The sequence below is a fragment of the Vombatus ursinus genome, unplaced genomic scaffold (genome assembly GCF_900497805.2).
Source record: "Vombatus ursinus unplaced genomic scaffold, bare-nosed wombat genome assembly UNPS02014847.1, whole genome shotgun sequence".
NCBI classification, from domain to species: Eukaryota; Metazoa; Chordata; class Mammalia; order Diprotodontia; family Vombatidae; genus Vombatus; species Vombatus ursinus.
The window spans coordinates 2,489,293-2,561,071 of record NW_020954625.1 but is presented as its reverse complement, the minus strand read 5'-3'; the positions used below and the strand labels follow the sequence as shown (position 1 = coordinate 2,561,071).

Genomic DNA, 71,779 nt, shown 5'->3' with positions numbered 1-71,779 from the left:
TAGCTCCCAGATCTTGGATGCCTCTTGCAGCTGTTGTGAATGGAATTTGTCTTTCCATCATCTCTTGTTGGATTTTTATTGGTACTCAAAACTCATCTACTTCTTTTGAAAGCCTTTGGTTCAAACTTGTCTAAGAGAAAAAAAGCAGACACTTAGCAGGAGAGCCTGGTAAGAGGCAGCTTGGTAGAAAGAGCACTGGGTTCAGATGTCACCTGCACTACTACATGTGTGACTTTGGGCAAGTCACCATCTCTGGACGTCAGTCTATAAAAAGATGGCCTTTGAGTTCCTTTTTAGCTCCAGATTCTGATTCTGTAATAACAAATCTCCTTCATTAAATATGGTCCACAGGGAAGGCTCTGTGTCTGGGATACAGAGATAAAAATGAAAGCATCCGTGCCCTTAGGGAGTTTACATTCTACTTTGGGTTTAAGGATAAGGAAGACATGTACACGTATGGTTCCCCAACCCCCTCACCAAAATAGCTTCCCAGTTTCAAGGAACTCTCCAAATTCACAGCCGTTCAAAAGCATAACTCATGAGGCCTCAGTGAGTTCAAATCCGGCCTCAGACACTTACCCTGTGTGACCCTGGGCAAGTCACTTAACCCTGTTTGTCTCAGTTTCCTCATCTATACAATGAGCTGGAGAAGGAAATGGCAAACCACTCCAGCATCTTTGCTGAGAAAACCCAGATGGTGTCATAAAGAGTCAAATATGACTGAAACGACGGAACAACAAATGATTCCCCAAACTACAAGTTCAGTTATGTTGCATGTCCCATCAGGAAAATCCATTTGTTGGAATCTTCTTCCAGAGCTCAGATTCCGCCTCCTCGAGGAAGCCTCCTGGGATGCCCTCACGTGAAAGTGACCTTTTTCTCCACAGACTTTTCCCAGTTCTTTGACTGGACTTCTTCCCTTGCTCTTGTTACCTCCTATTTTGGAGCCCGTGTGACGGTGTACATGTCACAGAACCTCAGGGTGGATGGGACCTCCGCACATTTAGTCTAATTTAACCCGCAACCCCCTGGAGAAGGGGTCATCCATCTCTACTTGAAGACTTCAGGAGACGGGAGCTCACTGACCTTGCCAAGAGGGCTGGTGCTATGAGGAAACAAATGCTGGATTTAATGGTGGGAACATCTTAATTCTAATTCCATCTTGGACCCACTTGGGTGAATCCCTTAGCCTTTTAGCCTCAGCTTTATCACCTGTAAAATGGGGATAGAAAACCTGGTAGTAACTACCTCACAGGATTGTTATGAGGAATGTGCTTTGTAACTCTAAAGCAGAGATTCTTAACCTTTTTTTTTTTAGTCAATTGGGGCAGCCTGGTGGTACAATGGACAGAGCACTGGTCCTGGAGTCAAGAAGCTCTTACTAGCTATGTGGCCCTGGGCAAGTCTTTTAACCTCAATTTCCTCATCTATAAAATAAGAACAATTACAGCACCTACCTCCCAGAGTTGTTGTGAGCATCAAATGAGATAATATTTGGGCATTTTTAAAGTACTTACTTGGCTTATAGGAAGTGCTATATAAATGTTAGCTATTATTATTTGTGTATGTGTACATGTGCATGTGTGTGCATGTGTGTGTGTGTGTGTGTGTGTGTGTGTGTGTGTGTGTGTTCTGGAACACTGTGGCAGTCTGGTGAAACACAAGAACTCCTTTTCAGAATAATTTTTTTAAATATATAAAATAAAATACAAAGGATTACAAAGGAAACCAATGATGTTAAAATACAGCTATCAAAATATTTTTAAAAACAAGCTCATGGCCCCCAGGCTAAAATCCCCTGCTTCAAAATGATATGGAAATATGACCTAACCTCCTGAGAGCAGCCCATTTCACTTTGCGATAGCTTCACCTGTTAGAAAGCTTTATATCAAGTTGAAATTTGTCTCCCTATGATGGCCCCTCCCCACACACCCAAGCGGTTCTGCTCTGGGTGGCCGACCAGAACAAGCTGCCTCCTTCCATTTGATGGCTGCTCAAATACTTAGAGAGGTCATGTCTCACCTTGAGCATGGCTTCTCCAAAGCTAATATCCCCAGTGGTTGAAGAAGCTAAGACCCAGGGGAGTGGTTATTGGTCATGCAATTCATCAAGTATATAGTATGTGCCTACTGTGTGCCAGGCACTGTTCTAGGCACAAAGACCAACATGAAACACTCCCTGCTTTCAAGAAGTTGCTATTTGTACAACTGACACATAGGAGGTCCACCATAAGAACTGGCTTTTGTTGGTGACTGTGGCAATGTCGCCCTGCCCACCTGGTTCACTCTCTGTTCTAAGGCAGGGCTCCCTCCACACTGCTTGGCATCTTCTTCCCATACGGCCGCCATCGTCCTCCTCTGCCAACATCAGCATCATGACATTATAATGAGCTTTCTAAAGGCATCTTAAGCCTGTGAGGAGGAGTTCATCCATTCTCCGTCTCTGCCTGTCCTTTTCCTCAGCCTCAGGGAGGCATCCGGTAACCTTATGCCTCTGTTCTCTGAGATGATTTGTTGCTCTAATCAGAAAGGCAGGGCTGCTGAGCTGCAGGGGTATGAAGACAGCAGAAGCTGCTGCTAATAGTCCTAACAAGTGCCCCAGCCTCTCTCTGTCTCTGTCTCCCTCTCCCCCCTTCCCCCCCCTCCTCCCCTTCCCAGCTGGAGTTTCTAGGCTGATATCCATTATACTATGACCACAGAGCTGAATGTTTGGGGATAGGGGAGAGCAAAGAATCTGGCTCTGAAGAATCTGGTGCTTTGGAGTGGCTTTCCCTGTCCGTGTTTGTGTTCCCTTTTGTCCTAAGAATGTCCACCTGAAGTCTTGACCACAGAGAACATTGAAGGTCTGGACAATGATGACCCTGGACACTTTCATTCATTCAATCTGTATCAATGAATGTATAAGCACTGACACTTTGGGCCAAGTACTGAGGGCACACATAGAAACCACCAGACGTTCCCTACTGTCTAGAAGCTCACACTCTAATTAGGGGAAACAGCGCACAGAAGAGTTTTGCTGTTGGGCAGAAGAAAAGGCTCCACATTTCCAAGGGTGCGGCAGTGGTCTGACTGGCAAGGCGCAGGGTCCTTAGGGTGCCTCCGCAGATCAGATGAGAGTCCCCAGAGTCAGTTCCAACAGTGGGTCCCAGAAGACTTTAGGATGCAATGGCAGGGAGGTCGGTAAGGTCTCATGGTCCTCCATATCACTGGAAGGCTAATAGTGACTCCCAGACTGTCCACGTGATAGGAACAGCCACATGTCTCTTTTCCTGTCCCCCCTAGCCCTGCCCTGGGGTCTGGGAAGAAAGAGGTCCATACGTGGAGGAGTGAAGGGAAAGCTGGGGGGATAGCACCCTTACTGTAGGTTCTTCCTGCCTGACCCCCACCCCCCAGCACTGTACTTCACACTAGAGGAGTTGCTGGTCCCCTTCTGAGTCCTTCCCTGATCTCTCCAATGCACCTGGGTCACAGGATCTGGAAGTCTTGGCAATTTTGAAACCCCCTCCTGAACAGCCTCAGTGTCATTCCCCACTCTAAGTGAGGACAGGATCTACTTGTGAATTCTTTGCTCCCAAAGGCCATCCCCCATACAAAAATGAGGCAGCACTGGCTGGCAGATGCAAACTGCCCTAAATAGGGCTTGGGAAATCATACTTTCCCACAGTGAAGAACAATTGGGCAGAAGTGGTGACCACCCTCCCTGCCAGTGTGACCAGGGCTGGCTCTGGGCTGGATGGTGAAGCTGGCAAGGCTTCATCTCTGGCATTCATCCCCTCCCCTTTCATTTGCCACCCTCCCTCATCCCTGGCATCTAGCCTGAGTCTGCCACATTCAGATAGGCTTTCACTCATAGTCAGAAAACTATTTCATAAATTTAGCCCCACCAAAGGTGGGGACTGATGATGGTTACGGGTACTGCCACTCCCAGAAGTATATCTCTCCTCTCAATTCCCTTCCTCACTCCCTTCTTCTATCCGTCCCTCCTTCCTTTCTTCACTTCTTTCATTCCTTCCCTTCTTCCTTCCTACTTTCCTTCTTTTCTTCCCTTCTTTCCTTCCTTCCCTTCCTCCCTCCTTCCTTCCTTCCTTCTTTCCTCCCTTCCTGCCTGCACCTCCTAACCTTCTTGGCCCCTGAAGCTTTTTTGGACTCCTGGACTTAGGGATTTGGCACACCCATTCCCACCGTCACTGTCCACTCAAGTCTGGAATCTGCTTCGTCTTCATCTTCCTCTTCCTCTTTTGAAAGAAAAGCTGGTGTGATGAGAAGAGTGCTGAACTTCAGGAAGGCCTGGTTTGAATCCAGCCTGACATTTATTAGCTGTGGTACCCTGGCTCACTACATCTCTCCAAGCCTAATTTCATCATCTGCAAAATAATAACACTTACTTCAAAGAGTTATCATGAGGATCGTATGAAAATATCTGTAAATGGGAGTGACTATTATCACTATTATTTCCATTCTATCCACTGTCTCTGTACTCTTTAGATTATAAGTAGATTTTTTTATGGTTTATTCATAAGACAAAAGACACTAAACAAATTCCAAAAGAGTAGGCAAGACAAAGCTTATTAGATGGCTTTAAAAAAAGACCTCATCCCAAATTGGATGATGCCTAAGTTTTCTATGTTAATCTTTTCTTAATTAAATTTTATTTTTTCTGTTATCAAGCATTTAATTTCTCCCTTCTCCTCATTCCCCCCCTTTGGGGGAAGAGGGGGAAATCTTGTAACAAATACCAGCAGTCAGGTAAGCAAAGCAAATTCCCATGTTGCCTATGTCCAAAAATGTGTGTCTCATTTTGCATATCAGTAAACCACCTCTCTGCCAGGTGGTAGCATTCTTCATCATGGTGCTTTGGCATCAGGGGTGATCATTGGATTGATCAGAGTTCTTAAGTCTTTCAAAGTTATTTCTTTCTACATTATTGTTGTTATTGTATACGTTATTCTCCTAGTTCTGCTCACTTCATTCTGTATCTGTTCATACAAGTCTTCCCAGGTTTCTCTGAAACCATCTTTTTCTTCATTTCTTACAGCATAATAGCATTCCATTCCATTCATAGACATTTGTTCAGCCATTTCCCATTGATGAAAATCCCCTTGTTTTCCAGTTCTTTGCCACCACAAAGAGAACTGTTCTAAATATTTTTGTGCATATTGAAACTTTTGCCTCTTTCTTTGATGTTTTTGGGGTTCTAATCTTAACCTTGAACTCCTCTTGCCCAGGACCAGATCAGCCTTCATGACCTTCATGTGTGCTGGAGGAAGGAAGGTGACCTTAGGACAGGAACTGAGAAGCACGTGTTACAGAAGAACCTGAGATATACCTCACCACGATATTTGCCCTGCAGTAAGTATCTGCTAAAGACCACAACCCCTGTGGGAAGCAGCATGAAAAATCACTGACTCTGGACCCAGATGTCCTGAGTTCAAATACTACCTATGACACTTGTTACTTATGTGACCTGGGGCAAATCATTTAACCTCCCTGGGCCTCAGTTTCCTCATTTATGAAATAGGTACAATAATCCCTTCACCATCTACTTTATAGGTCTGTAAGGATGGTAAGCTACAGTAATGGGTATGACTATTAGCCCCCTCCCTACTACAAGGCTGATTCTGGCTGTGAGCCCCATATGGAAAAAAAGAATATTTTGTATTGCTTCCCCAGCCTGGAAGATCCCCCTGCCTAGAAATACTACCGTCTGACTTTGACGCTTCTGAATCCTTGGAGTCCGTCCCCCCACCTCCCTGGCAGCTGAAGAAGATGAGGCTGCCCCTGTCAAGAATGTCATTTCCATTCCCTTCTCTCCAAGGCGCCTTAGAATAATAAACTCTCCACTTGGCTGTACTTTATTTTTTGCAAAGTCATTAAACTACTTTTGTGGAAACATTTTAATTGAATTAGATTGTTTTCTGATTGTAATAAATGTTAATTAATTGAGGGGGTTGGTGTGTCCTCGTATCCAGTTGGCTTCCTTCATTTTAATTAGAAGGTGAATGCAGAATTATTCCTTTTTTTTGCCACAAAACTGTAGCTTAAATTTATTTCTGGTGCTAATGAAGTGATCAAGCGAGTGTATGGGGCAGATTAGGCCTTATACATTCCATTTAATGGGCCACTCGGCAGAAAGTAATAAGCCTGCTGGCTGCCCAGCCCAGCATCCTATCGTCATGACCCAGTTCTGTTCTTTGCTTCCCTAATGAGATTTCCCGAGTCCTCTCAGAAAAAAAATGTTCAGTGTTTAGATGAAGACGGGCCTTTATGTCTGAAGCAAAGAGGTCAACTTTGGGAACAAAGCAGATTCCCCACTAACCAGGCCCACCAAGGCCACTCCCCCCTCTGCCTGGTCCCTACTGGGAAACAGCCCCAGCCTCTTTCTGGGGAAAGGTGAGCTTGAGCAGAAAGTCTATGGGTGACAGAAAGGGAGATATCTGTCCTTTTAGCAAGAGGGAGAGACTCAGAAGAAAAGCCTTCCCCAAGAAAGCAGCGGCTGAATGGGATCCATCTGTTCATCCATTCAGTCAGTCAACAAGCATTTATTAGGTGCTCACTATATGCCAGGGGTGACTGGGGGGGGGGGGCGGGCAGTGAATAGAGCCCTGAGCCTGGAGTCGTGAAGACTCATCTTCCTGAGTTCAAATCTGGCCTCAGACTCTTATCAGTTGTGTGACCCTGGGCAAGTCACTCAAACCTGTTTGTCTCAGTTTCCTCATCTGTTAAAAAAAAAATCTGTAAAATAAAAAAGGAGAAAGAAATGGCAAACCACTCCAATATCTTTGCCGAAATAGAAAAAAAAAAAGAAAACAACTATGGTCACAAAGAGTTGGACACAACTCAAAAGCAGACTGAACGATAACAATGTGCCAAGCCCTGTGCTGAATGCTAAGGGTACAAAGAAAGGCAAAAGTAATCCCTGCCCTCAAGGAGCTTACAACCTAATGAGGGAGACAACATAAAAACCGTTGTGGACATACGAGATCCAGACAGGGCAAATGGAAAGTCCTCTCATAGGGAAGGTTGGCTCTGCCAAAACTTGTAAAAAGCGAGATTTCAGCTGAATCTTGAAGGAGACCAGGAAAGCCTGGAGGTGGAGATCAGGAAAGAAAGTGTTCCAGGCTTGTGTTCAGCCAGTGAAAGGACACGGAGTCAAGAGGTGCGGTGAGAAGGCCCGTGTCACTGGTCTAGTGAGTTGAGGGGAGCCAAGTGTAGGAAAGGTAGGAGGACGTTAGGGTACGAAGAGCTATAAATGCCAACAGAGTGTTTTTCCTGGATTTTCTCCATTGATCCTGGAGGCAAAAGGAAGTTTATTGAGTGGGGGAATGACATGGTCAGACCTGAGGTTTAGGAAAATCCTGTTAGTGGCTGAGTGGGAGAGGAACTGGAGCAGAGGGAGAGCCACCAGCAGCTACTGCAGTCGTCCAGGTGTGAGGGGCTGAGGACCTGCGCCAGGCGGGGGGCAGCGTCAGAGGAGGGAAGAGGAGCAGACGCGAAGTGCTTGGCTGTGAGCAAGGTTCCCTCCACGTACTCTGCTCGGCCGGAATCTAGAGCACTGGGCGAGGCAGCGTGGGCTGAGGACGGACGACCAGACGAGAAGACCGGGTTGCCAACCTTGCTTAACTCTTTATTTTTCTTTTTAAAGGCTTATTGAAGCTCTTCATTTTTTTAACCTCATTGTTGTTCCTCAATGACTTCCCCCACCCACTGCCCCCGATGGGACCTTCCCTAGCAACAAATGAGTACAGTGAGCAAAGCACATGGACACGTTGGCCGTGTCTACAAGTGTATGCCTCATTCCACACCTGGAGGCCACCACCTCCCTGCAGAGAGGCCGGGGGCGGGCTTCACTGTTGCTTGACACACCAAGCTTGATGAAAAATGCTATCCGTGTCCGGAAGGAGAACTGATAAATTCCGAGCGAACACTGAGGCAGACTTTTTCTTCTCTATCTTCACAATGTGTCTAGCGTGGAAGTGTTTTGCATGACTTCGTATGGGTGGGGGAGAGGGGAAAGGGAAGGGAGAGAATGTGGAACTGAAAATAAAAAATCTTAAATTAAAAAGAGAAAACTTGCCTGACATTCACCACCTAGGCAACAGCATGAGGCAGCGGGTGTCACAGTGTGTGGAGGGTTGGACCTGGAATCAGGAAAACCTGAGTTCAAACCTGACTTCAGACACTTACTAGATGTGTGACCCTGGGCAAGTCACTTAACCTCAGTTTGCCTCAATTTCCTCAACTGTAAAATGAGGGTTATAATAGCACCCACCTCACAAGGTAGGTGCTTAAACAAGACAGTGTTTGGCAAACTTTAATGCGACGTAAAAATGTCCGTTAATAGTGTGTAGTCATGGATAGAGCACCAGCTTTGGAGTCAGAAAGTCTCCTCTGACACAGACCATGCACCTCTCTGTGCCTCAGTTTCCTCATTGGTAAAATGAAAGGGTTGGACTGGATGACCTCTCAGATCGAGTCCAGCCTAGATGTATGGTCCTAACTACCAGATTAATTATCAGATAATGATTTTTTTGTAGCCACAGAAACTAGTCTACCAAGGTGTAGAGAGGGTTGGAATCTGCCTCAGTGGCAGAAGTGTCTACAGTGGGGATCCTTGAAAGCCCTAGGAAGGCAAGCCTAGTTTTTGACAGGCGAGCAAAATAAGTTAAACTGCATTAACACAACTACTGTTTGGAAAGGGAGATAAGATGGTCCCACTGGTCAGAGCACATTTGGAGTATTCAGCTCAGTTCCGGGCACCATCTTTTAGAAGGGACATTGAGAAGCTGGAGCATGAGTAGAGAAGGGCAGCGGAGATGGAGAGGGGATCTAGAAACGATGCTGTATGAGTCCAGGTTGAAAGAATTGGGAACCTTTGGAAGAGAACTGGGGGTGGGGAGGAAATGAATGCCATCATTAAAAAAATGAAGGAAGACATCAGCTGGTACAGAGTGAAGGAAGCAAAGCTAAGAAAACAATGGACACAATTGCAAGGATGCAAATGGAAAAAAAAAAAAACCACCACAAAACAACTGGAAATGAATGCTGCAAAATTATAAAAAGCAAGCTTGGCCTTAAAGAAAAAGTATGAGAAGACAGTTCCCTGCCCCTCCCTCCTTTGACAAGACAGGCAGAGGTCCAGGGGTAGAATCTTGCATAGATTGTCAGCTTTTTTTCCAGTATATTGATTGGTTTTTGCCGTTGTTTTCTCCTCCTCTTAAAAAAAAAATTCTTTGTTGGTGGCACAGAGGATAGACTACCAGCCCAAGAACTCAGGATCTGAGTTCAAATCTGGCCTCAGACACTTATTAGCTGTTTGACCCTGGGCAAGTCACTTAAACCCAGCTGCCTTCCCTCACCAAAAAAAGATTCTTTGTTATAGGAGATCACTGTATAGAAGGGATAAGGAAAGTGATACAGGGGAAATTTTTAGCAGTTACAGGGAGGTGGATTTCAACTCGTTATGAAGAAAATTTAATAATTAGAGCTGTTTCAAAGCAGAATAGAGGACCTTGAAAGATAATGAATCCCCCATCACTGGAAGTATGCAAGAAGGCTGGATGGCTTCTTTGGGGGGCTGTTGTAGAGAGATTTCCTGCTCAGGGAGGGGTAGACTTAAATGACCTCTGGGATCCCTTGTAGCTCTGACATTCTGCACTTCTAGCTCTGACATCTGAGGGTCCATGGCCCCTTCTGTGATCTTTCCAAAGGAAGAAAAGAAGCCTGACTCTGGAAGGTACAGGCCTTCAACCAGGATTAGGGAGGCTCCTGTTCTGAAGACCAAGCGGTCAAGGCTCTGTCTCCCACTACATTGACTCTGGTCCTGGCAGACCGAGCTAGCTGTTCACACCAGATTAATTACCACAATTAAAGCCCAAATACCTTTGCTGGGGCCCGCCCTTCTCACACACCTATGCGCCCACCGGCTCAGAGCTCGGCCTGGGGTGAGGTGATCTGTCAGAAAGTCAGACAGGCCTCTTAGTGATGCTTGCTGTCAGGTGCTCAGAGCATGCATAAGCTTACTTCCTAATCCCTCCCCAAGCATCTGTCGCTCCCACTGTGTGGTTATGTCACTCCCCTAGAGGCACAAGGACCCTCCCCATGGTGAGCCAGAAGGGCAGCTTTCTCTGCATTTCCATTCACACTGCTCCACCAGCCCACCCGCTTCCCATAGACCCTTACCTCTAGCAGTAGGAGGGCTGGTATCAGAGAAAGAGTTCTAGGTCTGGGGATCCTGGGTTCAAATCCCAATCATTCTTTGGGCTAAGCTCAGTTCCTCATCTGTAAAATGAAGGGGCTAGAAAAGATGCCTCCTCAGTTTCCTTACAGCTATAAACAGATTATCCTGAGAACCTTGGCCTTAAAATCAGTAGATTTACACTAGAATCTTGGCTGCTACACTGCCCAGCTTAGTGACCTTGAGGAAGTGGCTTACCTGGCCTTATCCAAAAATTCTGCATCTGTGAAATAAGCACTATAGAGTGAATAGAAAAATAACAGGAAAAAACATGTAATCTAAAATAGGGGTGTGGTGGGGGGGGAATCTGTATGCCTCAGGACAATCCTGGAAGATTGGTTCTATTATCATCCCTATTTTACATTATCTTACAGTTAAGGAAACTGTAAAACAAAGGTTAAATGACTTTCCTAGGGTCACACAGCTGGTGTAATTCAGGATTTCCAGAATCCAGGCACAACAATTGTTCCCTTTGCACTAGCTATTTCACTGTACCCAACTGCTTAACTGCTCCTTAAAATAGCTATGCTCTTCATAATAAAATAATAATAATAGTATTCAATAGTCCATGGAATATTAAATATAAAGGAGCAAGAAGAAGATGACAACTTTTCCCAGGACCATTTCTAACTGAACTCCTGCCAGAAAGAATGAGATAGCAGTAATAATATTAGCAGAAAAAATAATAATAAATAATAGATAATACATCATTTTAGGAGGGTTGGGAGAGGTGTCTGAAGGTGAGCCCCACATATCTTTGTTGGCTTATTTTTTAGTTTTATTGATGCCTTTTTTTACATCAGTTATTTCCTGATATTCCCCTCCCCACCCCGCCCCATTCCCACTTTTCCGTTGATCCAATCTTCTGCCATTGATCTTTTCCTTATGTAAGTATGGGTGGGATTCCACTGATTATCCTACCCACTTAAAATAAACCTTTGTTAGGTAAAGACAATTTTTGGTTGAATCAAACAATCAGAACCCACTGTGAACAGGGCCTGTATACCACCCCTCAAATCAAAGTCATTTGAAGAGAGACTGGTTTATGCCCTAAGGAATTTATCTAAAAGGAAGAAACTATCTTAGATCCAGAGGGATAACGAGTGAAGGTCTGGATTTGAAAGGGTGAAGGAAGTATGGACGGTACTGTCCGCATACCTTTCAGGAGCAAAGGGAGAAATGAGCTGTGGCAAGGAAGGGACGTTCAGCAGTCATCCGTTCTCCCGGCACCTCAAAGCAGAAGACCCAGCCTAAGGGAAGCCCCTCCTCCAAAAGGTCACTTCTTTCCCCAACTTCCCCTCCCAATTCCCTTCTCTCCACAGACATCATAATGTCCTCTGCTCCCATATGTTTCTGGTAAACTGAGTATTGCCTCAACCACAAAGAAGCTAAGGGTTAACTAGTGATAAATATAAATATAAAGTCAGGCAGAAAACCCAGCTGCTGCTTAGATGTTAAGAATGTTCCTCACTGGGAGCTCAGAGCAATTGTGATTGAACTGAAAATTTTTGGTCTAAAATAAACTCCTTTTTAAAAAATTAAAATAAAATAAACTCCCTAAAGCTAAAGAGGGAACTGAGTGGACATTATAGACTATGATATTGCCCCTCAGGCTTACAATGAATTAATTAATGAAAGAGTAACATGGAAAACTAAAAACTAAAGCAACACCGGTGAGCTATGACCTCATCTGACAAGCATGCAGCCTTTCCCACCCAAACTCTACCACCTCTCCAACAAAAGGAGAGAGGTTTACAAAGTGCTTAATGTACATCATGTTATTTGAGACTCACAATACCTAAGGAAGGAAGGAAGGAAGGAAGGAAAGAAGAAAGAATGGAAGGAAGGAAAGAAGAAAGAATGGAAGGAAGGAAAGAAGAAAGAATGGAAGGAAGGAGGGAGAGAGGGAGCATTTATTAAGCACCTACTATGTGCCAGGCACTGTGCATTTCATTTGATCCTCACAACAACCCTGGAAAGTAGGTGCTATTAATTTATCCTCATTTTACAAAGGAGGAAACTGAGGCAAAAGAGGCTAAGTGACTTGACTAGGGTCATTCATCTAATAAGTATCTGAGGTTGCATTTGAACTCAGGTCTTCCTGACTCCAGGACCATTACCCTATCCACTGTGCCACCTACCTAGAGATAGATGCTATTGTTATGTCCATTTCACAGAGAAGTAAAGCAACTTGTTCAAGGTACCTAAATGGCAAAACCAGGATTTGACCCCCAGGCCTCTTACTCTGAATCAAAGACTCTTCCCACCATGATTAGATTTCTGGCCTCACACCTAGACGCCTCACCACAAGGTCAGGGTTGCCTGCTCTAGCCCTACACAATACTCCCCGCACAGTCTGGTTTCCAGCACACTGCTGCCCCACTAAACAATCTTGGGCATTCCATCTGCTTGCTTCCTCCAGCCCCTCTCCACTGTGATCTTTAAACTCCTGCCCAGGCCAGGAGGTTCTGAAGAAGCTATTTGAGAGGTCACAGAATTGACTAAAGTGTCCAAACTCAAAGGTCTAGCTGAACCTGAGAATGAAATTCCTGACGTTGAAAACTTCCATCCTTGTTTCCAAAGCCTGACAGAGATTCTCTCCAAGTCCAGTGACCTAATTTCTGGCCTCTCCTTGCTGCCAAGATTCTTTACTTCTACTTGCCCTTCATTTCTCATTCCCCAACTGGGAAGTCAAAGTTCCGAGGGGACAGTAAGAGTGAGACAGGCCTTACTTCTGGAAACTTCCGACTCTGAAATGTCGTCATAGTGGGATACTTTGCTCCCAAGTCCAATGCTCCCAACACAGGAAGCCTCATTTTCTTCACTCAAAAAATAAGGACAAAAGCACGTATATTCTCTGTACTGTTGTTGTTGTTAAATATTTCATTTTCAGAGGCTCAGTGACATCCTGGATGATGTCTTGGCTTGCCCATAAATTGTATTTAAGGGAGGCAGAGCTGCACCAAGTCTTCAGCCTCACTCTCTCTTCCAGAGTCATTGAAGTCCAGTGGCAGGACAAAGTCAGAATGGCTGGCGATGGCTCAGGATGCAGCGGATGCCCTGGGTGTCTTCAATGTCTGACCACACTCTAAGTGCTCCGCATCACCTGCTTCAGCCGCCTTCGTGAACTTTGGAACAAACTGCTCTCATCCACTGGGAAAGTCTTCACATATTTGGGGTAGACACCCCCCTAACTCACCAACAGGTCTGAGACCTGTTAGTTACCCTCAACCTGGTTTAGCCCATCTGCTGAGTTGGTTTACCAGGTGTGGCTACCGGGTTTGCCTCTTGGAGCCACAGGTGAGAGTTGGGTGGCAGGAAGATGCCAAAGGTGGACGAGCAGCCGCATACCAGAGGCTGTGCTCTCGGTGTAAGGGGAAAGAATGGATTTTGAGAGGGTGGGAAGGAACCATAGAGCTCTAACCCAACCTCCTGCCACTGCTGAGCAGCCCAAGGCCTGGAGAGACGACGGACTGGCCCACATCGTAGAGTTGTATGTGGCAGGGCAGGAATTCATACCCAAGCCCTTGGCATTTAAATCCAGCACACTCTCCACTCGATCCATTAGTCAACCAATCATAAGCAACCCTTCATTAAGTCCAGTGCCAATCCACTGTCATGCAGTCTCTTAGAATTCAGGCATCACCCCCAAGCCTAGGGTCTTTTCTTGACAAAAGGATAGAATAAAAGGAAATTCATCTTCAGCTTCTTTGTATCCCCCAACTATACCCCCAAGCCCAGTCCTATTCCAACATCCCAGGCTATTTCTTCTCCTCTCTATCCCTCTGCTCCCAGCCCTCCATTGTCCTTTGAGTGACCCCCAATTTGGATTCTTCCAAGACTGTGGTTTCCCAGGATTCACATCCATCTAGCATCACTGAAAGAACTTCCGTGTTATAAAGATGCCTTTTGGTTTCAAGGAGAAGTTTAGAGTCACTGAGTGCACGCACAATTTCCCAGATGCAATCCAGCTCACCGGCTTCCTCCTCCTAATACTCCGCAGTCTTTATGAGGGTCATCGGCACACATCTCAGAACATCCTTAGGGAATCTCTGCCTCCTTCCTCCATGATGCCTTTCCTGATCTCCCAACTTACCAGCACTCTCTCTCCCTCTTTCAATTACTTAGCATTACTTTGTATTGTCTCCATACTTATCTGTATTCAAGTCTTATTCTCCCATGTCACATGAGGGTAGGAAATGATTCATTTCCATCCTTGCAGCCGTGGTGACTAGCACAGTGCCTTGTATATAGTCGGCTCTTAATAAATGTTTATTGAATTAGCTGGATTGAATCATTGATGAACAAGCATGGTTTTGTAAATGATGTTATGGTAAAGATGTGTCAAGATTCCATCTGTAGAGTCACACAATTCAATTCAACCCAACAAACCTTAATTAGGCACTTATCGTGACCAGAGTGGGAGATATAAGTCAATGACAATTGTCCCTGTCCCTGAGGAAACTGTAGCCTACTGGAAAGGGAACTCCAACATATACACAGAGAAGTAAACACAGATAATCTGAAAAGGGAAGGAGCATTAACAACTGGGGGGAGGTGACTGAGCCTTGGCTCCCGAAAGATGCTGAAGGTGAGACAGAGGATACAGCCTGTACCAAGGCGTCGGGGATGGGAGATGTGGGAGATGGAAGGTCAGTGCAGGAACAGCGAGTGGACCAGTCTGGCCAAAGCACAGAGCATGAAGGAGAGAAATGTGAAAAACAAAGGCCAAAAAGGGAGGTGGGGTCCACACCATCAAGGGCTACAAATGGCGAGCTAAGGGGTTTAATATGTTATATTGAAGAAACAGGGAGCCCCTGAAGGTGTTTGAACACGGAGTAATGTGGTCAATCAGTCACTCTGTCCAAAAACTTGACAGAAAGGTGCAGAGAAGACATTATCTCTTCTAGTACATGGCACACAACCAAATGCGCCTTAGATGTCCAGGAAATATTTAGCAATTTTCTGTCCTCTTTCTGGTCTTTTGAAATAAAGCTCCCAGGCCCACAGACATCTCTCTGCTTTGCTGGGGACCGAAAGGATCAGATGATATGAACAGAGGAGGTGAATAGACTCTTCTGACCACTACCCACATCCTTCCACCTCCACAGATGGAGGGGCAAGAGGCAGCCCCTAGGGCAGCATTTCCACCCTTAAGGGTCCCATGTGATACAGGTGGCCTTGAATTCCCAAGAAGATAATACATGATTTTTATAATGAGGAAGCCAGCCTTGCTCCCTACAGGGAAGGACAAACGCAGTGATGAGCAGATGAGTGTGACCTTCGATCTGTAACAAATTGCTCTCTGGCCGAAATGGTTTTCCCAAAATACCTCCCAGAGGCAGGATCCCATTACCCATGGAAACTGAAAATGAACTCCAATGCTCTGCAGCTCTATTTACTCACAAGGAAGGTCTCTTACAGAATTCACCCAATGGCATGACTGGAAGAATCCTCAGAGCATAGAACAGATCTGGAAAGAGCATCCAATGTCAGGGCTGGAAGAACCCTAGACAATCAGCCCAATACTAACAGCTAGCATTTCTGTGGTGCCTCAGGCTTCCAAAGCATTATACATGTGTTGTCTCATTTCTGACGGAGCCTAAAAGAACCTTAGAACAGAGAAACATAAAACGCCAGAGAGAGGAAGCTCCTTAGAAAGTGGGAAGTTCCAGGCTCTTAGGACAGAGAACATAAAATATTGAAGCTGATTCAGTCACACTAGTTCAGAGCTGAAAGGCTCCTTAGGACATAGAACCCAGAATGTCAGGCTACCGAGGCCCAGAGGGGATGAGATTTGCCCAGATAAGGCTGTCACCCTAACTTCCCAGAGAAGCTGGGCTGGTTATTCCTCAACCAAACATAAAAACTGACCATCAGTTCATTCATTTCAGTTCAGTTCAGTGAATGCATTGTGCTAACTCATATTAAGAGCCTAATATAGGGGAGCCCCATGCTCAGCATTGGGGCTCTAAAAATAGATATGGCCCAGACCGTGCTCTCAAGGAGCTAACAATCAATGGGGCAAAGGAAAGACATGTAACAAAAGAGAGACCCAGACAAAGTTCTATCAGAAATCTGAGGAAGTGAGGTCACTTTCATCTGGGGCAGTTACTTCTTCAGGGGACTTCCATTCCAGCATTAACGAAGGACCCTTTGTGTTAGACTTTCTCACCTCCCACTCCTCCTATCTTCCTGTACTCATGGAAGCCTGGCTTCCCCCAGAAGGCACCAGAAGCCTGGCTGCACTCTCCAGTGCCAGATGCATCTTCTCTCCTGCCCCTGACACACTGGGCCAGCAGGAGATCTACTTCTCGCTCCTCCATTCGGCTCCTCCTAGACCCTCCTCTCTGCTGCCCTCACCCAGCAAACTCCTCTTTTGAGGTTCACTCCAACCCTGGCTGCTGTTATCTACCAGACCCGAGGCCATTCTCTCTCCTTTCCCAAAGAGGTAAACACCCAGCTCAAGTCTTCCTGTCCACTCCAACCTCAACCTTCTCATACTCAAGGTCTCCAATATATATGTTGATGTATACTGACTCTTTGTGACATCATGGACCATAACACATCAGGCCTTTCTATCCTCCACTATCTCCCGAAGTCTGTCCAAGCTCATGTTTGTTGCTTCCACGACATTATCCATCCATCTCATCCTCTGCCGTCTCCTTCTCTTTTTGCCCTCAATTTTGCCCAACATTAAGGTCCTTTCCAATGAGTCCCATCTTCTCATTATGTGGCCAAAGTATTTAAGCTTCAGCTTCAGCATTTGTCCTTCCAATGAACAGTCAGAGTTAATTTCTTTAAGTGCTGACTGATTTTAATCTCTTTACTGTTAGAGGGCCAGCACCACAAATGGAAAGTGTTATCAAATCTCAACTGAACACTGCTGCACAGCAACATAGCAATCTTTTTATTCGTCCTTTGGGGAAGGAACTAAGTATTTATTAAGCACCAGGCACAGTGCCTAAGATATTATCTCAGCTGTTTTTCATATATTCTGACATTTTTGGCAGTGACTTGCCCAGAGTCACACAGCTAGTTCAGTGTCTGCCGCTGGATTTGAATTCAGGTCTTCCTGACTCCCGGCCCAATGTGCTCTAGCTACTTGGCCATCTGTCTCTAATGAAGCATGAGAGTTGAACCCATTGAGAATTGAACTCAAGCCTCTTCCACCGTCCCTTCCCACTTCCCTCTCTCAGAAGAAGACCTTGCCTCTTACTTTACTAAGAAAAGAAAGACCCTTCCTTTCTTCCTTACTCCCTGCTGCAATTCATTTCATCTTCCATTCTGTCTTCTTTGACTCTGGACTTGGATGAGGGGATGACTAAGCCTAACCACTTGTACCCTGGATCCTATTCCATCCCTTTTTCTCCAGGAGATTTCCCCTCCCAACAACATTTCCCATCCCCTCCCCCCAATCTTCCATCTCTCCCTAAACTACAGGCTATTTTCCAGACGCCAATTAACAGACCCAGATCTTACCAGTCTTTAGACCACCTCATCTCCCTCAAGCTATTAACTCAGTATCTTTTCCATTCAAACTTTTAGAAGAAGCCACCTGTGTTGTAGCCTTCAGGCCAGGCCCAGTCTTGCCCACCAGAGTCTCCATGTTTTTTGTTTCCTTGGGGACATCTGCTTCAGCTTCAGGAGCCAGAGGCTAGGTGAGCTCCAACCTGGACAGGAGATACAGAAGGACTCTGTTCTCATAGGGCTTTCCAGAGGATGCATCCTGAGAACATTTCGGTTTCACTCCAACTTTCACTTCTACTCCCAATTTCTGCCCCAGCCTCCCGTCCTATGCCTGATTATCAGGAGCTAGAAAGAGGTCATGGAAAACCAGATTCCCAGAGCTAGAGGTGACTTCAAGGATCACCTCATGTAGCTGGGAACCAAATGGGACTGAGTCCCTTCTACATCATTCCCCTAAGAGCCCCCTAAGAGGTTCTTAGGCATTTTAGTCTTGGGACCCCTTTGTACTCTTAACATTATTAAGGGTCCCCCCTTCCCCAGCATGTTTATGTGTCACATTTATCAATATTTACCATATTAGAAACTAAACCATCTTATTATTAGGAAAAATAGTTTTGATATTGCAAACCCCCTGAAAGGATCTGGGGAGCCCCTAGGGATCCTTGGACCACTTTCTGAGAACTGCTACCCTCAATGGTCATCAAGGCTCTGGATAAAGATTCCTATGAAGAGGATCTGGTGGAGGCAGGCTTTTCTGCTTAGGGGAAGCTCTCATTGTTAGGAAATTCATGCTTATAAAGCAGGCAAGCCAGCTTCCCAGGAGTCTCCAAATCCCATCCACCTTCCCCCCACTCCTCAAGCCCCAGGCTCCTAGCTCGGTCAGCTGGGGCCACTCACTCAGGATCCCTCCAACTCCAGAAAGACTGGAAGGATGAATTGCAAATGTTGTTAAAAGAAAAGGATTATTGTGAGAGACAGAGAGAGCAAACAAAGAAAGGGGGAGACAGAAATGGAGGGGGGAGAGAAGGACAAAGAGAGACAAAGACACAAAGACAGACGGGGGGAGGGACGGAGGCAGTGGAGAGGGTGGGCAGGAGGGAGGGAGAGAGAGACAGAGAGACAGAGAGAGAGAGAGAGAAATAGACACAGAAACACACAGACAGACAGAGGGGGAGACAGAGAAAGAGAGAGAAACAAGAGACAGACAAAAACCCCACCAGGAGGCTAAGCAGACCATTTACAAGCACTGACTGGACTCCCACTCACTCAGGAACCCTTTGCTGACTGCCTTCTGACCTCACCACTCAGTTGAAAATGCTCTCTGCAAAGACATCAGTGATCTCCTCATGGCCGAGCAAGTGGCCTTTTCTCAGTGGTCATAGTTCTTGACCTCTGGGCAGCACTGGACTGCATTGATCAACCCCTCCTCCTGGGTACTTTCTCCTCCCCTGACACCACTCTCTTCCCGGGCCCTCTCAGACCTGCTGTACCTGCTCCTCAGTCTCCTCTACTGGGTCTTCATCCCTGTCCTGCCCCATGACCAGAGCTGTCCCCCCAGAGCCTCTCTGTCTTGACTCATGTTCTCTTTTTACAACTTTCCTCTTGATGATCTCATCAGCTCTCATGGGTTCAATCTATCTGCATGCAAAGAGCTCCCAGACCTACAAATCACTCTTTCAACAAGTGTTCATTAAGTGCCTAGAATACGACAGGCACTATGCTTGGTGCCAGGATGCAAGGACAAAAGTAAGACAGACGCTACAGTGTCAAGAAACATACACGATTAATTACAATATATCCATCTCTCATCTTTCTCCTGAGCTTGTCAAACAGACATCACCAACCCACTGCTGATCATTGTCAAATGGATGTCCCATAGACATCCCAAACTCAGCACAACCAAGTTGAAGCTCATTCTCCCCCCCACCTCCCCCCTCAAAAAACCCCCCAAACTCCCTCCTCCTCCAAACGTCCTCCGAGTCACCTAGGTCTGTGATCTCAGAGTCACATTTCATCAACCACATCTAATGAGTTGGCAAATTCTACTGAATTCTGCTTCCTCATCTCCCCACTCACATGGCCTCCACACGGGCCTGAGCTCATCCTCCTTCTCACGGCTTCTCAACAGGACTTCTGGTTTCAAGTTCCCCCCTCCCCACTCATCCTGCACATAAGTGGCAAGATAATCTTAATAAAGCACATGTGACTGTGTCAAGAATGTCAATGCAGTGTTTCTCTATTATCTCCAGGATAAACTACACACTTCTCAGTTTGAAGTTTAAAGAGCTTCACAGGCTCCAGTCTTCTTTCCAGACATTTCACACTATTCCTCTATATCGCAACCAAATTTATCTGTTTGCTGTTCCCCAACTATGGCATTCCATCTCTTGCCTTCATCGTTTAAAAAATAGATTTTATTGATATCCTTTATTTTAAAATTGCCTAACCTTGTACCTTTCCCTCCATTCCTTTCATAGTGCTATTCCTTATAACAAAGACAAAGATCTTTTTTTAAGAAAAAGAATAAAAGAAAAAATTCAGTAAAACCAATCAATGTTGCTGTTCAGTTGTGTCTGACTCTTGGTGACCCCGTTTGGGGTTTTCTTGGCAAAGATGCTGGAGTGGTTTGCCATTTCCTTCTCCAGCTTATTTTACAGATGAGGAAACTGAGGCAAACAGGGTTAAGTGACTTGCCCAGGGTCACACAGGTGGGAAGTGTCTGAGGTAGGATTTTAACTGAGGTCTTCCTGACTCCAGGCCTGCTTAGCTGCCCAAAATATCCCGATCAATACCTGCCTAGAATGCACTCCTTATTCCCCTCTGGTTCTTTAGAATCTTTTCATTCATCCTAGGTTCTGTTCACGTCTCACTTTTTACAGGAAGCCTTTCCTGATCCTTCTAGTTGTCAGTGATCTCTGTATCACCAACCTAAATCAATCAACATTTATGAATCACCTACTATGTACCAGACATTGTGCTAAATGCTGGAGATACAGAAAGAGGGAAACGGCAGTGCCTGTGCTCAAGGACCTTACAGTCTAATAATATCACCTCACCCCCAGTCCATAATCCATCTGGGAACAAGGACAGTTTTTCAAAAATTTTGCCTTCCTTGCATGTAGAAACTGGTGCTTAATAACTGTGTATTGGATTGGTTGGAAAGTAGACTGAGTTGTGTCTTGAAGAAAGGGAGGGACTTCAACAGAGAAAGATACCAAAAGAGAAGAAGATGGCTCCCCTCTTGATGCCTGTGAATCCAAATCTGAAAGGAAGCTCAGACAGCATCTGGAACAATGCTCCATTTTACAGATGAGGAAATGGAGGTTGGGGGAGTTTAAACGGCTGGCCTCCTGTCACCCAGGTTCTCTGGTTCCTGACCCACTCTTCCCATAAACAAAGGATGGAAAGGAGACATGTTTGGTTTGAATGTTATGAAGGGGAATAGTAGGAGAGGGGTGTGGGGGAAATGGGACATCATGGAGGTTGGAGACCAGGCCTCCAGAACCTGTCAATGGCTCCCAGAGAAAGAAGCATGCCTGGCCACCTCATGCCAAAGTCGGAAGAAAGAAAAAAGTCGGGTCCTGCTTCTCCTGGAGTCCCAAGTCTTCTTAAGGCTCCACTTCTTAACTTTTTCTCAAGGAATTAACCTTGTCCAGGGAGTTTCACTCCTTATTCCTGAAGTGTTTTTTGTTCTTTGCTATTAACAATAATAGCTACCATTTATATAGCAAAGACTTTATTATTTCATTTGATCTTCTAGTAATGGAGGTCCTATTATTATCCCCATGTTACAGATGAGGAAACTGAAGCAAAAGGATGTTAAGTGACTTCCCCAGGGTCACACAGTTATTAAGTATCGGAGGCCACATTTGAACCCATTTGAATCTAATACTCAATCTAATCAGCCTTAAAGGGAGAAGCCTAAAATGGTTGGTTGGACATTTTAAAAATTAACAATAGGGAGAATAGAACTTCTGAGGTGGTTGAAGGGACAGACTGCAGAACTTGGTGAGCTGAATTTGGCATCACAGGACCTGAGTTCAAATTCAACTCCGTGATCTCTGGTAATTCATTCAACCTCTCCAGGCCTCAGTTTCCTTTTCAGTAAAAAGAAGGGATTGGACTAGACAGTCTCTTAGATTCCTTTCAGCTCTAAATCTCTGAGGAAAACGGTTGGGCAAAGTGGCCCTTTGCCCTTTGATTTTGTTAATTTAGCAAGAGCTATTAACTACTATTTACAGGTTCATTAAGAGAAAGTTCTCTGACTGTTATCAGAGCCTCCTTATCCGGACTGTCCATTTCCAGCAGGTCTGAGACAAAGGTCTGTCGGTGGCCCGCTGGGGCCAGACAAAATCGATCCAAGGCAAAGCGGAAGGGAGTAGCGACTCCCCACCCACCCTCACAGCTCTTCATCGGGTTGGGAAAGTGGGTGGGTGAGGAAAAAGGACGAATCCACTCATTCATCCGAAGCCTGGAGCACCAATCTCTGTGTTTCTATAGACTGGTTCCATCTTGGTGGCCTCTAAACATCATCTGTCTGGCTCGTTTTGACTTGTTTTGTGCTCCCTGCCCCCCAACCTTCACCCCTCCACAGAGGCGCTTCTGGGAAACCTCAGACTATAGCTTCTATCTGTGCATATGAAGATCCCAGCGTCCAGTATTCACCTTAAATTCACCACGTCTTGGTGGGAACAGGAGAAAGTCTTTCTGTCACCCTTCTCAACAAATGCAGAAAACTCATGGAGGTCTCTGGTAGCCCAAAGGCAATCCGTATAATTCTCCCTCTCTAGCAAATCCCACCTTCTCCTCAAGCACCTATAAGTCTCCCAGGATCATTTTGTGGTTGTCCTTCTCTCATGTCTGACTCTTTGAGACCCTGGGATTTTCTTGGCAAAGATACTGGAGTTGGTTTGCCATTTACCTCTCTAACTCATTTTATAGATGAGGAAACTGAGGCAAATGGACAACATTGGTTCTTTCTTTTTCATCTTCACCGTTCCCCTTGCCCAGAATACACTCCAGTCTCACCTTAGGACCCCTGGCTTAACTTAAAACTCAGATCAAGCGTTTCCTCCTACAACACTAAGCCTTTTCTGTTCACCCAATTGTTAGGACTCCCTCCCTCCCCCAAAAGAACTTCTTGGATTTTATAGAGTCTGTATTCTTCTTAGCCATCCCTCCTAACAGGAAGCAATGAGATCCTAAAGTCCTCGGGCCCCTCAGCCCTTCAACTCTCACCCCTGTATATTTGTACTTGTTGTCTGGGCCTATAGAGTGTAAGCTGCCTGAGGGCAAGAGTGGCTTCCACTTCGTTTTGTGGCACTAATGAATGAATGATTAATGCATGCTTGTTTGGAGGCTCAATGGACCAATGTGGGCCCTCGTGCAGTCACTCCAGGCTGCCACATTTCTGGGTCCAGAGAGGCCATGAACTTGGGTGGAAAACAATGGGGCGAAGGCCGGGCCTTTATTTCGCACCTTGCCTCCCTTCCCCTCCCCTCCCCCACACGGGGCCCTAGTGCCTCGCGCCTGCCGGGGTTGGGGGCAGGGAGGGCACGCCCCCTCCCCCCTCGAGCCCCGCCCTTGCACGTACACTGGCACGTGGCAGGCGCTTCAGAAAGGCTCCTGTGAACGGATTGATGGACGAGGGCACCGGGCGCCAGCCCAAGGTCACAGAGGTCACCGAGTACGGAGCGGTCTGAAGCTCGGGGCACAGGCCCTGAAAACCTGGTTCCAGGGCGCGCCCCCAGCGAGGTTTCCCCTGAGCGAGGGCCCGCGCCCCTTCCTCGAGTCCGCACTCGCGGGGCCTCGACCCAGCCCGAGGCTCCAGGGAGTTTTTCTTTCCTCAGAGCGCAGCGCCTTTAAGGCCGTATGACGTCACGAGGCACGTGCAGCGGGCGGGCCCTGTTGCCAGGGAGCGGCGGCGGCGGCCGGGGCGGGGCGGGGGCGGAGGGAGGTGGACGAGGCCGAGACCAGGCGGCCGCCATTGCCCTTGCACGGAGCGGAGCGCAGCGCCTGGACGGACGCCGCCGCCGCTACCACCATGGGCCAGTGCGGCATCACCTCCTCCAAGACCGTGCTGGTCTTCCTCAACCTCATCTTCTGGGTGAGCCCGGCCCGGAGGACCCCGGGGGGGGAGGTGTCGGAGAGTCCGGGGCCGGGGTCCCCCGCGGCAGGAGGGGAGCCGGGCCCCCGAGGCCGGCGAGGCCCGAGGCTTGGGGCCGGGACCGCCGGGAGTGGGGGAGGGGAGGCCGCGCGCAGCGGGGGGCCGAGGGGGGAGGTGCGGCTGGGGGGCGGGGCGGAGCCGCCGGGATTCGCGGTAGCCCCCCCCCACCGTCTGGCCCGGGCTTTATTAACCTCCTATCTGGGGGGGCCTGTTGGTTACCCCTTAAGTAACCGATCTCTAGTTATAGGCGGGCCCCGTTAATTAGCACCCCCTATTGGTTAGCCATCCCTCAGTCATAGGCGGGTCCCGTTGATTACCCCCCATTGTTTAGCCACTACCACCACCCCCCCCCAGCCCCGGGTGGATCCCACTGATTAACACTCCCCATTGAGTAAACGTTCCATTGTCCTCGGCGGGTCGCATTTCTTAGCACCCCTATTGATTAGCTACCCCCCCCAGCCCCAGGTGGGCCCCATTGGCAACCCCCCCACCCCCCCCGCATATTTATAACCACCCTCAGCCTTTGATGGATCCCAGTAGTTAAACCTCTCCCATTAACACCCCTGTCTGTCCCGGGTGGATCCCATTGCTTAACCCTCCTTGATTAACAACCTCCAGCCCCAAGTGGATCCTATTGACTAACCCCTAGTAACACCCCTCCCCCAGATAAAATGAATCCCACTGATTAATCCCGTTGCCCCCCCCATCCCTTTGATTGACACCCCCCATTAACCCTTCCATTGAACTTTTCCCTAGATCCTATTGTTTATCACTTCTCCCCTTGATTACTGCCGCCCCCCGCTTCCTGTGGATTAACACCCCCTTACACGTATCCGTCATTGAGTAATGCCCCCGTCCCCCCTCCCTGGCTGAATCAGGAAGTCAGGTTAGAAACCTGAGTCCCCGGGTGAAGGAGAAGCTGCCTCTTCTTCCTCCCCCTACCCAGCCCCCCAGGACATCCATCTTCTCTCCAACCTTGCTGACCTTCCCACAGGACCAGACCGCATAGGAGTAAAAGGCCCTGCAGATTGACTGTTGGCAAAGCAAAGTGAAGGGATTCTTGTGTCTGGAAACTGGGCATTGGTCCATTTGCCAGAGCCCAGCTCCAGCTAGCTTAGAATCCACGGATCCATCTTAAGAGGGAAAGCTGAATAAGTGTGTGTTTAACTGATGTCTGTTAAAGCTTCCCCAGAGGTAAATGGGGATTGAAGCTTGTGACTCAGTTACCTCCAGAATGTGAAAGCTGTGTTTGTGCTAGCAGGGAGTTTGTTTACAGCAGTGTGAACAGATTATCCTAGGACTTCATCTTGGACAGGAACCCAAGGGTGGTTGTACTTATCCCTTTGGAATTTCTGTTGCCTCTGCTTAGTTCAAGCCCAATTACCTTATCCCTGGACTGCTGGCATAATCCCAGCTCCTCTCTGAGAGTAGTCTAAACCGCTTTGATCAGTGTGTCCTGACTGTCTTCAGGATAAACAGAAGCCCAAATTCAAAGTCCTTAAAGATGCAAATTCCATTTTCTTCAAGCCTTTTCTGACTTTTCCAGTCCACAGTGATCTCTAGTCTTTTATAAGACATATGGTCTGTATTACATGTGGAGAGACAGCATGGTGCAGTGGACAGAGTTGGCTTAGAAGCCAGACACTCCACCCATCCCAACCCTAGGGGCCAATCTTGCCTCTGACCCATACTGACTGTATGACCCTGGGCAAGTCCCTTCTTGAAGCTCTGCAGCCTAGCCACAGACCTTGGTAGGGACTGGCCTCACACTTGAGTGAAACCACTGGTCTAATCACTCACCCTCGGAAACTGGGCAAACCTAAAGAACTCTGTGTTGTAACTAGTATTGCTCACCTCTCTCCAAAGAGACGGGAAGCTCCCTGAGAGCAGGAGCTGTCCGGCAGACTCCTTGGACTCCTCTATGCACTGACATTAGCTCTGGCTGGGGGAAGATGATCTGCCCTCTGGAATTTAGACATTATTGCAATGAGATAATTATAACAACTGTTGACTTACTGTTATTGAACTTTGATTTATTCAAGAAGTCAGGAAATTAACATTCTAAGCCACGTTTACAGGAATTATTGAAACTTCAGTGTCAGCTTGCTTGATGTGGGCACTTCTGCCAGTGAAGAGTTGGCGCTGGACTTGACTTGCCCTCTTGCCTCCGTTTGTCTTGCTGAGTTTAGGCTCATCCTGCTGGAGGAGAAGCTGCCTCTGAGCTAGGTCTGTTGTGCAGAGGGTAGCTACAGAGTTGTTGTCTGAGCTAGAAAGCAGGGGATGTGATGGAAGTCAAGGTTAGTATCCTAAATTCAGGAAGCAGCCATTAGGTTTTGATAGGCTGTCATTGGAGTTACCACCAACATGGATAGCTCTATTAATTTCTTTCCTGTACTAACTTAAGCTAGGGTGAATACACATCCCCATTTCTAGGCTGCATTTAAATCAGTATTTTATTTTTTAATGGAGCAATATGTATTTCTTATCTATGTCAGATCAGAAGTTTTTCGTATCTATGTGAGCCGGTGGAGCCCTAGGCGGCTTTTAGATGGGAACAGTGGACTGAGGATAGGCATTAAAGGTTAATTGATCCGGTAATGTCTTAAGTTACATCTTTTTATATCTTAATATCCTGATTCAGTTAAAAGTTGGTGGAGTAGTAGTGGTTGCATTTGTGAGCCCTGACTGCAGTTTGCACCTGTGCACATTTCTGACCACTGAATCTCAAGAAAGAAATAACCAGAGAATGCTAGCTGGGTAAGGTGCAGAGAAGATGCACGAAAATGGTGTGGGATCCTTGGAGTGCCGTGAAAAAGCTAGAAGGAAGCTCTGTAGTCTAAAGAGACACAAACTAAGAAGTGGAAGGAGAATTTTGATAAGATGATCAGGGGTGTGGCTAGGCTGAACATAAGCTTATTCTCCAAACCTCAGAATTTTGGAACCTGAGGGAGCAGCCATTCCTTGATGCTTGAAGAAAAAGTAACAATTTAAATGAATAGATCCCTAGTTGTGCTCTAATCAAAGAGGCAGCCCTGGAAATACTTAAATAAATTCATAAATGGTGGTCATTCAATTCTGGAGGGTAGTTAAAGAGTTAAACTTGCAGGTTGTTGTAATTAGGCACTTCTGCCACCCACACCCCCAGCCCATGGTGTCACTGTCAGAGGCCAGATGCTGCCCTGGACAATCCATTGAGCTAACCCCGGTGGCATTTCTAAGGCTCTTAGTCAACTGTCAGTCAATTTTGCTTTCAGGCTCTTAATCACATGATTAAACTGAGTACTTGAGAAAGTTCTTTGTTAACACAGATGACTCTTGTTTGTAATTATTCCTTCACACAACCTGTAAAGTCAGCTTTTAAATCTCTCAGCTAGTGCTTTGGGATGAGTACTTGCTCATTGTCCCTGCACTGTGCTGTGCGGTGTGGGTGTGGGTGTACGTGCCACAGAAAATGTCCTTGCTCTTGAGTTTATACACTCAGCTCTGACGCTTGGGATCTTTGGACTCTGGGCTTTCCCTGTGGGTGCCTCAGTTTCTTCAGTAAACCATCTGTGACTGTACTTGCATGGTCTACTTTATAATTCTTAAATTGACATAGAATCGAGAGCTGCTGTTGGAATCTGCTTTCAATTCTGGCTGAAGTTTTGTCACTGCAGGCTTAGTTGCTTGCAGCCATGGGGTGGGGTCTTCTCTAGTTTCACTCTGATGGCCACCTTGTAGCATGGAGGGGCCTCAAAGGCTGTGTCCAGCAAGCCTAAGATTCACCCGGCTGGAAAGGCTCCCCGGGTGGAGTCCCAATTCAGTGGCCTGTTGTCCCAGGAGCAGCCTGGGTATGTTCATAGGTGCTTGCTGACAGCCTCAGCAACCCAGAAGCTATGCCCAGTCACAGAACATCCTGGGAGTTGGGGGGGTATGCAGACCCATAAAGTCACAGGTCTTTGAAGTACAGAAGAAGGAGGGGAAAGAAGGGGAATGCTGCTGTAGGACAGCACTGCAGTTTGGGTCTGAGGGGAACATTTGAACTTCCCAGGACCGGCACACAGTTCGGTTCTACCAAAATCCCCTTTGCAACAAATCATAGGTACCTCTCCCCTCGTAGACAATGGAGAATTGACCATTCTGTCAATTCTAACTGAAGGGAAGATTGTCAAAACATATTCTTCCTTTGCTTAAAATGAGCGTTGATCATTTTGCTTTTCTACAGAAAACTAAACAGTAAATGCTCAGCACTCCCTGCTACCCCCCTAGACTTCACCTGTGCTGGAAAACAGTCGGGCAGAACTTCTGGGCTGAGGAGAGGATCTTCTGCTCCTGGGGCTGGCTGGTTTTCACCAGACCTCAATGAACTCTGCTTTCACAGTAGTCATGGGGGACGGTGCCTTAGGGTTGGCAGAGGCTGCACTATGGACTGCATTTTTTATCTAATAATTAAGTCTCCTTTGGGAGAAAAACCCAATACTGTTTCCCTCTCTCCCCCCTTTTTGGGCAGGTTGTCTTTCTGACCACTTCCTGTAATTTAACTTACACTTGTCATCCATTAGTACCCCCTACTTCAAGCAAGTACATTATGTAGAAAGTATAGATTTACAAAATCAAAAATGACAATTTGCTCTACAGAAGTATTTACTGGAGGATTTGTTTAACTGGCAGATCTCCTCAGTGTCTTTATGATGATTCATTGGTCTTTGGCACAGGATTTACTTAGTCCTGAAATCACAGTCATCTAGCTCAGGGCCTTCATTTTCCCAATCAGGCCAAATGACTTCATGCAATTTCTGTCTGCTAAGTGGTAGTTTGAAGGTTTGAACCCAGGTGTTCTGATTCAAAATCCAGTGCTGCTTTCCGTCAATTTAAAAAAAAAAAAAGCAACACCTCATTTTGCATGTTTCAAGAACACCTCTCCTGTTTAACTTGAAATATGTCTTTGCCTTGTCCTGCCTTTTTTGGGGGGGAGGGGCACATTTGAGACATTCTTCTGCTATTCTGGCTGAGACCTTTAACATTGAGAGTAGGTCAGTGACTGCCTCTTATGAAAAGGGGACTTTATCAGGGACTGGGTGGGCTTGGTGTAGAAGTTAATGCTTTCACGCTTTTTTCTTACTCTCTGCTGTATAGCATGTCTAAGATTGTCTTGCTTTGAGAACCTTGTTATTTCTAGGCATGCTGCCGTATAATTTTAGGAATGTTGCTACACAGTAAAATTGAGCCTTCTGGTCCATCACAGAAAGTGAGGTGATAACCACCACATCTATTTCTCTGGAACAAGACATAATTCAGGAAGGAGTCCTTAGCTGATATGAAAGTCCATTATGATCTGACTCAAAAAAGTTTTATCTTCACCAGTAATTGAATTGATTTATCTTTGAAATTTACTGTCTTCCTCATGCCGAATTTACCACACAAAAAAAAAGGAAAGGAAAAGAATAAGATCATATAGTATCAGTGTATTTCTCCAATTTGGCAAAGTGCCCATTTTCATCATTGCTTTTTGATCTTGTCTTGCCAAAAAGAGGGGGAAGAGATTTGTAATTATGCATAGAAAAGATATTAAGTACACCTAATTCTAAAATAGTATCATTTGGCAAATTAGACACCTCCCCCCAAGGATGTGACTGAATCTCAAATGAGCAATTTTTGAAAGAAGAGAACATATCTAATCCATTCTTGGCCATTTATATTCTCTAACTTCAGCTTAGCAAAGCTCTCCTTTCATTCTTCCCAAATTGATTCTCTATCCCACAGTCTTTAGAGCTGTGTAAAAGCCTTTTGTTCTCAAACCTCCTACACCCATCTCCTCCTCTTGTTTCAGCCTCGGACCTCCAGCTCCTACACCTCCAAATGCCCTGACATCCTCTTTTCCCTTTTCCCCTTTATTCCGGGCTCTGATGAAGAGGCAGCCCTTGTTTGCTGAGGCTCATTTTGTACCCTAATCCTCTCATCCTGGTCCTCCAGCAGATTACCCCCATGTCATTCCCTTTCTTACATCAATTTCTCTCTAGCTAATAGTTTGTTCCTTGCTGCCTACAGATATGCCAGTCTCTCCATCTTAAAATCAAAACAAAAAACCTGACCCTACTCTCCTCTCCTGCTGTCCTCCTTTGTCTCTCTTCCCTTTCACAGCCAGACTTTTACTCTCATCATCTCCACACCCTGACCTAGTATGGCTTCTGACCTAATCATCCAACTGAAAGTGGTTAGCATTGATCTCTTTTCTTTCTTGCTCAATCCAGTGGAATTTTCTCTGTCCTTGGCCTTCTGAGCCGCCCTATAGCATCTTCTCTCTGGGCTGTCACGACACTGTTCTCCATTGTCTTACCTGTGCTCCTGTGCTTTTCTTGGTTAGATCATTCACATCCTACCTGCAGCAATGAGTGTAACCTGAGGCTCTAGTCTGGACTCTCTCTTTGTATGGTGGTGGTTGACATCCTCAGTTCCCATGGATGACCCCCAGATCTCTGCATCCAGCTTTAGTCCTATCCCACGAATTGCTTGTTGGACATTTCAAACTGGATGTCCTTTAAAGTATCTCAAACTCAACATGTTCAAAACAGAACTCATTATCTTTCCTCTCTGCACAACTCTGTTGTGAAGGCAGCAGCCACTTAATCCTGAATCCGACTGGCCTTGGTTTTTTCTCTTTGTATTCCAGTGTTTTAAGTGTTTAATAAGTGTTGACTTGAATTGAATTGGATTTCCATTAAAGATTTTGAATGATAATAATATTGACTGAAGGAGGAAGGAACATATATGATCAGTAGAGGAGTTAGAGTGATACTTAATTTGTCTTTTGGGATCAAAGTTCCTTTAGAATGTATTTTTTAAAAATCTTTATGAATTTTGCAAAGCATGGCTGTGCGCATTCCTAGCTAAGTGGACAAAAATGTCTCTTTGCATAGATTTTATTTATCCCAGCCCAGTTTAAAATAGATCGGTCTGAAATAGAAGTTGTGAAATATGGAAGTTTATTTTTCAATTCCTTCCAACAACCCTTCCCCCCCCCCCCCCCAAAAAAAACCACTTTACTCAGGTACCTAATGCTTTTATTCTACCCCAGCTAATCAAAACAGGAAAGCATCTGATACTCTTTTATAAACTTACTGTTTGATTATATTTGAATGGGAATGTGCATCTGTGTTATGTCAAACAACATTTTTATTTTAATCTCAAGTTGCGGAATGAAAAGCTTTGCCTATTAAAGGAATTTTTGATATACCTAAAGAGGTAGAGGGATTTGGCTGGGATAAGCTCCTGAGATCACATGCTTGCTGCCTCCCCACCCCCCAGTCTTTGAATCCTGGATTTAAAAGTGATCAAATGGTCCAACCCTTTATTTTGGAGACGAGGAAGTTAAGAAAGAAGTGACTTGGCCAGGGTCACACAAGGGGAGAGAGCCTGGGTTCATATTCACATCCTTTGGTGGTGCTAGCTACTTCCCAGGAGTTGTTTGAGTAAAAGAACCTCCTTATCCCATTTGTACTAGTTTTAGGACTCTCAAACCCATCTGCATATCCTCAGCATCCTTTTTCTTCCACTTCTCCGGTATTTTTTATTTTTATTTTTATTTTCAGCATGTTGGAAGTAATTTTAGTTAATATTTAATGTTTTCATACCATAGCACCATCTCTTTGCCTTCTGCATTGCCTCTCCCTTTGAGAATGATTTCTGATGGTGTTGTTGGCCTCTCGCCTCTTTGGTAATAAAGGTATTCCTGTATGTTTCTTGTAGTGTATTGAAAAGGTAGTCTGCTAGCCAGTAGTTCTTGTCTGCCATGTGGTGGAACAGAATGTGTTAAGAATCCTAGAGAGGCATCCTCCATAAGGCATTTCTTTTCTCATTTGACCTTTGATAGTTAAATTGGAAAGAGTGCTGGAGCACCTGGGTTCAAATCTTAATTCTACTGTTTACTACCTGTGTGACCTTGGGCAAGTCACTTACATTTTCCAGACCTTAGTTCCCTCTTCTGTAAAATAAGGGAGTTGAATGAAATGATTTGAGAACTCTTCCAACTCTAAATCTATGTGTGACCCCATGATCTAAAGGAAATGTTTTCTGCCTTGTGTATTTCCAAGTCATCTGCCAGTGGATTAAGTGCTCTATGCCCCAGAGTATGATAGGTTGGAAAAATATCCTAATACACCCCAAAAGGAGCAGTTGGGGGGGAAAGGTCATTCTAACTTGGAATTCAGGCTCATGGCGTACTAGCAAAATATATTAGGAGATTTATTTGATTCGGTAAAACACAATTGTGTTTACTCGGTTCAGTTCTAGCTGGAAATGCATTCCAGCCATGGCATTCAACATATTTTGAACAGCTCACCAGGGAAAAAAAAAGCCATGGTTTTCAGAGTCACTAGGTAGCTGGCTAGCTGTATGACAGAAATTTCCAGCCTCCCAAACCAAACTTGAGCAATATTCATCTATTTTGTGAAAGCACCAAATAAACTATCTAATGATTTGTGGCATGGTACTTGCTGAATCAGTGAGGACTTATTAAGATCTTTTCCTCCTCAGTGACCCTTGGCAAGGGGGGTTCATCCAGTGTGCATGGAGCCTTCCCCTAGTTGTTGTGACATTGCCTGGGTACTGGGGGAGCTGGTTATTCTCAACAAGACTAGCCCACCTCCTTTTCTTTTTCAACTTGATTTTATAAGGTGGTATAGTGGGTAGAGAGCTCGCCAGGAAGCCCTGGCTGTATGACCCTGGACCGGTCACTTATTAACCTTTCAGTGTTCTAGGCAACACCCTAAGGTTGGAAGTCACAGAGGAGGATCTGACTGGGCCTGGTGGAGAAAGTTGCCTCACCCGAGAGTGTCCTATACCAGAGAAATCACAGGAGGAGGGGAAGGGAATAAACATTTCCATAGCACCCATTGTGTGCCATGCGCTGTGCTGTGTTAAGCGCTTGGCAGGTATCCTGTTTGGTTCTTACAGGAACACCCCCAGGTAGGTGCTGTTATTCCCATTTTACAATTGAAGAAGCTGAGACAAACAAGTCAAGAGACTTGCCTAGGGAAGTGTTTGAAGCCAGATGTGAATTCCTGGACTCCAGGCCTGGCGTTCTGGGCACTGTGGCACCTACCTCAAAGACCCAGTTCCTGTCCTTGTCTTTTAAGTTTTGTATCACTTTCATTTCTGAATGTATTTCTCCCCTTCTTTACAAAATGAGGCATGTCTTACAACAAATAAAATTTTTTTATTAATTTATTTTGCTTTATCAACAATCACTTCCATAAGCTTTTGAGTTTTAAATTTTTCTCCTCCTCCCTCCCCAAGACGGCACTTAATCTGCACATATATATCACATATACATATACATTCCTATTAAACATTTTCACATTAGTGATGTTTGTAAGTAAGAATTAGAACCAATAGGAACCACCAGAAAGAAGAAATGAAACACAGCAGAAGGGAAAAAAATAGTATGCTTTGATCTGCATTCAAACCCCATAGTTCTTTCTTTGGATGTGGATAGCATTTTCTATCATGAGGTCTTTGGAGATGTCTTAAATTCTTGCATTGCTCAGAAGGGTTAATTCTATCAGTATTAGTCATCGCACAACGTGGCTGTTACTGTGTACAACGTTCTCCTACTTCTGCTCACTTCATTCAGCATCAGTCCATACAAGTCTTTACAAGTTTTTCTAAAATCTGCCTGCTCATCATTTCTTATAGCACAATAGTATTCCATTACATTCATATACCACAATTTGTTCAGCCATTCCCCAATTGATGGGCATACTCTCAAATTCCAATTCTTTGCTACCACAAAAAGAGCTGCTATAAATATTTTTGTATATGTGGGTCCTTTTCCCATTTTTATGATCTCTTTGGGATACAGCCCTAGAAGTGCTATTGCTGGGTCAAAGGGTATGCATATTTTTATAGCCCTTTGGGCATAGTTCCAAATTGCTCTTGGATCATTTCACAACTCCACCAACAATGCATCAGTGTTCCAATTTTCCCACATCTTCTCCAACATTGATCATTTTCCTGTTTTGTCATATTGGCCAATCTGATAGGTGTGATGTGGTACCTCAGAGTTGTTTTGATTTGCATTTTTCTAATCAATAGTGATTTAGAGCATTTTTTCATATGACTATAGATGGCTTTAATTTCTTCATCTGAGAACTGCCTGTTCATATCCTTTGACAAACAAATACAAATTTTAAATGAAGGAAAATAGTTTAGCAAAATCATTCCACACCCAGAACCCCTATCTTTGAAAAGAGGAGAGAGAAGTGTATTTTCTCAACTTTCTCTGGCATCAAATATGGTCATTTTAATTCAACAGTTTGGTTTCATTTTCTTGTTCTTCTTTTAATGATTTTATATGGTTCTGCTTACTATATTCTGCATCAATTTGTTTTCAGTTCTTGGTTACTACAAAAAGCGTTGTGAATATTTTGATGTCTTTCACTTCCTCGGTCAGTAAATATACCTGGCCACAGTATCCTATTGGTCAGATTAAAAAAAAAAAAGATAGGGACTTTTCCTTGACTCAGCAAGTTGCTTTCCAGTCTGTAGAACTGGCCCATTCCATAGCTCTCCCAGCAGTTTATAAGTGTGCCTTTCTTTCCAGAGCCCCTCCAGCACTATGTCCATTGTGTGGCATCTCTGCCACTCCCTGCCACCTCCTGTCCTGGTCATCCATTCCTCTGATAGTCTTTATGCTGCTTTTCCTGCACGTCATTGGGAATTTGTTGCAACCCGTTTGGGCGACTCTGCACCTTTCCATATCCCTTTGATGAGTCACAGTGGCAATTCTTTGGTGACTAATCGTCCATGATTTGCAGCCATATGATATCAGTGGAAAATTGGTATTAAAAAGATGAGTTTTTGTTTGAGGGAACCAGCCTTGGAAAGGTTGAAAGTGCTGCTCTGTTTCCCAAATGCACTCTCCGCCTCTTATTCCTCCTCTTCAGTTCTGGGTCCAGCTGCCTAGTGTGGAAGACCAAAGGAAAGAATGATCCAGAACACTGTTCATAAGAAAGGCCAATCAAAACAACCCTGAGGTTTCACCTCACACCCAGCACATTGTAAAGATGACAAAAGGAGTCAACGGAGCCAGGAAAAACAGCATACTCTTACACCACTACTCTTACAATGTCAGTGAAAAGAACAACCATCATGAAACATTTGTAAATCAATTTTCAAATTAGAAGGAACAAGCCTGGACCCAAATCCCCTTCCCTCTTCTCTCCAGGGTGGGCGGTGGGGGTGACAGTGGGGATGGGGAGGAGGCCATGGTTGCAGGATATGGCATATAATGGCATTTTCCCCTTATGCTTTGATTAGTTTTGCCTAATTTTTTCTTCTACTTTTTCTTTAAAAAAAATTCTTCATAAAAGGGATGGCCCTCTGGGAGGGAAGGACTACAGAGGGAAATCCAAGCAAAGTAAAAACAAAAGATACCAATAAAAATCTGTTTTTAAAATCTTTTTTTTTTTTAAATTGTGAGTGATTACAAGAGGAAGATGGCCAATTTCTGGACACAAGCTTTGGGTCCAGGATTGTGAAAAAATTTTAAAACATTGCCCCTTTCTAATCTTTACTTGAACATAATTGCGAGAACAGCTTGTTCACCAAACTTTAACAATAGAATGACTTTCTTATCCTTAATCTCCTTAAATGGTGATTTTGAAAGGATAATATTCGCTGAAAGATTTGAAATTGTGTTAGAATACGTCATCAGAAAACATCTGAAGGCTGAGTCAAAGCCAGTCCACACTCCAGTCCAGAGTGCTAAGAGGAATAAAATGTGGGAGATTAGGAAAAAGTGCTGGAGATACTGTAGATCGAAAGAGTGCTCACTTTACCCTGATCTTTAAAGACAGGTTTGAGATATAATTCATTTTAAAGAAATAATAATAAGTCCACCAAACCATAGTTAAGAATATTTTTAGTTTCTAGGAACAGGGTCGAGAACTTTTGGATTTGTTCTTGATACATAACATGTGATTTATGGGAGCTTTGTACTTGGTAAAGGCATCTGATCTGCTCAGTCATGAGTGGCTGCTGCCGCAGAATACTAGGATCAAAATGAAACCTATAAATAAGCATGTTTGTTAGAGAATGACTAGTGGAAATTTTATTTTTAAAAAAGGTTGATAATTTAGAACCAAAGAAGATAATACAGAGAGCATTATAAAATGTAAAATAGATAATTTTGATTATATAAAATTAAAAAGTTTTTGCACAAACAAAACTAATGCAACCAAAATTATAAGAAAAGCGGAAAACTGGGGGGAAATTTTTGCAACAAGTATCTCAGATAAAGGCCTTATTTCTCAAATATATATAGAGAATTGAGTCAAATTTGTTAAAATACAAGTCATTCCCCAGTTGACAAATGGTCAAAGGATATGAACAGATAATTTTTAGACAAAGAAATCAAAGCTGTCTGTAGTCATAAAAAAAATGCTCTAAATCATTATTGATCAGAGAATTGCAAATTAAAATAACTCTGAGTTACCACCTCACACCTATTACAGTGGTTAATATAACAAAAAAGGAAAATGTTGGATGTTGGAGGGCATGTGAGAAAACTGGGATGATAATGCACTGTTGGTAGAATTGTGAACTGATCCAACCATTCTGGAGAGCAATTTAGAACTATGCTCAAAGGGCTATAAAACTGTGTATACTATTGTTCCAGCAATACCACTGCTAGCTCTGTATCCCAAAGACAGCCTTAAAAAGGACCTATCTATACAAAAATGTTTATAGCAGCTCTTTTTGTTGTGGTTAAGAATCAGAAATCAAAGGGATGCCCATCAATTGGAGAATGGCTGAACAAGCTATAATATATGACTGTGATGGAATATTATTGTGCTATAAGAAATGACAAGCAGGATGATTTCAGAAAAATCTGGAAAGACTTACATGAACTGATGCAAAGTGAAGTGAACAGAAGCAGGAGAACATTGTGCACAGTAACAGCAGTATTGTTCAGTGAAGAGCTGCAGATGACTTAGCTGTTCTCAGCAATACAATGATCCAAGATGAGCCCAGAGGACTAATGGTGATGCATATTAACCACCTCCAGAGAAAGAACTGATAGTGATTGAATACAGGCTGAAGCATGCTATTTTTCACGTTTTCTTTCTGTTTTTTCTTTTATTCCAGTCTTCTTGACCAAAATGACTAATATGGAAATGTTTTACATAATTGCACATGTATTACTATGTCTGATTGCTTACTGTATCTGGAAGGGGGAGGGGAGGGAGGGAGAGAATTTGGAACTCAAAACTTTAAATATTGGGGGGGGAAGGTTGGGAGTGATTTTCCATATACTTGCAGTCTCATCATGGGTGTTAGGGTTATTTGTTCTTCAGAATCTTAGGCAAAGAGGTGTTTCTTAGACCATGAATGAATGTGACTGTAGTTAGTAGACTTAAGATCAGAGTTTAGCACCTGATGCCAAAGTGGTTTTTGAGCCCTGGGTGGTTGAGGGTGGCTCAGTCAGGGCCTGCCCTAGGTACAGCTGTAAACCTGATAGTTTGAGTCTTTTTAGCAATCCCAGATCCTTTCTTCTGGACACCCCTTTTCTTCATTCTCCCCAACCGCCTTTGTTGGCGGAGGCCCCCCTCCTATGTCCCTTCTTAGATGATTGTCAGCTAGCTCTCTGTCATTACCCCCAGGAGCACTTGCTTTGTCTTTTCCCATCCCCATAGATGAAGACTTCTGGTGATTTATTCCTGTACAATAAGACCAAATATAGTGATACTATTGGAATCAAACCAAAGACGTAGTTTCTTTGTTTTATCCGCAGTAATTTATTTCAGAAATCTTGACTCAAATAGAAGGCATGTTGATGTGCCTGAAAGCTACAGTTTACAGCAAGACTGCTTTTATTACATCTTTCTGATGAGGGCATGAAGTTTCTCACAGGCTCCAGGCAAGGCTTCAAGTATAAACCTTATGTCATCTGTTATCCGAGCAACGCCTTAGCTAACTGATATTGGGGACACTCATCACAAGGTTGACCACAGAGTGGATTTTTTGACCAAAGCTGCTCTTGAAGACCTTCTGATTGGTCCCAAAGTGACAAATTCGTGGATTTTTCATGTCCTTGCTGCTGTTCCATGTGCCTCTTTCCTAAGGTTTGGACTCTGAGCATTGCCACAGTAATTCATTCCTTTCAGAGAAACTAAAACTCATGGATATCCCTCCCAGTCCCCACCAGTTTCTAAACAGGGGCCCCCTGGAAAAGCTGCTTCCTGTGGGAGCATGCTGTCTTACTTAGAAAACAGTATGGGCACGTGAAGCTGGTCTGGCGGAGAGAGAGAAGGACATCGGGCCAGGGTTCTGGAGAGAAGCCTTTTCTTGGGGTCTAGACTGTGAAGGAGGAAGAAAAGCAGAAATTGTTTAATTCCTTCCCGAGGGAGAAAGTTGAGGCCATCCGACCCCACTCTTCTTGCCCCTCTCCCCCCATTATTTTGGAAAGTTCCAAGTCAGTATTTCAGGCTCCCAATGCAGTCTTCGAGCGATGACATAAAAATCAATTTGCTTCTGCCAGGCTCTACATACAGCATTTCATCCTTTCTCTCTCCCTTGTCCTCTTCCTCCTCTTCACCTTAATAACCATCTCCATGACCCCTTGTTTGGACAGAGCTCCAAACCTTAAACAAATCCCAGCCTTATTGTGGATATTCATGAAAAAGACTTAGGACAATTTGGTTTTGGCCATTTTAATAGCTCGCAGTACTCACTGATAAGCACAATGTAACTCACAACTTCAGAAACCATTTTTGTTACATAGTACTTATTTTGTAACTTGCATATTGATTTTTTTCAAGATAGAGAAGGAATTGGTCAAGTTCCTGCAAGCTTCCACGCCTTCTGCTTATACATAATTCAATTTATATAAACTCAGATCTCCCCTCATGTAGTTGAAGGGTATTGTTTGTGTCACTGGGATTACTACTAATGAGTTGCCCCCTTGGAATGAATGGCTAAAATAGAGCTCTGGTGCGCTCCCAACTCGGCTGGGATAAATCGAGTTTTGACTAGTTTGCAGCCTGGGCAAAGAACTATTTTACATTCTATTAAAAGGACAGACAGTTTTACAAATGGTATCTGATATTAGGCTGCCTTTGCACTCTTTCTCTGTCTGGTGGCATCAGCTGCTGTTGGCTTGTTTCTCTGCCACTGCTTAGAAATCTATTTCTGACAAGTGCCTTAAGCTGGGTATAGGGTGACATCACTGAAAGCCATTCACATGCCTCATTGCCAGGCAACAGTTAACAATGTAATTCCCATGTTAGAAGAATCCCTTCAGGCTCATCACTCTTAATTTCATATCTTAATGTAAATATCCAGAACTCTTCTGTGTACTCCACTGAAAATCAGCTTCTATTTAACTTACCAAAGTTCTTTGTCATTTGCATGTTTTCAGCCCACAATTTTTTTTTTCTGTAGACCAAAATAGCACATTTGTCGGTTCTGGGTATGCAAATGCAGTTTTCTTTTACCTAAGATTTGCATGTATGCCTTCCTTTTTGTATAGACTTATAGTAACGTTTTTTAAAGGTTTCATCAACCTGATGAAACACTGAAAAATGGGCTAGCACCCAGCACAAAGCTTTGCACATAAAAAGTGCTTATTAGATGACAGAGTAGACTACCAGGGGAGGTTATGGAATCTTTGGCCCTTGACTACCTTCAAAAGGAAACTTGCTAAAGCCTTTGTAGATATACCGCTGCCTTTTGCCTACTTGGAGAACAGGGACTGGACCAGATGAGCCCTTCAAGCCCTTCTTAGGTCCATTATTATATTGTTTTCCTAAAACTGTTGTTTCTTTTATGGTTTCCAGTAGCATAAAATGATGTGAGAAAACAGGAAATAATTCATTGCTCGGGCTTGGTGGTGCATTCTTGTAGCCTTTGCTGGTGGACTGCTTAAGTGTTAGGAGCTCTGAGCTGAAGTTGGGCTCACAGTGATTAATTGGCTTTTCTAAGTCCAGGACTCGTATAGTAAGCCTGGGAAAGAAGCTTCTATAACAGTAAACCGCCCAGTTTGGTGAAGCAGAGCAGGTTAAAGCTTCCCTGCTGAGCAGTAGTGGCTGCTGTCCTTCTTGTCTGGGTGGGATGGTCTCCAAACGTAAAGAAACCATGGCTGCTCTGTATGATGAAAGGAGTAGCAGAGCATCTTGTATGCATGTAGTAGGTGCTTACTCAGTATCTGAACTGGAAATAGAGAAAATAAGCTGAAAGAGAGAAAAAGGGTAGCAAATAAAGTCAAATGCAATAGTTTCATCAGTTCGTATTTGATTAAAAAATTGTGAATAATGTCTAGGCTGGGCTGAAGTTGAGCTTTGTACTATTTATGAAGAAAGGGTTTGATAAGCAAATTGTAATGTAAGCAAGACTGCAGGCTCCTTCATTCTGGTGAAGCAAGCACACATAAGGACTTTTAAATGTCCTATAAAATTGGATGCTGATAATTTTAAGGGTTAACTTCAATAAAAGGATTTCTACCCAAGACTTTTTTTTTTTCTTTTTTGCTTTTTGGTGAGGCAATTGGGATTAAGTGACTTGCCCAGGGTCACAAATGCAGAGATGAAATGAGGAAACTCCTGAGCCCACAGGGGATCTGACTTGGTAGGAGGTGTTAGAACTAGGAGTTCCTTGGGCTCCAGGAGCTTTTAACCAGTCTGCCAAGGAACATAGACTATGCAAAGGGGAATAAGGTGAAACAGGACAGCTCTTGTAGGTTGGAGCCATATTGGAGGGCCCCAGTTTGTGTTTCCTTTTAGGAAGTAGGGAGCCACTGAACATGTTGGAGCATGGGAGTTATGTGCTTTAGGAAGTTGTTTTTGGCAGCTGTATGGGGTGATGGAAAAGAGTATTGAAATTGGAATCAGGAGACCTGGTACAAATTCTGCCTCTTCTGCTCATTCTCTCTTGGTCTCAATTTCCTCGTGGGTAAAGTGATTGGTCTAAAGCCTCCTCCAGCTCTCAGGTTTATGATCCATTGAAGGATGAATCTGAGGAGGAAGAAATTGATGAGGGAGCCATGGTGTGGTAGCAGGTACTGAATTTGGAATCAGAGGACCCATGTTCAAATCCTAGTTTTAATACTCCTACCAAGCCAGATCCCCTGTTGGTGCACGTATTTCCTCATCTGTGACTTGAGGAACTAGATTACCTTGTAAAGATCCCTTTTAGCTTTAGATTTCATGATCCAAGGAGGTCATATTAGAGGTCATCTGGTCCAACCCTTTCATTTTGCAGAGTCTTAGGTCAAAGGCGCTTCGAATAGTTCAGAAGGTGGTTGTCAGTGGAGAGGAAGGGACCAGCGTAAAAAAAATGTGCGAGGAAAATCTATGGGATTAGGCGACCAATTTGATTCTTTGTTCTCCCTCAACCCCGCATCGGAAGGTTTCTGAGGTTTCAAGTCTGGAAGGTGAGGCAAGCTTAGCTGGGAACAATTTTGAGTTCAGTTTTGGCGGTTGGAAAGGAGGACTGACTGACATCCAGGAGGGATAGTGAGACTCAGATTTTGGAGTTATCTGCCCAGGGGAAGTTATTGGGCCTGTGGGAGAGAATGAGGTCACCAAGGGGCAGTGCAGAGAAGGAAGAAGTTAAACAGCCTTGGGGGATAGGACCACCCACATTTAGGATTTGGAAGGATAATAAACCATCAGAAGATCCCGAGAAGGAGCTGTCAGACAGGTAGGAGAATCAAGAGAGCTAGACAGATTTCCTTTGTAAGTCCCAAAATATAATTGAAATTGGGTCATTTTAAACACTTGCAGTTATGTCCTGCTGTACTCATGCAAGTGTTTTCTGTCCTGATATCTTAGAATAGATAGTAAACGTGAGTCTGGAAGTTAGAAATAGGTTCTCATAGCCACCTTAACTTCCTTCTTTCTCCTGTGCATGCATGTGACTTTTAAAGCCTTGAAGTACCATATTGCAGAAGGATAAAAACACATCCACAGAGCTAGCTGCCAAGTTCTGGTTGCTGTGGGAACCAAAGCTGTGAATTGCTTAACTCCTACACTTAATTTCTGGAGAAAAGTGCTAATGAGCATGTAATCAGTGGTATTTCAAGGATCTCTAAGTATTTAATCCAAAGCTGCTCTCCTACCCTGAGCTTTGTAGTCAAGGATGTCTGGTGAGGACAGTCAATAAACTGCTGTTCCTGATAGAAGGCATAGCTCAAGGACTTCTGCCAGCGTGTTACTCAGACTAATTTCTCTGTCTGTCTAAGGTAGCTGACCATCGTAGGACAGGCCTAGTTGCTAGAAACACAGTTAAGTAATTATGTGTGTTAGCAATCAAATCCTGGCTGGGCCACATGCTAGCTTTGTTATTTTATGCCTCTTAAACCACTGAGCCTCATTTTCTTCCTATGTAAAATTAGACCTTCTGGCACTAACAATCAGTCCTTCTGGGGGAAAGGATCCTAACTAATGGCCATCCCCAGTGTAGAGGCAGTCAGGGATTCAGTAGGCCACACAAGGTGGGGCCATCTCCATTGGTCCCAATCTGTATCTGGCCACTGGACCCAGATGGCTCTGAAGAGAAAGTGAGGCTGGTGACTTTGCACAGCCCTCCTCATTTCAGTCTAATTCACTTGCAAGTCATGGCATCACCTTTGTGGTGTCATGGTCCTCTTCTCAGGATAAACAGCAAGAGGCCACACAGGGTCTCCTGATCATGTCTGAATATTGTGCCTAAGAAGACTGCCCAGCTTGGGCAGAGAGACGTCGAATGAGCAGCAAATGAAGAAACCAGGGAGGACAGGAAGGGGGCAGCTAGGCCAGATGGCTTTCTCGCAATCCTTTCCAGCTCCATTTTTCTGCTTCAGAAGTGAAAAATCCATGATATTCCTAAGCAAGTCATTTAATTTCTTTAACTTTACAAATGGAACTTTTCTTTGAGGTTTCCTTAACCCGGAAACTTGAGACTGGCTCTGATAGAATGGGACGAAAAAGAAACGGTACCCAAGAGGAAGTGGGCAGAATCCCAACCTCTGTCCAAGCTGAGAGTTGTTTACACTTTCGGACTGAAATGGTCTGAGTCTAGAGGAGTGCCAGTTCTGGGGATGCAGTTTTAGAAGAATGGTTAGTCCTCCTTCCTGTGAGACTCTTGGTGTTCTGCAAGTTAGCGTAAATGTTACAGCACTGTGCGTAACATTGCGTTTGCTCATTCACACATAGTGACATTGGCCTGCCACACTGGAGCAGCATGAGTGTTCACGCTTCTTTCTTGGCTCTGTTTTTCCCCAGAGTTCTTCAAAACTGGATTAAGTATCTCAGAACAACATTGACATACATTCTCTCAGTATACAACCTATCTTCTCGTTACGGAACCTCAAAGACCAAGTCATTGATAGGAGAGTTCTGTAATGATGTTTAGTCTTGTGATCATCTTGGTGCCTCTTAACCAACAACACTTTCCTAGCTCATGATACAGTGGATAGAACCCTGGGACTTGGGTCAGGAAGACCCGCGTTCAGTCTGGCCTCAGATACTAGCTTTGTGACCCTGGCTAAGTCACTTCACCTTTATTTGCCTTGGTTTCCTTAGTGGTAAAATGGGGATAATTATGGCACCTTCTTGTGGGGTTGTTGTGAGGATCAAATGAGATAATTTTTGTAAGTTGCTTAGCACAATGCCAGGCACATAATAGGCACTATATAAATCCTTATTCCCTTCCCATCCCCCTTAAGGAACTTGGATAACATTTTTCATTTTGTAGCTTTAGTTCTTAGCAACAAGCTTCACACACAGTAGATCCTTAATAAAAGTTTATTTATTGTTGTATAATTGTCTGCATAGATGTGTCTTATTTTCCTTTAAGAAGGTACGTGAGGGCAGGGGTAGCATATCTTTTTTTAATCTTCTCTGACATGATAGTGTGCACATAATACATACTTTTAAAGGGTTTGTTGAATTTGGATCTGTTCTCTGATCCTGTACCATATCTCAGCCTGAGCAAAACATCAAGCATTTTGGCGATGGGGTTGTGGTTCCCCATCTAAAGGAGGAGGGCAGACAGGATGGTGAACAGCCTTGATTGAAGCATTGTCACCCAAAGATAGACTGGAGGTGCTGGGAGTGTTTTCACACAGGTAACAGACTTGGGAGTGGGGTGGCAGTTGGCAAAATTCAGCTGCTTGAAGGGATGACATGTAGAAGAGAAAGTGGAGTTTTTACCCTTAGCCCAGAGGCTGGAAGTTGCAGATTTCAGTTTGGTATAAAGAAAAACTGCCCAACAGTTAGAAACATTTCAGAGTGGAATGAGGGCCTCCTTGGGGAACTAGAGGAACTGGGGAGATGTTTAGTAGGTGCTTCTGTGGGCTGGGCGCTCTGTCAAGCTCTGCAGGTATGAGCCAAGCCAACAAGACTTGCCTTGCCTTAAGGGAGCTTACCTTCTAGTGGGGGAGCACAATCCCTGAAGAGGAGGGTGTGGCACTAGCCCAGCGCAAGGCTGGCCAGGAGTCTCTGGATGGTTTGATTTGAACAGTTTTAGCTGCTTACGTTCAAACTTCACTTGGGGAGGGGTGAGGAGGATGGGCATGGAGGTTTGGAAATAGATTTCAACTTAGAAGGAATTGAGAGAAATATGGGAAGGACATGTATGAGCTGATGCCTCATCAGATCCTAGCTTTAGAGCTGGGAGGGGCCTGAGGTGATTGTGTAAGCAGATCCAGGAGAGTTAGGACACACCGTGAGTGCAGTAATGGCACTGAGAAAAATACGGAAAGGAAGTCAGACTGAATAATTGTAGGGACAAGAGAACACAGTGTTGTATGCACTGTCAGACTCAGTCATTCCATCAGCCGTTTTTGCTTAACTTTTTTCTTTATTATGGAGGCTTTCTTTCTGGGAACGAAGGGTCCCTAAAATGCAGTGAAAAAACAAAAGATGTATGCAGTTCTGTAAAAAGAGTAAAATTAGCCCACTTGTTTCCAGAATATTTTTCTTACCTAATAATCGGAGTCAGCAGTCAGCTGGTTAGCCTCACTAATCGATGTGTAACAGAGAAATTAATCATGAAATCATAGTTTACCAACTAATGAGGAGAATGTTGCTGGATGGGGGGAGAAGATTTTTGCCAATTTGTTCATTTTGTTTCCTGCAGGCAGCAGCAGGCATCTTGTGCTATGTGGGAGCCTATGTCTTCATCACTTACGATGACTATGATCATTTCTTTGAAGACGTGTACACACTCATCCCTGCTGTTGTGATTATAGCCGTAGGAACTCTCCTTTTCATTATTGGACTAATTGGATGCTGTGCCACCATCCGAGAAAGCCGCTGTGGACTTGCCACAGTAAGTTAGCATCTCACTGACGCCATGGCATCAGAGTGCACGTCCCTGCTTGATTTCTTGGGCTTTTCTTCTGCAACTCATGGAACTCCCTGGGTTTCTTAATGTGGATCCTCTGAAACTGTCTCCATATTTCACAATGAAACTAGATGACTTTTCTATTGAGTGAATTGGGTTTATGATTTTAAGTTTGTGTATTGACATTCCTATCAATTCTTTCCTTGCAGTTTGTGATCATCCTGCTGTTGGTTTTTATCACAGAGGTTGTCGTTGTGGTTTTGGGATACGTTTATAGAGCAAAGGTATGAATTTTAATTTTGTCATCTGTCTTCAGTGTGTGGTAGGCCCTAAATCTGAAGAACGTTTTATGAGTCGTTTATATTCAACTAGAACAGCATTCACTTCAAGTGATAGTAAAAATGTTTGCCTTTAAAAATCACGTACTGTTTAATTTCAGCTACTCTTTTAAAATTCCTCAACTGCAAGACTGATCAGAAATTACTCATCTAACAAGGTTTCTTTCAGCCCTATGATATGGGACAACACGTTATCAATTCTACTACATTTTTAGGATTTTGAAAGTTGCATCATGGTTTTAGAAGTTACAATGTAAATTGACTTGGGATGAGCCCCTGAAACTCCTTCCAAAAAGCCATTCATACCACTGGTGTTGGCCCACCAGAAGTGAGGGGAGAAGGGAAGTCAATGATGACTTGGAATTTTATGAGAAAGTTACTGTTGTTTCATAGAAATGAGGGTGTCCTTTGACTTTTAAATAATAACATAGATGTGGAAATAAATTATATGTAAACATGAAAAGGTAAAGCCAGTTTTTCTATATTTCTAAGTAATTTTAGTTAAAAAAAAAAACTTGTGCTAACATATTAGAATGCTAAGTGTTAAGCTGTCGGATTTGATTTTATTCTGCAATAGAGATGGGTACTACATTATAGGGGTGTGATTTCTGTTGGGACTCTGTCACTCCCTGCTGTAGAGACCACTTCTTTCTCCTTCCTCTCTTCTCCCCTCCCTCCCTGCCCTTTCTTTCCATCTTCCCTAATTTTATGCTGCGAGTACCACAGGTAACACTGAAGTCTAATGGCTTGGGTTTGCTGCTCCTGGCTAGAGAATATTAGTTCTAATATAAGTTTAGAAACAGTGATGAGAGTATCATCAGACCCCTGTGTTAATGCTTTCCATTATTGATTTAAATCTCTATCGTGAGATGTCATTTACTATTTAAATCCATTGATGTGGTAAAAAAGCCATTATTATGTGGTTAGGAAAAACTGCCCTGCAATAAATAAAAACAGAGGGAATCCTGACACCGGCATTATTTTACTGTTAGGACAGTGGATTTGTTCCCTACCCACTGATCTGTCACATCAATCTGAATGCAGCTGTTAACAGTTTTAAAGATTGCAGCTTATATTCAATGTTAATAACATGGAGACAGAAGGTAATTGGTCAGCGTGGAGTCTGGAAGAAAGAGAGCCAAAGAGTAAGCATTTGTGTTCTAGCATATTCCTCCTGGGGAGGAATGGGTTACTTGAAGTTATCAGGACTGACATAGCCTCCTCCCTGGATTTTGACCCTGTGACCAACAAACATCAATCTGGTATGGTGGGAGTGGCCCATTTTATGTAGGTTGGGCAGGTTTCCTTTGAGGGGGGTGGGGAGGAGCAGGGGGGCTGTTCTCCAGGTCATCATTGGCCTCTTGGGGACCAGTATCCAAGGCCTTAGCTGAATTCTCATTGCTCTGCAGAAGCACCTACTGTTTTATCTGAATTACTAGCTTTAACTTTAAAGGATTTTAGCTTTTTGTGTCCTTTCTTACGAGTAAAGACATTCTTTATTTCATTTTATGGTCTCTGGGTATTTCATTGCATTTTAACTGGAAGCCTAAGTCACTGGACTGGCCTAAATTTGACCTGACCCAGAATATCTGGTCTTCTAAGCAAACTTTCTGGGAAGACTTGATTGTGCTGGACAGTTATTCTTTTCTTTGTAAATTAGTAATTGTCATTCTAGTTTATCCGTCAGGTGGTTGTTAATTGGGTTAGCATAAAGTGGTTTCCCCAAAGCCCTAGAAGTAGACTGATGAAAGTCAAGTTTCCAGCCCTTGTGTTAAGGATTCTCCCCTCCCCAAAGGTGCAGATTCCCTGGAAAAGCCACTGGCCTTGTTCTCTCCAGTATACCTGCTGTAAGCTTTTTGAGGGCAGAGTTTGTTTTATTTTTTTCTTTGTATTCTCAGTATCTAGTACAGTGCCTAGCACATAGTAAGTGCTTGATTAATTCCTGTTTATTGATTGTTTGATTGACTATATTCACGGTAAAGGACTTTGGTGCAAGCAAGTTGTTACTTCTGCTGACTGTCCAAGTGACAAAAATGTCATCAAAAACCGAATCCTGTTTTCCCTGCTGCTGATTGTAAAACTGTGCACACCTTTGACATGAGGCATAATTTCAAGGGGTTGACTCCTACCTGCTTATCAACTGGGGAGTGGCTCATATTATAAGTTTGGCTGAGTTCCATATATATTTGAGAAATGAGGCCTTTGTCAGAAAAACTTGCTGCAAATTTTTTCCCCCAGTTTCCTGTTTTGCTTCTAATTTTGGCCATATTAGTTTTGTTTTTGCAAAAGCTTTTTTAATTTCATGGAATCAAAATTATGTTTTTTACTTTCCATAATCCCCTCCATCTCTTGTTTGCTCATAAAACTCTTCCCTTAGCTGTAGGTCTAACATACTCACCTAAATTATTTATTATATCACTCTTTATGTCTAAATCATTTTACTGTTTTGACCTTATCTTGGTATACAGTGTAAGATGTTGGTATATACCTGGTTTCTGCCAAACTGCTTTCCAGTTTTCCCAGCAGTTTTTGTCATATGTTGAGTTCTTGCTTCAAAAGCTTGGATCTTTGGGTTTATTATCAAAGACTAGATTCCTGTGGTCATTTACTACCGTGCCTTGTGTACCTAATCTGTTCCACTGATCTGCCATTCTTCTTAACCAGTACTAGATTGATATGACGATTACTGCTGTGTAATATAGTTGGAGATCTGGAACTGCTAAGCTGCCTTGCTTAACACTTTTTTTCATTGATTCCCTTGATATTCTTAACTTTGTTCTTCCAGATAATTTTTGTTGCTCTTCTTTCTAGCTCTATAAAATAATCCTTTGGTAGTTGGATTTGTGTGGTGAATAAAGGTATTTCAGCGACTCTCAGGCAGCTGAGCTGGTTAGGCATTTTAGCTGTAGCTTCTTACTGCCAAGTCTTTCTCAGCATCACTGAAGAATGAATTACTTGTGTTGTCTTTAGGTGGAAAGTGAAGTTGATCGCCGCATCCAGAAAGTGTACAAGACCTACAATGGGACCTCTCCGGATGCTGCCAGTCGGGCTATTGATTATGTACAAAGACAAGTAAGCCTAACACACTGGCATGGTTTTCTGTTTGCTGTAGTCCTTTATGTCTGCATTATATAGGGAGTGCACCTGCCTCCTCTAGTAACATTTTGTAGTCTTACCATACACCATTAGGGACTACTGACCAGTGGTATCCTGGAGTTTTTTCCTTCTGTACTTGGGATCCTTTTTTTTTTTCCCCCTATCCTACTACCCCCCCCCCACCCAGTGTATTCTGTTCTCTTTTAATTCTGTCCCTCCTCAGAAGTGTTTGCTTCTGATTACCCTCTCCCCCAATGTGCCCTCCCTTCTGTCATCTCCTCCCCTTATCCTCTTCCCCCCCCCATTTTCCTCTAGGGTAAGACAGATTTCCATACCCAATTGAATGTGTATGTTATTCCCTCCTTAAGCTAAATCCGGTAAGAATGACTCACTCATTCCCTCTCACCTTCCCCATTTCCCCTCCACTGTAAGAGCCTTTTCTTGTCTGTTTTATGAGATAATTTATCCCATTCTGCCTCTCCCTTTCTCCTTCTCCCAGTATAATCCTCTCTTAACCTTAATTTTATTTTTTAGCTATCCCCCTTCATCTTCAACTCACCCTGTGCCCTCTATATCTATATCTATGCGTACACATATATACGTATATATGTGTGTGTGTATGTATGTATGTATGTATAATTTTTTTCCCTCCAGCTGCCCTAATACTGACAAAGTATACCTGGAATTCTTAACCTGAGGTCTGTGAACTTGACTTTTTAAAACTATTTTGACAATGGTTTATTTTCATGTAATTAGTTTTCTTCATAATCCTGTCACAAGTCCATAGCACAAAAGGTAAGCCCATCTGCTCTGCACCCCTTGAGCAGCTTTTATCTAGCCACCTAATTAAAGCCAGTCCTTTTTCCTTGCTTTGAAGGCATCTGATTTCAGCCCCACAGCCCAGCCGTGCTGTCTGGGCTCACACACTTTTCCTTTAGTAGCTGGGGCCTCCCTTGGTAAGTTTACAAGGTGGGTTTATAAGTGGGAGACTTTTTGTGCTTTTAGGAAGGTGTCTCGAGCCCATGGACAAAACAGTTTTCACATTTCATCCTGAAGAAGTGAGCCAGCATATTTTATATTTAACATATAAAGATCTTATGGGTTATATTTGCTAAAAATCTAGCTATAGAGGAGAATTTTTGCTATAAACATTGAATGTTCTGGAACAGACGTTTTAACAGCTTTAGTTCATGACCATAAATGTGACCATGGTAAATTGCTTCCCTTCTGTTCTCCTCCGTTCCTCAAGGATTTTGTTGGTGGGGACACTTCCCACCGAGGCCAATCCCAGCCCTAATCCCACCACACCTCTTGAGATAGTCTGCAGAAGCCTTTCAGGGCACTAATCTCTGAGATATCAGCCGATATGATGTCTGTGAGCCAGCCCGTGCCCGGGGTCTTTCTAGCTAGCGCTGTGTTGGCATAGCCCTTCAGGTGCCAGGGTCACCACTGCTCTGAGGAGGCCCCTAGGAGAAGGGGCCTCATCTTCTGGGACTTGCATTCTCCATCTCATATAGATAAAGGAGTTTTGTCCCCTTTGCAGCACTCTGAATTCAGGCTTCCACCTTAGCTAGCCAGCCTGCCATGTCCCTTGTCTTGTGAGAGGTAAGATTTTCTTTTTCTTTCCTCTAGCTGCACTGTTGTGGAATTCACAATTACTCAGACTGGGAGAATACAGACTGGTTTAAAGAAGCAAAGAATCAGAGCGTCCCCCTTAGCTGCTGCAGAACATCGGCCAGCACCTGCAACGGGAGCCTGGCCCACCCTGCAGACCTCTACTCGGAGGTAAGTCTGGCACTCGTAGCCACATCGGGACGGTCTCAGCCACTTCTGTGGCTGCCTGGAGACCTGTTGTCAATGCCCTTTCTGTGCCGTAAAACACTCTCAAATGCATTCTTTCACTGCAGACGCTACGTTGGCTAAACTTCATTGAGTTCCACGTGCAGAGCAGTCAGTGAGACTGGACCGTCCCTGGAGTGGCTCTTTGTCTTCCTTGCCCTCGCTTTATTGGAGTGTTTTGTTTTCTTCCTCAGTGCTCTGTCTGCTGTTCCACTTTTAACAATGAATAGTTGGTTGTTTGCAGCTCTCTGTGCTTTTACTAAGGGAAGAATCTAATTCTGGTGGGTCTTTTTTTCCCAGGGTTGCGAAGCCTTAGTTGTGAAGAAGCTCCAGGATATCATGATGTATGTTATTTGGGCGGCATTGACGTTTGCTGCCATTCAGGTAAGACTCAACAGAAGGTCCATCAGACTGATGCTTCGTGATGTGATCCCTTTTCCCAGTCATCAGCTGCACTTTAGAGTTCTACATTCACTAAAGCCTTGTAGACTTGGATTGGTTAGAAGCCATTGAGGTCTAGTGAATGCTTTCCCACCTCTGTTTTCTGGTCTGCAGTCCAAAATCATGGACAATCCAGAGAAACTGAAGCTCTGAAAGTCAGAGAACAGACAGCTGAGGGTGTAGATGGAGGATTAACTGGAACCGGTCCAGAGCTTCTCTGTGCCTGCTTGTGTTAGGAGCTTTGATGAAAAGACAGAAAAAAAAAACCACTTCATATTGGACAAAGCAGTTTGTTTTCAAATTTGAGTGCTTTTATTAGAAATTAAGTGGTATCATTTTTCCTCCATCTTTGGACTCTTTCTACTTTCAGCCCCCATTTATCCAGCATTGTGTATCTGAATTCCTTAAAACTTACATACACGAAGCAGAAGTGATGTCATTACCACTGGTGACGTTCTTAGGAACAGCAGAGTAATCCATCTCCAGCTGAATATCATTATGGAAACAGAGCTGGTGATTAAAGCAGAATGTTTTTTTAACCATTGGATGAGATTGTAACGTCAGTAACGTAGGGAGCTACAGTGCATCAACACGTTGTCGGTGATGTCCCGTGGGGGTCCTGTCATCATCATCACCCTCACCCTCATCCTTCCGGTCACCCAGGTTCATAACCTCAGACTCCACTTTGACTCCTCACTCTTCCTCACTTGGCATGTCCCAAGGGTTGCCAGGTCTTGCCAGTGCTGCCTCCACACTGTGCCTCCCATCCGTTCCCATCTTTCTGCTCACTTGGCCACCACCCTCATTCAGGCCCTTATCACCTCTTCCCTGGGGTCTTGCAGTGGTCTCCTAATGAGTCTGTCCCAGTCTTTTCCCCTCTCCAATCTGCCTTCCACACAGCTGCCTAAGGAATATTTCCAAAGCCCAGGTGTGACCATGCCATTCCCCTGCTTTGTATACTCCCTTGGCTCCCCATTCTCATTGACAGCAAATGCACACTCCTTTTTTTTGGCACATAAAAAAAGCCCTTTATAGTCTAGCTCCATTCCCCACGTCCAGCCTTATGACCCAGGCCACCCCTGCACACACTCAGTGTTCGGACTGTACGGTCCCCCACGATGCTCCAGCTCCCTGCCTTTGCGTAGGCTTGTTTTGGACTCAGTCTCCTCACTTCCACTGTCTAAAATAGCTCCCTTCAGCGCTCAGCTAATGCCATTTTTTGTATGAGACTTTCCGATACATTTTGTTTCTGCTTCTGTCTGAATCTGTTGTTTCCCCTAGTAAAGAATGAAGTCCTTGAGGGCAGGGCCTTTTTTTGTCCCTGAAGCTCCCCAGTATTTAGCACAGTGCCTAGCATGTAGTGAGTACTTCATAACTGCTTGTTGATTAATTGGCATAGCTAGTAATTATTGTGTTGGTAGCAAAGCCAGACAAAAGGGTAAACTCTTTCCACCCACCCTGAAGTTAGATAATTCCCAGATTACGAATCAAGGGTTTGGGGTCTGGATTGATTTCCAGGGAATTACTAATTGTGTATAAATTAAAAATACTGGAGAAATCACAATAATATTGTTTTGGAAACTCAAGTTCACAGTCACAAAAGTTCACTCATAGACCTAATGCTGAGAAGGTATTTCTGCTCTGCTTCAGCTGTACTGCATAATCAGACCTGTTGTCTCTGGATTCCTTGGTGTCAGTTACTTGATAGGTAAACATGGTATGTAGCAAATAGAAGATCAACAGTGGAATCAGGATAGCCTGAGTGGACATCCCCCTTCTGGTACAGAATGGTCTCCCTGGGCAAGCCACTTCACCTCTGTTATTGTTTTAAGAAACAAGTTTAAAATTAGTATTAAACATCCCTTCAGAAAGGGAAGGGAAGAAACATCTAGTTGGTTAATAAGCTAATCTGTGAGGGTTGGACCTAGGTCATATGAAAAACTGAGGTCTCTACAAATGGTTTCATGATCACAAAAGCTCTGCTTGAAAAGATGTTCATATCTGTGCTAATGTATGTATTGCACGTAAAATTATCGAAACTGTTTCGATCCAGATCTTCCCTGGGAGACAAGATGTCCCTCAGGTCTCGTTTTTGTGGCCCAGTGAATTTTCGCCTGTATAACCCAATATGAAATATATCTCTCTGTGCTGATCACCATATCACTGTTTTATAGAGTCACAGAATCAATCCTTAGTAGTGCAGAAACAGTCACAAAAAGAGCTTGGCTTCCTAATGAGTCATTACTGAACTGTTTAAATACTCTAAGTACACAATCCGCCTTGTTGATATTTGAAAAAGGCGTTCCCCATTAAATGCATTAACTTGAACTAACATAGACAAACAAAATCTAGATAATTTGAGAAACTTAGGTTTGAACTAGCAATTAAACCGATCCTCTCTAGCATAATTTTAAAATACCCACGCACTCTCTTAAAATAAATCCTCCAGGCGTGAAATCTGTTTTAAGAGCAGCTATTAGAGCATTTCAGGAAATCTAGTAGGTCTGATCAAAGAAAAAGAAAATTTTTTTCATTATTTTTCCATGAGATAAGTCATTTATTATGAAGGAAACTGATCAAGCGGCCATAGTGACGTGTGATTCCAAAACTGGACTCATTGAGTCATTGATTGCTGAGCTTTAGTGAGGGGTGCCCACTACTGCAACAGGCCACGTGTTCCATTTTGGTATAGCTCTCATTCACACCAAGCCTAACTCTGCCTTTCCAGCTCCATATAATTCCTACTTCTCCCCACTTTGGGGCTGACCAAGACAAAGCTAATCTCTCCCTTCCACATTTGGAGAGAGCTCCTCTTCTCCCCCTAAGCCTTTTCTTCTCTAATCTAAACAGCCCAAGTTTTTTCAACTGATCTTGATAGGTTTTAGCTGGAGGCTCTTTAGTATCCTGGTGCCCTTCTCCTACATGACAGAGCACAGTGTCCAGATGTGGTCTGGTAGAGGGACTACTACTTCCCTTGTCCTGGTGCTATGGTTCTCTTAAATGTTAGTCAGCTTTTAGAAGCATGTATCTTCAGAGTTGGAAGGAGGTTTAGTTCAAGTCCTCATTTAATAGATGAGAAAACGCAGTCTGATGCTTAATAGAGCTATGATTCTTGCCATGTACATGTTGTATTTGGCTAGCCCTAATACAGATAGTGAAGACAATTAAAGGAAATAGCTAAATGATATTTTTAGTAATTACATTGTGGGTCTTATGTACCCAAAACTGTGGTTGGACACATTGGTGTTATCACTCTTTTATATTTAAAAAAAAAATTATGTTACTATTTTCCTTTTTGAAAAAGTATTCGGAAGTGGAGGTGGTGGCGAGTTCAGTCTTGATTAGTTTTGATGAAATTGTTAGTTGGCCATTGAATTTGATAGTCATAACTTTTTTTAGGTAAAATTCCATGGCAGGAGTTAACCATTATCACTGAAATCTTCATGTAATAAATAATATTTCTAAGTTTTTCACTTGAAATTTTATATAATATTCAGTACTACAAAATTCCAGTACAGCCAAAACATTTGTAAAATCCTTTGGAATCCATGAATTGAGATTCCAAGAATTCACTAATTAATACTCAGATGTATTACTAATTTAGCATGTTGCCTGAAATTACCAGTATTAGTTTTTCTTTTGGGTTAAAGCTTTGTCCCCAGTTATTTACATTAAAATTATACTGTGTTCCTGTGGAGGAGAGTGATGGGAGATGTAAACAGTTCTTAATAACCATGATCACATTCCATTTGGGCAAGACTGTTGGAAATGGGATTCAGGAGTGGTAAACTTTTTAAATGTAAGGAGTCCTAGAGACTGTTGGGTCCTGTTCAGCTAAGTTGCTTGGCACCTGAGAAGAAGAGGGTACGGGGCCAAGAGGCAGCTTGATGTCATAGGAAGGACAGTGGTTTTGGAATCAAGGATTCCAGATTTAAATGATACCTCTTCTGCTTCCTCCACATCTGTGACCTTTGGCACATCACTTAACCTCTTCTGGAAAATGAAGGAGGTAGAAGAGATGACCAGGGAGGTCCCTTCAATACTGTAAAATTTCAACTCTAAATGCTGTTTATCCTATCTGATGGGATACCTATATCTACATCATGATTTTCCCTAGAGTTGTCCATGCCTGGTTTTAACACATTGTCTAAAGAAGAAATCTCAAATATGCAGCCTACAACCTGCCTGAGTGTGGCCTGAACCAGATTAAAATAAAATTGAGAAATATTTAGCAAAATAAATAAAAATACAATAAAACTTAGATAACATTACATTTTAAAGCTAAGTTACACAATCTGCTGGGGTCCTTACATATAGTTTAGTGGACTCCTTTTTTGTTTGAGTTTGACATGACTGGTGTAAAGGAATAATCAGGCAAATTTTTAAAATATTTTAGTCTTGAGTTAGAATTACATCACATACATATGTGCATGGTAGCTGTCCTGTGAAAGGGCACTAAATGTCCCCTGAAAGTTCTAGATTGGAAAGACTTCAGCTGTCTTTCACTTGCACAGGTCTGGTGTACTTTTATATACAGTATTTGGAAAACTCTGTTGGCATCTGAGTGAACTCGGGGGATCTTTGAAATATTTTGAATTTAAATGAAATTGGTAACTATGGCCTCAAGTGGAGTCTGTTAAAACAACAGGATTCTTAACTGAACTTTTATACAACTGGGGAACATCTGGAGTTTGAAGAGAAGACCATAGTAGTGACTGGTCCCGTCTTTGTGGTTCAGGGTTCCTGGAGACTCAGTGCAGTGGGATCCCCAAGGCTGGCAACGTGAATTGCTCCCATTGCCAGGCTTTGATGGGAGTCCTGGGGACTCGGAGAAGAAAAGGAGAACCTTTGCGGTAGCCTGTAGCATGTGGCATCCCTTCTTTTCCCGCTCCCATTCTGAGCAGAAACAGAGTTTAACAGAACCTTCTCGCTCTCCTTAAGCCAATGTGTGCTGCCGACGCCTTTACCCAGTGTTGCTCCTTCTCTCCCCTCAGCTGCTGGGCATGCTCTGTGCTTGCATCGTGCTGTGCCGGAGGAGCAGAGATCCTGCCTACGAGCTGCTTATCACCGGCGGAACCTACACCTAGAAGGCAGCGGCCCCTGAGCTCCTCAGTCTTGTTTCCCTTACCTGGAAGGTGGGTTAGGCAAGTCTCGGCAGTCACTCTGGGCTGGAGACTTCGCTGCAGCACACCTTGCACAAAGGAGAAACACCTCTCGTGGACACTGGTGACGGGCACAGAAACCGGGCTTTCCACAGACCTGCCAGCCCTCGATGACCTTTCCCCCATGCAGCCATTTTTTAAAAAATTAGGCTAAGAAGCATTCTGATTTCAGAATCCTTGGCCAGGTTGGAACAGTATGATGGTCTTTAAAGGGGCATCCCCTCTGATTCTGAAAGCTTGACTGGGTGCGCCTGCTGGAGGCTGAGGCTACATGAAGGGCCCCGAGTGCTGCCTTTCACCAGTGTCCATTTTTAAAACGTGTATATTGTAGTCCAGTATGATTGGAATTGTACAAAATGACTCAAAACTGTAGAATCCTATGGCGTCTCTCTTAGATCCTCTCCATTTGAAGGCATCTTCCAAACTTTAGTGTTTTTTAAATAAAAGCTGGCTTTTCAGGAGTATAATGTATGCACTACTGTTCTATAATGATATGTGTGTGGTTTTTTTATGAGTAGGATTTAAATTTGGAAATAATGTACCCATGTAGACTAGTGAGATAGTATGTAAAAGTGATCTCAGTTGTACATAGTAAATCAGACTAAATAAAGGCTGTATATCCTCCCTCCAGAATATAGGATTTGTCTTCATTCAGGGGCTTGGGGAGGTGGTGTTGTCTTTATTTCAGAGTTTCTGTAGGACAAGTGATTGGAGGCCCCAGTGCTTCTTCGGTTGCGCATGGCTGATGTCTCTGATCAGGATCTAAAACTCTCCTGGCATCCAAAGAACCACAAATGTCTTTCCCTTGCTCTGTACTTTGACTTTGTCTTATTAACAGTGACTGGGGCAGCTAGGTGGTACAGTGGATAGAGCACCGGCCCTGGTTTCAGAAGAGCCTGAGTTCAAATCCGGCCTCAGACACATGACACTTACTGGCTGTGTGACCCTGGGCAAGTCATTTAACCCCATTGCCTCGCAAAAAAAAAAAAAAAAACAGTGACGATCCCTCACAGTTGTAGAGGCTCAAGGGTTTGCAGAGGGCTTTCTCCAAAACTCGCTGAAAATCTTAGCAGATTTTCCAGGGTCTGGTATATTCCCAGACATGGTTCACCGTTGTGCTGTCTCCTGACTCTGAGCCTTTGCACAGCTGCCAATGCCTGACCCACCTCAGGTCACCTTCTCTATGTCTCGTGTGTGCCTACTTCTGGACGTGTTGTCTCCCCTGTTAGAATAGATGTTTCTTGGGGGCAGGCCCATTTTGTTTCGGTCTGGTCCCATGCTCACATGGACCTTGCACATGGTAGACACTTAATGAATGTTTTGGATTCAGTTCATTTACAAGTGAGGAGACAGGCTGATGATCACACTGCTAGTATCAGAGCTGACCCTCAGATTTGGGTCCAGACTCTTGAGCCCAGCACTTTTTCTTCCTCCAGAGACGGTAATGTTGGGTCTGATTGAATTCAAGTGACATCAAGTGACAAGTGTCATGGAAGGAAAGTGTCCTGAACCAGGAGTCCAAAGACCTGGCTTTGGGTCCTGGCCCTGCCACTTACCAACCATGTCCTGTAACTGCCTGGGCCTCAGTTTCCTCCTCTGTAAAAATGAGGGGGTTGGATTTGTTGGCCCCTGTGGTCTCTTCCAACTCCAGAAGGAGGTTCCTGTGATGCTGGATGGGATGATGGAGTCTATTCACCTTCATTCCTCCCCCCTCACAATCCCAGATCTTTATGAAGTTTTGTAGGCCCTTCCTGTGTCTAAGGCGGGGACTCAGGTGCAGCCTGGGCCTGTGGAGACAGGAGGCCCCCAGAAGAGACTGGTGCTAGGGATGGCAGCTGGAGGCTGGAGAGGCACGTTATTTGTCCTCTGGCCAGAGGCCCGGTGCCTTCTTGGTGTATCATCTCTTCTAGGTTAAGGGCTAGAAGATTTTGCCTCTGACCTACCCCTCTTTCATTCTAGGATATATGCTGTGAAAGCTTTAAACATTCTGTTTTTCTTGGCCGCCCTCAGGATTATTTGCACCAGCTCCCAGAGATCAAATCCGTCAGGAGGGGCTGGGGACTCCTGAAGGCAGGTCTGATCTCACATGGAGTTGGCAGGAAACCTTCCTAGTTTCTTTATGGAGGCACCATGTCCTATGGGCATTGGCCCACTTTGGAATGTCCTCTGATTCCTTTCTCTCTCCTTTTCTAACATGCTTCTGGTTCCTTCCAGGCTCTTGGGAACCTTCCAGTGCTTAGAAAGAGCCCTCTCCAGGCATGGTGGTTTCTGTCACTATGAGTGTTGAGGTGGGCCAGCAGCCAGTGGAGATGTTCACCAGCCCATCTCTCTAGGGCCTCCCTTCCTCCCCAGCCCAGCTGGCTCCAAAAGCTGTCTTGTTTTTATACCTCCATCACTCACTCCCCCACCTCCATAGGCCTTTCCTTGCCCCAGATCCTTTTCTCAAAGAATACTGAATCCTTTCCACAATGAAAAGATGTGGCTGTTACTGTTCTGGCCAAAAGAGGGATTTTTTTCGGCAGCATCAGCTTATAAATTCATCCCCAGATAGTGGCTGTTTGACACCCGTTGTGACCTGTGAGCCTTATCGTGGCTGACAAGGGAGGCCAGGGGCACACAGCCTCTGGGGCTGGAAAGGCTCCTGGCATGGCCTGGCCACCAGCACCCCCGGCTCATACAGGTCGTTGAGGAAGGGAGGGAACAGTTACAGCACACGGCAGAGGAGCTAAGAAATGCTGCCTTTTTAGAAGTTGTGACCCCACGTGCCAAGCCCAGAGCTCCCACAGATGCTGAAGGAGCGTAGGCAGCATGCCCCTCCTCTCCAGCACTTCTTAATTTAATTTTGAAAGGAATCCACCAGCGGGTCATGCTGAATGCCCACTCTAGCAGGCTAGACTCAAGCCCATTTCCTGGGGCCCCTTCTAACATGAGTGTTTTCTCCTCCCTGCCTGGGGCCTGCCTTCCTCTGGACTTCAGAACTGGGGCCCCTCTGTTGCTGATTCAGCTGGAGCTTCCCTTTGGTGGAGGGGCTGAGGCTGGCCTGCCTCCATCCTCATCCTGGCCCTGTTCCTCACAAAACTCTTTACCTCAGGGTGCACCTTCCTCCTCATTCCCCCCCCCCCCGCCTTTTCTGTGTTGTCTTCTCCTGTTAGAATGTAAGCTCCTCCAGGGCAGGGGCTGTCTTTTTGCTTATATCCTCCATGTCCTTAATAATCACTCATTTCCTTCTGTTAAAAAAAGCCTCGTATGCAGCTGGGCGTTTGGGGAGCAGGTAAGGAAGGATGATTGTTTCCATCTCTGGAACACTTAGAGGTTCACAAAGCTTTTTGCTTCCCACATTTCGACTAGAAAAGAGCAGCAGGACAACGAAGGACCTGAGGACCCCAGAGGTTTCACGTGTTTCTGGCAGATCAGCCCCTGGCCATGACTTTTGGAAGTGATATCAAATGATTTCCTGATTACGTCCTAACCTGGCTTTCAGTTCCCCTGTTCTGTTCCTTTTGGGTATGTGCAGCTGGGAATATTTAACCTCAAGAAGAGATGAATTGGGGGGTAGGAGAAGGTAGGGACTGTGATTGCTGTCTTTAAGGGACGGCTTGTCATGGGCAAGGGGGTTAGGCCCGTTCTGTGCGGTCCCAGAGAATAGAGCTGAGGGCAAGGGTTAAAGGTTATGAGGGAGCTCCGGTCTATTTAATGTGGGAATGGCGGGGACGTAGAACTCTTCAAAATGGGATGTGTTGCGTTGGAGGTGGTGAATTCCCCATTCTTAGAGGGCTTCCAGAGGAGGCTTCATGACTGCTTTCAGGGACGATTCGGAAGTGATCTGTGTAGGAGGATGACCGCTGAGGGACCTCCCCGATCTTCCTGGGAGCTGGCTGATTCCTGCTGCCTCCTCATGACTGTATTCTCAAAGGCCAGCGGATACCATGGTGATATCCTGGGCAGAGGGAAGGCTGTGAGTCTGAGCTCGCACAAAATGTGCACGTGAGACTCATCTGCATGGCGGTCGGTAGCTAAAGGTAAAGCGTGTTACTTCTGCTTGACAGAAATGATTGCAATGGATTTGTCTGTATTTATGATTTGCTAAACCCTATCTTTGGTTGTGCCTCATCATGGTGTAGAGTTGGCCTTTACTTCCAAGAAAGATTTCCTGAGTGGACTACTGGCATATCTGGGGTCTGAGTCGGACCAGCTTGTCTCTGACGTCCTTTTGACTCCAAGCATCCTGGGATGTAACCAGCCCTTGTCAAAGTCTTAGTGGAAACGCTGCTGTAGAGCCAGGCCACCATTTTATGGTTCATAATAGTAGCATTCATTCCCGTGTTCCTATGGGATTAGAAAGCATTACCTCACGTGCCTGTGAGGTAGGTAGTCTAAGTATCATTACCTCCTTTTTACAGATGATAGAATTGAGGCTCCATGACAGTCACTGATGGTTGCCCATGGTCACCTGGCTCGTGTCAGAGTCAGATCACAGATCTGTGGAGTGGTGGAGTGTTCGGTGGAACCATTATCTTTGGCTTTTCTCAGCCGGTCAACAGCAGATAATTACTAAGCGCCTGCCACGTACTCTGTGATGGGCACTGGGATTGAAAGACCAAAGTCAGGTGATCTCTACCCTTGAGGCTCTTACAGTGTTGCCAGAGGAGACGACAGTCTTGCATTGGGTCTTGGATCTTGAGGCTACTCTATATTCCCAGTTACTTGCATGCCCCTTCTGCTTTGATCCGGACTTCCCCATCACCGTCTCTGAGCTAGGAAGACCATCAGGCATTTGCTAAAAGGATTTTCTGCAGTGCAGCAATCCCCTACCTCATACACAATTGAGAATCCTGAAGAAGCCAGGGACGGCCATCTAATTGTTAGTCTGGGCCTTTTGCTCAGTGCAAAGCATGGCCAGGTTGGAGAGAGCCTTGGTTTAGGGCCAGACGGCTTGGAATTCCTTCTCTTCCAATCCTTTCGTATGACCTTTTGGCAAGTTGTGTAAACTCACAGGAACCCAGTATAAAAAGGTGGGGAGTGGGGGTATGTGGGAAAGAGAACGATGGATCCCATTGGCAGGAGTTACTGCATCCAGGGCAAATGGGAGAAGGAAGGAAGGGGTTCACCCACATGGAGCCCCCAGGGGCAAGAAGTCCGCCTCATGCTGTTGGAGGGCTGGATGCCCCACTGGAGGCCATGGACAATGCCTGTCCAGGGTGTGGTGTCTTGAGACCACGTTGCCCTTGCCAGGGAGAGCTGGAGCTCACCTGGGGCGTAGCCAGAATAGGTATTACGCTCTAGACACCTTCTAAATTTTGACCATGTTGGGCAATGCCCTAGTAATGACTCAGGGATTTAGAGAGCCCCGCATTCAAATCCTGAACCCTCTAGTTAACTCCCAAATCAACTTTGGGCAAGGCCTTTCACTGTTCTGGGCCTCAGTTTCCCTCCTGGAAAATAAGAGGACTGGACTCAATAATCTGTAACATCTGTTCCATCTATGAAACTATGGGCTTAGAGTGCTGTTCTCAGTTCAGGTGAGTGACCTCATCCTAGATTCTCTTATCAAACACCTTTGCCCCGTTACCAGTTGGGGCTTATTTGAACAGTAGTGCCTCCCAGAGAGTATGATAAATACATTGACCAAGGGAATGGAACGGGAAGGGAGGGGAGGAGAGGAGAGGAAGAAGAAGAAAGGAAAGGAGAGAGAGAAAGAGAAAGAGAAAAGTGGCCTGGGGCAGTCAAGCACAGTGATAATAACAACGTATAGTTACCAGAAATGAAGAAAAAGTGAATAGCTCACTAGCCTTTTTCTTCCCTACTGCTTGGAGGAGTCTTGGCCATCTGGTCCCTTCTGTTCTGACTGTGCAGGACTATTGAACCAGGAGAGACCTTTAGACTGGACCAGGCATGATGCCAGGTATATAGTAGGCACTTAATAAATTCACGTTGATTGATTAATTGGTCTAAGGTACAGGTTGTAACTATCCGCAGTGAAATTCCAGCCTGGGTCCTCTTGCTACCACATCCCACCTCGGTCAAGCCCACCTTCCACCATCACTTGCGTTGTTGCTGGGCCCATTGTCTAGGGGGCATTACCATGCGGAGTGACTTCCTGAGCCCTTTCTAGCCAGCAGCCAGTGCCTGAGGAGTCAGAGTGGCCCAGTAGAAAGAGCCTGGGTTGGGAATCTTACAGAGTCATCCCCACACGGTCAGCCAACCGCAGCTTAAAGAGCAAATTTACAGACCTTTCAACTCACAGTGTAAATGTCATCGTTAGATTTTGGCCCTTCCTCCTAGCTGGTCAGGCACTTCTGTGATCCCCGTTCTGTCATCCACCATGTTGGCTTAGACAAGCCAGAACCTCCCACCGGACCACCGTCTCCTCATCTATGAAATGATGGGGTTGGATCAGACAGCCCGGGGCACGATCCTCATAGGTTATCCCTCCCTGCTTTGGGCCAAGCATGCCATCTTAGGGGTTGTCATCCAAGTCATTGATTAAATGTTAGACGAGTCAAGGATAGGGCCCCTAGAGGCCCACATCTCTCTCCAGGTTGACATTAATCCATTAATAATCATTCTTCACATCTAAAACCCAGGTCTCCTGGTTCCAGTGTTCCAGGGTTGCTGTGTTATTGGAAGGATAAATGAAGCCTGTGGGAATGAGGGTTCTGTCCTACGGGTGATAATGGGCTGCCCACTGCCATCACCCCTTACCCGCTTACTCCCATTCAATGGATGTGGAATTTAAGTCTTTGGTCAATTCGAATAAAACTCCATTGATCTAAGATGGGCAGCAGTGGAGAACATTCTAAGGAAGAGAGAGAGACCATCTATCTGCAGGTTCTACCTCAAAGAGCTAGAACATAAGCAAATGCCTAGCATTTGGAAAGAAGACCAGCCATGCAGTCGGACAAGATGGGTTCAGATCCTTCCTCTTGCCCTCGAGACTCATGTGACTTTAGACAAGTCATTTCACTCCTCCAGGCCTCAGTTTCCTCATCTGTAAAATGAGGGGGTTGGACCTACAAGGCACTTGTATCCGTGGATTCTCTGATCTTCCTAATGATTCAAAAGGCAGTTTTGCAACATGCTCTTAGAACCTAAAAGCTGAAAAGGACCTCGGAACGTAAGTAATAATCACTGGAATTCATACAGCACGTTAGGTTTTCAAACAACTTCTATCTAGCATCTCCTCTGATCTTCACAGCACCCCGGTGAGGTGGGTGTTATCATTAGCCCCATTTTGCAGGTGAAAAAACTGATTTTTATTTTTTTGCAAGGCAGTTGGTGTTAAGTGACATACCCAGGGTCACACAGCTAGTCAGTATCAAGTGTCTGAGCCTGGATTTGAACTCAGGTCCTCCAGGCCTGGTACTGCCCTGAAAAAACTGACCTTGAAAGAAGCTCCTTGCTCAGGGTCCCACAGCTCAAGGAAGGTCCTGACTTCCTGGTCCAGCTGATTCACCAGTCGGCTACCAAATACTGTCCCAAGTAGTTATCAGTTCCTCATTTTAACAGAAGAAGAATGAGGTGAGAGAAGAAAGGCTTTGCTTAGGACCCCACAGCAGGTGACGGAGTGCAGCCAGGGCTCTCTCCCCTAAAAGGGCTGAGGGTCAGAACCCCAGAATCAGGAAGGGACCCTCGGGGCCATCCAGTGTCACCAAAGATCCTTTCTGTCATTCAACATCCCCAACAAGGGGCCTCCAGCCTCTGGGACCACTTTTGGATGGGTCTCATCCCTGTGAACATGGAATGTGATACCAGACCAGGAGGGAAAGGGCCTTTGAGTTCTGTGTGTCTCTGCCCCTCCTGGACCAGCTGGGAGTTTGCTATAGTGAAACAGCAGCTGGCAGATGGGGAGGGTGCCCAGGGCGCTGGTATTGTGGCAGGGCTGCTCACCATAAGTTGGCTGTCTTCCATCCTGCTCTGGGATGCTTCAGGTGTTGGCCTCTGCCACCTTCTTCTACCGCTTGGGCTCAGTTAATCTTATTATTCCCTGTGGGTGGGGCTGCAGCCAGCTGTGCCTTGGAAGCCGGGGGGGGGGGGGGGGGGGGGAGCAATAATGATGATAATAATCACACAATCATACTAATAGAGCATTTTACAAAGCCCCTTCCTGAAAACAGCTCTGTGAGGTAGTAAGTAGTGAAAATCTCGTTACTCCCATTTTATAGATAAGGAAACAGAAGCAAAAGTGACTTGTCCAGGGTCAGTCAGCCAGGGAGTGCTAGTTGTGAATCGTCAAGTGCAAAGTGATTGCGTCTCCTATTTTTCTATCATTGCTAAGTGACCAGGGCAGTGATGAAGCTGGATTTTCTGGCCGTGCTGAGTCTGATGGGCTTTCTGGTGCATCAAAGAATATTTCCATAAGACCCCTTCCCTTGAAACTCTGTTAGATCTCAGGTCAGAGCATGGAGCGGGGGGCTTATAGTGGGCTTGATATGGTTCCAGGTGGAAAATGAGGCTGGGATAATGACAGGCAGGCGCTGCTGGGCAAGGAGCCTTGATCTAGGAGGAAGGACGCTTGGGTTTGTGTGAACCCCACGTGCCTCGTGGGTAAAAGAGAACTATGGCCTCTGTAGTTCCTCTTTCGGGACAGTGGTGAGGGTTAAGTGGAGCAGTGTGTGTGAAATGCTTAGCAAGCCATGAAGCACCTTAATTAATATTGTTACTAATATGCACACTAATTAATGATGATGATTCTAAATAGAACTAGGAACCAGACCTGTGATTTCGTCAGTATGGAGGATTCTCTGTCTGCAGAAACTCTCCAATTGCAGGTCAGCACCTTCTACAAAACCGACAGCCCCAGAGAGCTTCCTCAGGCCCAGAGAGGTTGTGACGTGACTGGGCATGTATGTCAGAGGCAGGATTGGAACCCTGTCTTTCCTGACCCTGAGGCCAGCGTCTCTATTCACCCTAGAGGTGTCTGACTCCACTGCGTGCCCAAAAATCTCCCCAATGCAGCCTGAGATGGTGAAAATGGAATAACACAGTAAAAGTGCAACACAACACAGACGATGTGAATCTGTGGTTTTCTGAGTCAGTGTGTGGCAGACAGGGTTTCTCTGTAAGTCTGACGCCACTGTACTGCTGTATCTCTGACAACAATAGCCAGCATTTATAATGGTGCATTCAGTTACAAAGTAAACCATTGTCACTTTTATTCTCAGGTCTCTTCTGCTTCCAGCCACCTGTAAATAATCTAGGGGAGGAAGCACCTCCCCTCCTCCCCGCCCACACACACTGTAGCCTGGCCAAGGTTCTTTTGCTTCGGGGTCACATACAGACTTAGAGACAGAAGATCTCCGAAGGTTGTTGAGTCTGACCCCCCTCATTTTACAGATAGGAAGCAGCGGCCTTAGGCTGCGTGACTTACCCAAGGCCACACAGCTAGTAGACAAAGCCAGGACTTGAACCGAGGCCTTTGGACTCCAAGTCCTGCACTCTTTCTGCTGTTCCATGGATGCCCCAGTTGGTGGGTTGGTGACCCTTTCAGCTGTGGGGGCTAAGCACAGGGGGAGGGGGAGGGCAGGCCCAGAAGGATTAAGGCTTCCAGGAGGAGGTGATGTAGGAGGGAGTCAGAGAGAGGAAGTGGGCAGGGCTGGACCAGGACCACCAGCAGCAGCCTCAGAGACCACCTGGTGACCACGGGAGTCCGCTGACCTCTCAAATCTATCCCATAGTGGGCAGGGAGCCAGAACAATTCTGTGTCTGAGCACTTGGTGACTGACTGACTGATGTTCTCCAAGGTTTTCCCATCATCCACCTGGCAGGGAAGGGACGGGCGCATCCTTATGCTGACCTTCAGACCATCCCATTCCCCTTTCCTTTCAGGAAGGTGGCATTTCTGGTGGCCTCTGAGATGGTCCACCGTGGGCTCCCAAACGTGGCCACAGATCTGGATTAAATACCTGCTGTGTCTGAGACCTCATGCCATCAGCTGAGAATACCATAGTAGATATGTGGTTTACATGTGTTCATAATAGACACTTATATGTATTATATGTGTGCACATATATGCACATGCAGATTGTGCATGCACACATGCATGTGTATATGTGTATATGTACATTGTGTATGTGTATGCATGTGTTATATACATATATGCATTGTATATACACACATTGTATTATGTACATATACATAATACATCTAGATGCACATACATGTATTGTGCATATGCATGTGTCTGTAATGCACGTATATGCGTACATGTTATGTGTACATGTCTGTATTCATACACATGCATTTCACATGTACACTCACGTGTGTATGTTATTTATGTGTATATATGCATGTATGCATGTTATGTATGTGTGTGTTTACGTATACATGTATGTGTGCATGGTATGTGTCCATATGTGCATGTGTGTTGTGTATGGGCATGTGTGCATATATGTATGTTGTGTTGTGTATACCTATCTGTATGTATATATACCCAAGTATGTGTACATATACCTTGTTTATGTGTATACATACATACTGTGTACATATGTGTGCATACACACACACATACAAGCTTGTGGGTGGCACAGATAGCTATCTGGGTCTGGCCCAGATTTGCAGAAAAGGGTAAGAGGTAACCAGCGTGCCAGGCGGGCAGAGGGGTAGATCAGGTGCAGGACAGCCCAAGGCTGGGCAGTTTTTCCTGTCTCCGAGAAGACCATCTGGCTCTAACTGGGTCCATTTGCTATTCACTAACTGTCTTTCCCCTAGGGCTCTGACGTTGAGGGATTCAGAAGGGGGACGCTTCGCTCCTCCCTCTCACTCAGCGGTTTGGCTCCTTCCCACCAAGGCTTGTAACCATGAGCTGGGGTAACGCTGTCTTGGGTCTGGGAGGTCGATGTTTACTCAGGGGTCTGAATTCCTCCTGATTCTGCCCTTAGAAGGTTGGTTATGATATGACTCAGGCTTGTGCGTCCTCCTTGCCCTGGGCTGGGAAAGGTCTCCCTCATGCCACAAACAAAGGAACACCCAGCAATGTGAGGACAGGGTGGAGGCCAGGTGTTGGTCAGAAATCATATTCCATCTGGCAAAGATAGTCTTTAACACAATAAATTTAAGGAAGCAGAAATAGAAATAAGGCTGTGGCAGGGTCAGGCTTGCCCACTGTTGCTCTCAGCAGGCTTGTTTCTTTCCAACAAACGAGATAAAGCCCCCCAGTCTCGCTCCCTGCCCAGACTGTCCATTCAGGTGAAGGTCACCCTTCAGGGTCTCACAGACAGGAACCCCAGAAGGGCCAGGGCACCAGCTGCTTGCTCCAGGTTCCTCTGACTGCCACGGGATGACCTCATCTCAAACTCCCACCCCGACCCGGCGTGCAAATCAATCAATCAAAACAAACTCTGCCACTCTTCCCTCCTCCCCTACAGTTGTTCCAGAGTCGATCTCACGGTCGTTTTTTTTTCTCTTCCCACACTAGGAAGAACTACAAATCCCAGGAGGTTTTGTAGCTGGCCGGTAGATTTACACAAAATGCCGTCATAAATGGTGAATAGGAAGCAGGTCCATTTTTCCCAGCAAAACAACAAACAGAAATCACAATACTACAGATCTGAATACACCAAATAACACATAACAGGAAGTGAGATTTGAGAGAAGGTCTCGGCTGGAGGGGCCATGATCTCGCCCAGGGGAGGGCCACTCGGAGCAGTCTCTAGGATTTCAAGCCCCAGAAGTCAAGGAACAAGGTCAGCTGGGAAGGATCCAGTCCACCATTCAAAAGCCTTTCTGTCTCGACCAACCGTCTCCCTAGGGCTCCTTCCTCCACGTGTCTCCCAGAAGATTTTACAAAAAGCTAAAGCTGGGGGTTGCTGCATTCGGCACCCTCTCACCATGTAGCTTCCTCAGTACATGCAGCACGGAACAGCCCCAGGCGTGGGCAGAGGAAGGGGACCCAAAGAGGGCAAACAACCTAAGTCCTCCTCTAAGTGGGCATAGACCAGTCTGAGTGCCCCCCTTAGTCCGGGGGGAGATGTGGGTAAGTGTGATACAAGCTAAGTAGCAGGGGGCCAGGGGAGGCACACCATTTGAGAAAGGGGAGCTCCCTAGGGGCAGGGCTTAGAGCAGGCCTCAGGGAGAAGGTGGTACCTGAGCTGAGCCTCGGAGGAAAACGAGGACTTCAAAAGACGCCGCATGGTGTAGCGGACAGAGTGCCGGTGTGGAGTCAGGGAGACCTGGGGTCGAATTGGAGGGAGAAGTCGTGTTAGGGCTTGGAAAGGGCTCCAGAAGAGGAGCTCCTGTGGGACAGCAGCAAAGTAGGACCAAGACCAGAGCTACAAGGAGCCTTAGACATAGACCCCCAAGTCCCAGCTCATTTCACAGAGGAGAAAACTGAGGTTCAGTTGTTGGTGAGCAGGAAGGTGGTTCAGTGAATAAAGCATTGGACACGGAGTCCTGAGTTCAAATTCAGCCTCAAAGTGTGGCCCAAGGAGAGTCGCTTAACCAGTGTGCCTCAGTTTCCTCATCTGTAAAATGGGAATAATAATAGCACCCCCCCCAGTTGTCGTGAGGAGCAAATGAGACAGTTGTAAAGTGCTTCACAAACCTCACAACGGTCTGTAAATTCGAACTCTTACGATTTAGTATGAACAGGGGTCTCTTGTGGGTGTCGTTATCTTTTACATTCTGTGTACTGGAGGGGGGAGCACATCTTTTCAAACATCCCCTCTATGCTGTGATGTTCCTGTGGTCCTCTGGCCTCCCTGATTCGGGGTCCTTCACACGTCAGATAGCAGCCCCCACACCCCTGCTTCTCTGCAGTTCTCATCCGTTTCCTCCAGGCCTCTGTCCATCCCTGCAGGTGACAGAGTGGCACTCGTGCCCTCCAGGGCTCACCCGCCCTCTTTCCTCCGTCTCCACATGATCTGCCTGCCTGTTTGTTCCCATCGTGGGTCTCCTTGAGGATGGTTCCAACTAGCTATTGTTGGTGAAAACACGGCAGCCTGTTGTCAACCGCCATAAGTGACTCTTCTCCCCTTTGGGTTATCTCCAATTTCAATTCTTTAGCAGCCCATTGTCTGCCGTTTCCATGGAGGAACTGAAGGCAGGCTCACCCTCTGGGACCCAGCCCCACATTTAAGAAGGGACCAGACATTGGGGGAAGAGTCGTTGTGGAGAGGGAGAGGAGTGGGAAAGTGAGGCTTCTCCCAGACTCAGTCTGGGCTTGCTCGGCTACTTCTTAGCTGCATCACTTTAACCTTTGGGGCCTCAGTTTTCTCCCCTGTAAAATGGACATAGTCATCCCTGCACTGTCTATTTCACAGGACTATTGTGAAGAAAGCCCTTTGGAAAAAGCAATAGAAATGCCTACTAATAGCATAAGCTTAATAAATGCTTATAGAATGAATAAATTTTAGTGGGGAGGGGGAGAGCCTGTGATGAAGATAGGAAGAGCTAAAGCTGTCATCTCAGACACAAGTTCTTTCCTTTTTCTCTGCTGTGCAGAGAAGGAAACTGAGGCCCATAGCAATGAAGTGACATGCCCAAGGTCATACAACAAGTTTAGTAGCAAAGCCAGAATTTGAATCCAGACTCTGTGAATCCGGGAACCAGTTTGTCTTTTAACTCCACTAGAGGAAAGAAACTACATAAAAGATTAAATTATCCAGCTTTGGGTTGTTGGTGATGGTGATGATTTTGGGGGTGAGGGGTGATGGTGGTACAAAGGGAGAGAAGAAGGGGTGAAAAGTCAAGAAATGGCGAGACACATGTTTATACACCTACATTCAGCATATTACATGTGCAGATACACACACTCTCAAAATGAACACGTAATTGGACTGAGTTAATAGCAAGAGATAAAGATGTATCAGTGTGGCACACCTCAGACAGAGCTCTGGGGCTTTCTGCTGTGCTGTGGTCCCCTGGGCAGTGACTATGAGCCCATCAGGGAGGGGAACGGAGCTAGAGGGGCTCAGAGATGGGTCTGTAGGGACACACAGACACACACACAGACACACACTCACACACTCACTCACTCCATAAACCCTTGCATTACTCTGGCCAGTTTTACATTTCTAACTTCGGGGTGTCTGGGGAGTAGGATGGGGGTCCTCAGAAACCCTCTCCCGGGTCTCTCTGGGTGGCTGCTCCCAGGGAGAGGGGCAAGAGCCTGCATGGGCTGCTTGGAGGAAGCTGAACCACATCTACAACTTTCCAAGCTAGGGCACAATCCCCTCCTCAGCCTCATCTCCCTCCTCTGCATGTGCTTTTTACTATCGTTCATAAAACTGATGCCCAGAAGGGAGCACGCTACTCCGAATGACATCCAACCAGGGCAGAGGATGATGGGACTGGTTTATAGAATCATGGATTTTGAGCTGGAAGAGGCCTTGGAGATCATGTAGTTCAGGGCTTCTTAAACTGTGGGTCAAATGGTAAAAGGTTTCTCAACACTCGATGACCAAAGATTAATTAAAAATCAAACGTGTAATGAGTCCGAGGTGTTTCTGGCCGTGCTTGTCCGTGTTGCATGAGGCAACTTCACTGCAGCCTTGGTTCTGAACACAAAGCATGCATACTTTGTTCTGCATGCGCCCTCAGGCCTAACCCTAAATGCAGAAAAGGGGTCAGGAGTGGGAAAAGTTTAAGAAGCCTTGGGCTCGTCCAACCCCTCATTTTGGGGGAAATGGCTCACCCAGGGTTACAGAAGTAGCCAGCAGCGTCAGGATTTGGACCCAGTTGCTCTGACTCCAAATACAGTGGGAGGCCCACACTGATGAAATCACGTCGTCTTAAGGTGTTTAATTTTGGCGAAAAGTTAGAGGAAAGAGGAAACACAATGTCTGTCATGCCGGCTGAATCAGTCTAATCAATTTTTTTCCAATAGTACAGAGAAACAACCCAGAGATTTGGGTCTGGGTGTTGTATGATTTCTCCAATTATGCAAAGAACCCACTGAAGACCATACTCTTTTATTTAGACCGCAAGCAGTATGATGCGAACTGAGCCATGGTTCACCTTCCCACTGGTGGGGTTGTCGGGGAGTGTGGACCTTTGGACTTGTACAGAACAGGGAGACTGGTGGCATCTCAGAGACTTCTGTGTCCGGTCCTGGGGTGGGGAGATGACTGACTGAATGCTGAGCCCCCACCAGCCGGCCTGGGTCTGTCCCTTTGTTCTCTGGGAGACTATCAAGAACAGCTGACATCTATACAAGCCTTTAAGGTTTGCAAAGCACATTACAAAGATTAACTCATTCTGAGCCCATTACAACCCTGGGAGGTAGGTCCTGTAATGATCCCCATTATACAGATGAGGGAACTGCAGATCAGACAAGTTAAGTGACTTGCTCAGGATCACACAACTAATAAGTGTCAGAGGAAGAATTTTAACCCAGGTCTTCCTGAGTCCACATCCTGTGCTCTCACCACCCTGGCAGGCTGGGGCTGGGGGTGGATTATGATGGCACAGCCCTGCTTCTCCAAGAAACACCCAAGCAGGAATCCCCTCTACAGCATCATGGACAAGTGGTTGTCCAGTCTCTACTTGATCTCTGGAGCAGCCCATTCTACTTTCTGACCACTCCTTTCTCACACCCCCACCCCCAAATTTCTTCTGAGATTAACTTCCACTTAATGTGTGTGTATATATATGTATGTGTATGTTTATGTGGCTATCCATCCATCCATCTATCTATCTATCTATCTATCTATCTATCTATCTATCTATCTATCTATCTATCTCTTTGATGTACCTAGATATTTACATGTTGTCTGTGCCCTACCCCCTTCCATTAG

General features: G+C 45.1%; 1 protein-coding gene across 1 annotated transcript; it reads left to right on the top strand.

Annotated features, from left to right (window-relative positions):
- Positions 1–23,687: 23,687 nt before the first annotated feature.
- TSPAN3 (tetraspanin 3) lies at positions 23,688–56,681 on the top strand. The gene is made up of 7 exons (XM_027840687.1): positions 23,688–23,809; positions 44,966–45,157; positions 45,382–45,456; positions 48,481–48,582; positions 50,239–50,391; positions 50,746–50,829; positions 55,881–56,681. The coding sequence occupies exons 1-7, from the start codon at positions 23,747–23,749 to the stop codon at positions 55,971–55,973; spliced, it is 762 nt and encodes a 253-aa protein (XP_027696488.1). The 5' UTR covers positions 23,688–23,746; the 3' UTR covers positions 55,974–56,681.
- The last annotated feature ends 15,098 nt before the right edge of the window (positions 56,682–71,779 follow it).

What these genes read in the sequence shown, in the direction of transcription:
- TSPAN3 (XM_027840687.1), top strand. Translation starts at nt 23,747, where the DNA reads ATGGGCCAGTGCGGCATCACCTCCTCCAAGACCGTGCTGGTCTTCCTC. An exon ending in TTGATTATGTACAAAGACAA is followed by an intron (nt 48,583 to 50,238) that starts GTAAGCCTAACA and finishes TCTTTCCTCTAG; the next exon opens with CTGCACTGTTGTGGAATTCA. An exon ending in TGACGTTTGCTGCCATTCAG is followed by an intron (nt 50,830 to 55,880) that starts GTAAGACTCAAC and finishes CTCTCCCCTCAG; the next exon opens with CTGCTGGGCATGCTCTGTGC.